The 71,728-nt window shown below is 47.7% G+C and overlaps 1 pseudogene; it reads right to left on the bottom strand.

The window, feature by feature from the left end:
• Positions 1–37,505: 37,505 nt before the first annotated feature.
• LOC150010773 (large ribosomal subunit protein bL19m pseudogene) lies at positions 37,506–65,101 on the bottom strand (annotated as a pseudogene).
• Between the last annotated feature and the right edge of the window lie 6,627 nt (positions 65,102–71,728).

The following is a 71,728-nucleotide window of genomic DNA, read 5'->3' as shown; positions in this document are numbered from 1 at the left end:
CCGTCCTCAAAAATGCAGAGCCGAATCCACCAGGTCTTAGTCTTCGTACCACGGCCTTCAGCACCGGGGGGATGTGACGTCTGACTTCTGGAACCACCAGGAAGAGCCCCCGAGTCAGATCAAAGCTCCACGCAGTGGGTCTGGGCTGCGGTGGGGTGGCTTCCCGCTTTCCCGCCGGCTGTCTGGGGTACCGAGCTCTCCCGGGGTACGTTGTTCACCTAAGTGAGGTCTGTTCGCTGCCTCCGGGAGAAACACAGGCGGCGGAGCTGCCGGGAAACCTAGTATCTGAGGCCCTCTGGGCATTTTCTCCTTATTTAACTGGTTAGGGCCCTTGAGTGGGAAAGCAAGACTATTTATTAAGAGTCTGTGCGGTAGCGAAGGGTGAGGAAGGCCAGTTCGCATGCTCTGGCGCCACTGATGGGTCCGAAGCCGAGTGGTTGGGGACGGGAGGGTCGGTGCTGCTGGCACCTGTCAGCAAACGGGCCTCATTCGTCATTCTCTCGTTGGTAGGGTTCCCGTGACGGCGGTGGGTCCCGGCTGCTGCTCGGCAGTCACCTTCCCTTTCTTAGTTTACAGCTCTGGGCAGGCCGTGCAATGGTTTCTTTCAGCACCAGGACCCAGGGACAGCTCCAAGGAGCTCCCCGCAGGGGTCGGCCTGCTCTTAATCCGGAGGAACCCTCCATCGCCAGTTGTCCTGTTAGCTGTCATCCCTCCACTTTATTTATTTAGAACACGTATCAATATTTAAGATTATCTTGCTCAGGTGTTTGTCTCATACCTACGAGCAGCATTCTATCGCCGTGACCAAGTCCAATGCCTGGCAGTAGTGACCCTTCAATAAATCCTTGTTGAATCCAGCATAAAAACGGTGCTTGGAAGAGAGCAGTTTTTAGTACATGTGGTCAGATGAATGAATTTCTAAAATTATAGCGTCGAGTTCCTAGAGGTGCAGAGATTCCTTACCAAGCGGTCATAGATCAAAATCATTTTCAGAGCACCTTTCTGGGACCCCTCCGCTTAGCGTCAGAGTGGGTCTGTGATATAAGTATCTCCAAAGTCGCCTGGCCCAGCTTCTTTCTAAGTGTTACATTATCCTCAGAGCAAGTCTGGGGAGCCCAAACACCTCCCATGAGTGTTACAAACACTCATGTTTGTAACGCCCCGTTATTCCATCAGCTCTCAGATGCTCAGTCTGCCTCACTGACCCTTGGGAAATTCTGGCACAAGAGAAAGGATGGTGCACAAGGTGACTTTGGGAGCCGCTTAGAAACTCTTGGCCTCAGTTTGTTTTCAGTTGTGAGTTTAGAATGAGTCCATATCCACTTTTCAACCACAAGGACAGGCAGGGATGGCATATTTAAATGCGCATCGATACAAGCGGAACACGCCAAACGTGCTGATAATAAGTTACAAGTTTGTAACCATCTGTAACCTCATCTGCTCATCAGATGGTGTAGAACAAGGCTAGCCGCCACAATTCCACGCAGGGAGTATTGCTTCTGGAATCGCATCGCCCGTGGCAAGGGTGGGAAGGGAGAGCATTGCAGTGGAAGAGCGAAGGGAGCAGTGGAGGAGAGCCTCGGTGTCCCTCCAAGCGCACGTGGACTTTGTCGGGGGCTTTGGGTAAGGGGCCTGGCCTTTCTGTAAAATGTCCTAGACACGTGAGTCAGTGGTCCCATTCCCAAGATCAAAGATGCTGCTGCTGGGGACGCACAGGGTCTGTCTTTGCAGGGCTCACCTAACATGAGGATTGTACCAGGAATGTCATCCAGTTTCATAGTTGTCATCGTCACCTCCACACGCGGACCTCTCTTTCTAACACAGGGGTGGTCCGCGAGCTCTTTCTGCATTCCTGCTTCTCTGCTGGCCACACCCACCTGGAGCAAGGCTGGGACCTGCCCACAGTGAAACCAAAATGCAAACAACTACCTGTCTGCCACCTATTCTCCACAACCAGCTTTTCCCCTTCTCCTTGTTTCTCTCTGTGACATCACCCTGTTCAGCCCACCTCCCACTCAGAGACCCTTGTCTGGCCCTAGCTGGTGTGATTCAGTTGGTTAGGACATTGTCCCATAAACTGAAAGGCTGCAGGTTCTGTTCTCGGTTGAGACACATACCTAGGTTGCTGGTTCGGTCCCCAGTTGGGGTGCGTACGAGAGGCAACCAGTGTTTCTCTCTTGCATCAATGTTTCTCTCCTCTCTCTCCCTCTCTCCTCCCCTCTAAAATCAAAAAGCGCGTCCTCCGGGGAAGATTAAAAAAAAGACCTTTGTCTAACAATTATTTCCTTGCCATTTCCTTCCATTGACCATCCTAGGATTCCTCTTCAACGTAGCGCCCATTTTCTTCTCTTTCCGGTTCTCCCCCACCCTTTGATCTCTTTCTCAAATGAACTCCAGCTTGGACACCTTTTCCTTGCTCAGAATAAAACTGAGGACCCTACACTGTTAGTCTCCCTCACCTATTCAGTCCAAACGCCCACCGTTCTCAAGGCTAACCAGCCAAACCACACTCCCCACGGCTCCCCAATCATACCAGTGATCTTGGTCACCTCCAAGATTTGCCCCCTTCTGTTTGCTTCCCTGCAATACCCTATGCTCCATCCCTGGCTCCGCATCTCAGGATCCCCTTCATGCTTCGAAGTCCCACTCAAGCACAGCCTGCCAGGCAGCCGTCCCTGGTCTCCCACAGCAGGAGTGGAGTCCCCCGTGTGTGACGCAGGGGGAGCAGGCATGCTGGTGACAGACAGACCTGGGCCTCAGCGCTGCCTCCCCTGCGGCCAGCGGCGGGGCCTTAAAGCTCAGTTTCCGTCCATCTAAAATGAGGCTGGTAGACCCTGTGTAGGATTCTTACGGGACAGTGTTCTCAGATCTTCCAGAACAGTGCCTAGCAGAGAGATGCGTCCCGGTAAGCAGGCACCTCATTCATGCCCTCCCAACTTTGTCTGCACTGGCGCGTATCCATGGGGATTTCATTGGAGGTTATTTTAGAGAGGGGCTATTAAGAGACATTCCAATTCTGCCTCTGTTGCTGGCGAGCTGTGTGAATCGAGGCAAGTAGCTTGACTTGTCTGTGCTTCAGGTTTCTGATCTGTAAATGCGGGTCGTAACAGGAGTACTGACTTCACAGGGGTATTTAATGAGCTAATCCATAAGTCTGGCCAGCCTTTCTTTATTTTTGGCACAGGACCAGGTAGTGAATATTTCAGGCTTGCAGATCAGAGGTTTCTGTCACAGCTACTCAACGCTGTCATTATAGGGAGACAGCAGCCGGACACAATACATAAGGGAATGCACAGGCTGTGTTACCAAAAAGTAAAAATAAAAAAAAAGGTGGCGGCTGTAGTTCGCCAGCCCCTTAGGTAGTACCTACCCTGCTCGGCACAGAGCCAGGTACTCAAGAGCCAGCAGCGGCTACTGTAGTTGTGGAACGCACTACATTTCCTCCGCGGGATAGCAAGAGTCCTAAGAGCAAGGGTCGTGGCTCATTCCGCAGAATCTCTGTGGTCGGCAGAATAAGAGTCCCATCCCACTCTCAGAGATATCCTAATCCCTGGGACCTGTGATGGTGTCACGCTACACGGGGTCTTAGTGAGTTCAGACAGCAATAGAGAAATTGCCACAGGCTTGGTGGCTTAAACAACAGGCATTCACTTCCCCGGTTCTGGAGGCTGAAAGTCCAAGGTCAAGGTGCCCGCAGGGTCGGATCCAGGTGAGGGCTGGCTGCTGGCTGCTGACTACAGCTTCTCATTGTGTCCTCCCGTGGCAGAAGGGACAAGAGAGATCTCTGGTCTCCTCTTCTAAGGCTACTAATCTCATTCATCAGGGCTCCAATTATCTTCCAAAAGCCCCACCTCCAAATACCATCTCATCGGGGGTCAGGATTTCAGCATATGAATTTTGGGGGTGGTGGGAGACACGTTCAGTCTATAATACATACCGAAAGGGAATTAAGGTTGAAATGAAATTAGGTTGCTAACGAGCTGTCCTTAAAATAGGGAGATTATCCTGGATTACTTGGGTGGGCGCAATCCAGAAGGGTCTATAAGAGGAGACGAGAGACGGCTGTGGAAGCAGAGCCCGGCTTGCTGTTGCTGGCTTTGCAGATGGAGGAATGGGGCCGTGAGCCAAGGAACGCAGCGGCCTCTGCAGCTGGAAAAGGCAAGGAAAGGTCTCTTCCCCTAGAGCCTCCGGACGCAAATGCGCCCTGCTGACAATTTGACCTTGGCCGAGGGAGACCTGTGTCGGACTTCTGATATGCAGGACCGGGAGATAATCAATTGTGTTCTAAGTCGATACATTTGTGGTAGTTTGTCATAGCAGCAGAAGAAAACGAACACAGTCTCCCCTGTGCCTGGTGCCGGCGGCACACACTGGTCACCTGCTGAACGGATACATTTCTGATTCCTGTCTCATGTCAGTGCTGGGGGATGCTTTGACAGCGTGCCCCTGTGCTAAACACTGCTATGCTTATGAGACATTTATCATCAGCTATTTATTGTCATACAGGTGCCGAATCTTAAATAATTATTGAATCCTCCAAGCGCTGCAGACAATGTCTGCTTTCGGACACTTTTTTTTTCCTCTCCCCAATTTTCACTTTATAAATTATTTTTCCTTCCCAGGACAGTATCTGAGACCTTATTGTGTGACGCTTCATCTTCTCCTAGACTCAGTGGTTTGCAAGATAATTGCTTTTCCCCGTCCCTTTCATGTCCACTGTGAGTTTTAATGGTGCAACATGGAGTCTGTTGATTTTAGAAGTTGCCCTTTTTATTCCAAATCCCTTTGTCTCTGCTCTTCCTTGCCACCAAACGGGAGCATTTTCCTACCCTTCTGGAAGCTTTCCTGACCAGTTTTCCCTGGTGCCTGACAGAAACTCACCAGCATCTTTTTGCAGAGTATCTGTGACAGTTTCTTAATTTGGCTTTGACTTAAGAAAGACAAGGGTTCCCCAGGAGACGGAATCTGGTCTTACTTGGAGCTCCATGGATATTAATGTTCCTCCCGTTTCCCATTAAATTGGCTCTCAGAACAGCAAAAGACAGGCTGGAACACCACCTCCTCTGTTGTTTACTGGGATGTAGGTACCCGGGAAGGGCACAGATTTCTGGGAATGTGGGTGAATGTCCCAGGCGCCCCAAATTGTGTGTAGTAACATTTTTTGGGGAAATGCACTTGAATGTTGAACATCAACATGGTTTTTAACCACCGTGTTTTTACCGGGACTTCCCAAGGAGAAGGCTTCCCAGCTGCTTTTCTTGCAAGAATCAAAGACTAGAGCCACAGCCAGGGCCACCGGAGACTCCACCAAAAGGCAGCCCTGGGTGAATCCAACTTCGTGGGAGAGAGAGTCCGAGGCCGAGGGGCTACGGCACGTACCGACTGTGATTCTGCTTTTCTGAAACTTGCTTTCAGAAATTGTCAGTGATCAGATGGGCCGTCTTCTAACGCTGGCCTCTCACTTGCTCAATAATACATATTGAATGACCGAGACCCGACTGAGGGAGCTGATTCTGCCCAGGAAGCACGTATAAACCAAGGCCCGCTGACGACGGTGAGCACCCAAGGGATGCTGCCTCGCCTCTCCGACGCAGCTGTCCGTAAACTGGGCGGGACCTTCCTGCCTTCCTGTATCGATATAACGTTTTTGCTCTGTGGTCTGTCGGCCCGTGCCGATGGCCTGTTCGAATACACAGGTGATTCTTGTTACTCCCAGTAGTTACGGTCTACAGTGTCACCACGGACACCGAAGGGGCACATGCTGAGCCACCGCTCCTAGAGGAGATACAGGGCTAGGTTCCCATGAGCCTCCGGTTACAAGAATTTTGTCAACCAGTTAATCTGTAAACTCGTTTTATGTATGTTTCTATTTAAGGACACCTTATTTAATACACAGGGTGAGTCAAAAGTAGGTTTACAGTTGTTTGCATGGAAAATAATACAATAATTAGTAAATAATAATAGAAGAATAAACCGTGTTTTGCATACTTTAAACTGATTAAACTTACTTTTGCTCCACCCTGCGTGCTATTGCTTAAGGAACATTGAAGTCACTACAAACAGCACTGTGACTCATGCCCGAAGGGAGGTTATCTAACGTGTGTTTTCTCCGTAAGTCACATTGCAACCTTCTTGCCTTCAGAAATGCTAGATCATGCTTCAGCACGGTTCTGTTTTAAACAATGAAATTGCCAACAAAAAGCATAAAAATGTAAAAAGACGACATTAAATGGGCCACTAAAAGAACGCTCGTTTGCAATGTGAGAGCTGCCGCAGGAACGCAGGGGGCCGTCTCGTGCGGCCCCAGCTGGAAACGTGCATGTCAGGGGCCTGGAAGTTTTCACAGCTCCGTGCACGGCCGTGATGGATTGTGAATGCCTACGAGTATTGATCTTGGGGTGCAGATAAATGTTAGGAAGCAGGTGAATTTGCAAATACGGAATTAGTGAATAATGAGCGCCGCCTTGTGTCTCCAGCTCGGGGAAGGGGAGCGCTTTGAAAGAGCAGAGACTGGGCACAAAGACCACTGGGCCCAGAGCCAGAGGACAGCCTGGGACCAGGACTGGCTCTGTCCCTAATTAGCGGTGTGACGATGGGCAAAACCTCCGTCTGCTCTGAGCCTCCGTCTCCTCACTCAGAAGCAAGGGGCTTGACTTAACTCCCATCTCAGATTCCTTTTGCCTCCAAAGTTTGGTGACTCTGAGTTCTGCTCCCAGGTAGAAGCCAAATGGGTATAATGGGAACCAGTACATTCACCTGCTGCGTTGTTAAAGAGGTAAGCACTCTTCCCTCCACGCCAGCCCCGCAGCGCTGTATTTTCTCACATCAAGATCATGGGCCTCAAAGTAAAGCTTGTCACAGGCTGACTTATAAAGCAACATCCCAGGTTGCAATTGCATGAAGAGCAAGGTGACAAAAGAGGCTTTATCATATAGAAAGAGCATGCACTTCTAGAGCCGAGGGTGCCTTTTCTAAGAGAAGGAGCAATTGGAGGCATTTTTAGCACGACTTCCAGTTAATACACCAGTAGAGGTGAGTGGCATTGTTACGTCCTCAGAGCGGACTCGGTAATTTCGCTCAGCAGGTGAAATGGCAAGAATAACCTGGTAATGTTTTCAGAAGGGAACTATCCAAGGCGAGAACTACAATGTCATGTTTATTGCGAAGTGGAATTACTTGTGAGAAGAATTAATGAACACCCAGCATGTGGATACTCAGCCAATGATTTTTTATTAAGAGTGGGACATGTTATAATACAAGCGTATTATATCATCAGTTAATTAAATAAAATATTATGCCGTAGGGAGTCTCGCTTGTCCTTTTCGTAATTATGAGAGAAGGTGCCGAGGGTGGCTGGAGAGAAAGGGGAGCCTTCTAGGTAGGCAGGTGAGAGAGCCACCGAGGACCATCCCGAAACTCATGCTTTCTATCATATTTTTAATGAACTTGGCCCCATTCGCACGGGACGGTGAAGAAAATCCATAATGCGTTAGAGCGCTTTAATTTCTTCTCAAATCAGAACCCAATTTGTCACTGCCAGATGAGAAGGGAAAAGGTCATCTTCTCACTTGGAAGTTTCTGAATCATTTAATAGCTAATTTGTACTGCTAATTACTACCTTTCACTTCCGTAATTATTATGAATTATTGTCCTCCTGCTCTAGTAATGAGTAAGACAGGGGACAATGAGACGTGGTTCTCAGCCTAGTTGGTTGGCCTGGCAGTTGAGCCACTTGGCTGTGGCGGGCAGAGGGGGATTTTCTATTTCCCTCGGCTTTGCTGGGTTGGTGACAAAGATTAATAGCTGACACATTATTTGCATTTTCCCAATCTGGAACTCCTCTTCATTAATATTTTGAGTGCCGACTCTTTTTGGCTGAGCGCCAGCCATTATGAAGTTAAGGACCCTTCCCTGCTATTCTTATTGTTTCTGTGGTCCCCAGAGGTATCTGCAACACCTGTAGCCTTAATCACTCTCCAATGACCTTCTGGGATCAGCTCACCCGTCAAGTGAGCAGAGCTTAAGAGAAGGCTTTGTCAAAAGCTGAGGACAAATTCGAAGATATCTTGGGAAGATTTATTTTTTTGTTTTTGCCTGAGGACATTTCTTTTCATTGCTTTTAAGAGAGAGAGAGACAGGGAGAGAGAGAGAGAGGAAAAAGAGAGAGAGAAGTGAGAGAGAAATAATGATTGGCTGCCTTCCCGTTTGTACGTGCCTAGACCAGGAATCGAACCCACAACCTGGACATGTGCCCCGACAGGGAATTGAGCCCACGACTTTTTGGTCTATGGGATCACACTCCAACCATCTGAGCCACACCAGCCGGGGCTTGGGAAGATTTTTCATGTGATGATTCTAGAATAATATTTCTGTGAACTTAGCATGTCATCTTGTCTTCTAAGGCATTTTTGGTGAAATTATCCAGATTGGCCTTAGACATACAATCATGTTGGTAGGATGTAAGAGAAACTAGAAAGGGTTTTCTGACCCAGACTGCTCTCAACCAATAGCTCGAGGGTCCAGATTTATTCCTTTAAATCCAAGGGCTCTTTGGGTTTTTTTGAATGCCCTACTTATGAGCAGCTCTCCCGAGGAAGCCCGGTGTCTTAACATTTATCAACCACAATGCCATTTGGGCCTCTAGGTTGGATAGGGCTCTGGTGAGATTGGGGTGGCCTCTGAAAACAGGACCAGTTGAGAACACAGCTGCGTGATCCGTGATTCTGCCCGGGTAAACCCTTCTCATGACATTCGATGGGGTTACTGTAATATCTTTCACCGGTATACTTTCTACATTATACGAATTCATTGATTTTATGCAAATGCACTGAACTGGCTACTACCAGGTGTAAGTGGAAAGAAGAAATTGGCATAGAGGTGCCAAGTGGAGGTTTGAAAGCGTGGAATTTGAGAAGTATATTACTAGGGGTTCCTTAGGAGTGATGGGCTGATGGGTTAACATCATACAGCATTCATTCGCTGCGGGCAGACGTGATCGCACCAGAGAACGTGAGAGCTTTGCCTTCCGGCGATAATCATCGCCACCTGTCAGCTGCAGCGGGTGCTCACGACACTGCGGAGTAAGTATGGGATTGGAAATGACAGGCGTGCCAGCTGCCCCTTCCTAAGCCGTTGTTGCTGCGCCGCTGCTGCGCCCAGCGCCTTACGTGCATGATCCCATGATCTCATTCCCCGCCTCTGATGGAGGCACCGCAATTCTCCCACTTTACAGACCAGGTCGTTCAGTTTACGTTGCGAGGAAATGGCGGAGTTACGGGACTCAAGTTTCAGACTCAAGTGTTTTTTTTCTCCAAGACCCACATTGCTAACCAATAGGCTACTCCTTCGAGGGGCCCAGGAGGTTCTTTCTCTGGGTAATGAGAAAAGGAATAGTCCTGGTCTAAGTCGTAAAAGGAAGGCTTGTGAAGGGTTAGGAAGACTCGAATTTGTTGCCCCTGAAAATACAGGTCTTCCAAGTATCCTGCCTCAGTCTCCCCAATGCTTCTAGCCCCAACATCAGTACCCGAATCAGTTTCCAACCTGTGAACCCACGGGATTCAGTCCAGTCTGGTTCCAGGGAGCTCCCTCGCTGGAGGGTTTAATTATTGACATAAGAGAAGGACCCCTTAATATAAGCCCCTCCCACCGGGTTGTCCAATGCTTTTCTCCAACACTGAGGTCTAGTTGCGGGGTGTACTGTGGCCTATGGGGAAGAGTTGCGCTCCATGCAAGGGGGCCTTTGAAAACGGAACTGCCTGGTCCTACTTCTTTTAAAAACGTAAATTAATAGAGTTTATTTATTTATTTTTTTTTTAAAGAGAAGTTTAAGATTTAAAGAAAAAATGAACTGAAGTACAGTTTCCATAATGGCACCGGATTCTATTCTTCCTGGTCTCTCCTATTATTAACGTCTTGTATTGGCGTGGCAGGTGCACTTATTAAGTTGGGGGACTAAGAATGATTGATATATTATTAACTAAAGCCCATCGTTTGCCTTATGGGCTCACTCTTTGCTTTGTAGTCCTGTGGATTTTGACAAAGGTAAAATGACACGTATCTATTATTATCATATCATGCAGACCAGTTTTCCTGCCTTAAAAATGCCATGTTCCACCTACTCGCCCCTCCTTCCATCTCTCGAATGCCTGGCGACCACGGACCTTTACACTGTCTCTGTAGTTTCGCCTTTTCTAGAACGTCGTATCATTGCAACCATCTAGTAGGTAGCCTTTCAGACTGGCTTCTTTACACGTAACGCACGTGGGCCCGCGTACTCACGAGGCCGTGTGTGCCGGCGCCTGCATCCCACAGAGGAGACGGCAGCGCGCCTCCTTCCCTCCGCAGGAGCTCACGGCCCGGTCCGCATCTCGGGTTCCTCGCGGGGCTCCCGGCTGCGGAGTTCCTGTGTCTGCGTTGCCTGCTCTGCCCTAGATCTTCATTTTAATTTCTTTTTTCGCTGGCTCTGTTTTTTTTCACTTTGTATTTTCCCGTTTTACCAGATGTTACATTTGGCGTTGTAAGCCTGTTTCAAATCCTTTGTGGAACGAGGTCAGATATGAGTAAATAAGGCAAGTTTGATAGAGTCGCGCCAGGCTCCTGGTAATGACTAATAAATGTGTCTGAGCTGGGCGGGGGCACAGCGGTTCTCTCCCTGTGGCCCTAATCTTTGCCCATTGGCAGGACCACTGGGCTGCTTTCAGAAATCCCCATCTGGGTTGACCTGGTGCAGAAGCTCTGACACAGAGCTGATCCCCACAATGTGACCCCCCAATTTTCACCACTCTCGAAATTCACAGACATCTTGGCATGGTTTTTGGACTTCCCACAGTTGTTACATAGAAGAATCCCAGCTTGCATCTGGTTCCAATCACCTCACTTTGCAGGTGGGGAAACTGAGGCCCGAGAGAACAAGATCACACCCTTGAACACGTGTTGTGGCCTGGACTGGGAACCAGGTCTCTCAGCTCCAGTCTGCGTCCCCTGGGTGTCTCGGAGTTAGTGACGCTTGAGGCGAGAACTGGCAGGGACCTCAGGCTCATGCAGGTACCAGCTCAGTTTAGCCTGATCCATCGGACAGAATCTGCTTCCGAGATGGACGAGGGGAGAGGGAACTCTGACCTTTTCCACTCCTAGGGCAGGGGTGCCATGCTGGGGAGTAGTGGGGGGGCTCCCTCTCTCCATACCCGGGCACACGGTGCATTGCAGGGACAAGACTGGGTGACATGAAATGGATGGAAATGGGTGGAAAGCGTCCTTGTTGCATGCCTGCCACCTTTTACAATTTGTATTGTTGTGTCTAATGACTCTCCTCTCCAGCGACCTATTAAGCATGTAACCAAGCAAAGCAGCACCTTTTGGGAAAATTAAAACAAAAAACAACCTTTGAATCAAACCCTTTGTATATACATGCTTTTGAAAAAGATAGCTCACTGGCCAAGTGATATGTACTGGACCCGTGAATTTACAGCGTTAATGAGGTGGGTCAGAGGAGCCATATAAAAAAAGGCATTAGTTATGAAAATGATATGCATATTTTGGGAGGCAAAAGGGCTTTATTGTGATGAAAAAATTGAAATGGGACGAGACTAGGAAGAAACACGGGTAACCCCAAAGACTCCCGGTGTGACATAACAGTTACTGCCAGTGACAGAGAGTTAAGTGGGTTTGAAATAAAAATTATGAATTTCCTTGCTTCATGGTTAGAGGGCGTAGAAGGTCCATGACCACTTTGAGATTTATAATTTAGTTGTTAACAGATTTTCATAAGTGGGATTTAGAACTGGAGTTTCTATATTAAAAATTGAGCGCCGTGGGTAACGGGCAGTTCTAATGATCATTTCTTGGGCCTTTATGGCCCATGGCGTGAATATTTGATGACTCGGAGTGGAGAGCTGTTTTCACAGATTCTACAGATTCACTTAACTGGACTGGCTGGGTCCCTTGGGGCCTTTGTTTTCCCAGTTGGAAATCTAGTTTAGAGCACAGACTCTCACGTGGGCCCTGAAGTCTGGTTTTCTTGCTCATGGAGGCTAGCGTTTCCTGCGAATTGCCTGCCCTGAAGAGAAGGAAGATGAGGTGCTTCTGGGTGGAGCAGAATTCTTCCCGGAATGTACATGCTACTGGCTAGTGCCCACCTTTCTTCGAGCTAAGGAAAATTCCAGTGCGAAGAGTGTTAGCTTTTTTTCTCTTTTAAATTTATTTATTTGTTTGTTTTGTTTATTTATTTATTTATTTTTAGAGAGAGGGGAAAGGAGAAAGAGAGGGAGAGAAACATCACTGTGTGGTTGCCTCTCACGCGCGCCCCCAACTGGGGACCTGACGTGCAACCTAGTCATGTGCCCTGACTGGGAATCGAACCTGCGACACTTGGCTCGCAGGCTGACGCTCAATCCACTGAGCCACAGCAGCCAGGGCTTGCTTTTTTTTTTTTCTGATAACTAATAATGTTTATTGCAAGCATTCTAGAACCTTAGAAATGTATATTTAAAGAAACAGTCCTAGACTCTCCACCCAAAGGTATCTGCTGTTAATATAATATTTTGATGTATAGTCATCAAGGATTCTTTTTTATGCTTAAAGATATTTAAATCTACATACATATAAACATAACATGCTACCATACAATATATGCACTTTTTTCTCTTTCTTTTATTTCTTTTCTCTTTATTTATTTATTCTTTATGATCTTTTTTACAATATATGCACTTTTGAAGCCTATTTAATTTACTAGTGTATTGCAGACTCTTTTTACTTGATTTATCCTTTATTTACTAGCAGATCAGCTCAGGCATGTTCAGGGTTTCATCTGTTTCATTTATTCTCTGTATTTTGTTCCAAGAAGAGAACTTAATACATAGAAGGAGCTCAAATATTTGTTAAATTTTGAAAGAATTACCTTTCCTGTCCTTTGCTCACTTTTTTTTCTAAAAGGTGCTTGTCTTTTAGTTATTGCATTTGACGTGTTTTTATATACTAAAGAAATCAGGCCTTTGTTATAGAGTGCAGGTAATTTCCCCAGTTTGCTTTCTATATTTTCACTTTGAGGACTTCTATTTTTGCATATAGAATTATGAATTTTTTTACAGGGTCCATTTTATCAATGTGTTTTTAGTTTTACCTTTTCTGTTTAGCCTGAGAAAGGGGGTTTCTCATTCTAAAATGCTAAAAGTGCAATCTCAGTTTATTCTAATTACTTTTAATGGTTTCATTTCTAATGTTTAAGTTATTAATCTACCTAAAAAGGAAGGGGTTCGCTTTGAATTTTCTTTTCTCCCAAAGGATTTGTCAGTTGTCATAATAATCTCTTGCTCCTCCTTGGCTGTAAGACCTTTGAAGACAGGGAGCTGGAGGGAGGGGCTAACCTTTATTGGGGGGTTGCCGGCTCTGTATATTTCCTGACGTAGTCCTGCAGGGTAGGCTGCTCTCCAGTTTGCAGACAAGGAGACCGAGGCTGGGAGGGGTGAACTCAGCCCCGGGGTCCCCAAGCCTCGCGCCCCATCACGGCACCGCCGCCTCCTCCGCCCCAGCCGCGGTCTATCTCAGCAACGGGGTGTTCTGCTCAGTGGTGGGGCCGCAGGGATTTCACAGCGGCAACAGCAGATCCCTTTAAGCCGCTACAAAATGAAATTCTCAAGTTAAAGAGTTTGGAGAAAAGTAGTGTTTGGGTGGAAAAAAGAAGGAAAGATGTATTTATAACCTCTCTTTCTGTTCCTCATACCTGGTAGAGTCCAGCAAACATGTGTTTCTTGGCCCCTGGACTGGATGTTGCCAAAGGTACGTGACACAGAAAGAGAGATTTTAAGCACATGTGAAAAGTGAGAAGAATAACGATTATTTAAGATGTCTAAAATGCATTCAAAGTCATGAATGTTTGGCAGTTCTAAGACGGCAAGCAGTATTATTTTATTGTTAAACACAATTTGCTCCATTAAGCTGGCGCCTGGCACTTAAAGCAGTGAGTTACCGAAGAGCGATGTTTTGTTCATGCGTGTACTTCGTGGGCGGTTTTGATGCGACAGCAGTGCTTTACCCTCATGCTCTCTCTCAACTGTGAGCTAAAAATGAATAATCATTTGAGTATATTTTTAAAGACGCTAAGAATTGAAATTCTGAAATAGTATTAATCACTAACAAGGAAACCCACTAGCACCCAAAGCGATACAGAACAGTTGTGGCTTTTTAGAGGCTTTGTTCATGCATAATGACACACGAATCTGTTATCTTAATTATTGGACACAGTTAATTTGACATCAACTCGGACAAAATAACTGTAGTAGTTTTATGTTTTATAAGAATTAAATAAGATTTTATATACTATATATTTTATTTATATAATTATAAATAATATATAATAAGTAATATGAAAGACATTGGAATAAATCCTATATAATAGATAATATAAAACAAATGCCACATAAATATCTATATTATATATTAAGTATATTATGTAATTATTATAATACCTTATATAAAATCTATGTTATCAATAATAGTAGGGTCTCATTTTGAGATCACTCCTCAATTTTGAATTTCTTGAGGGTAACGGGTGACAATCACTTGCCCTGAAACCTCTAATACATTTGGTACATTCCTGTAAATTCAGGGAAATCCAGTACATCTTTCTGATTGATGACAACGGGGCGATGGGACTGGTACAAAAAGGTTTCTGAATAGATTCTAAGTGATTTATGTAAATGTATGTTAATGAGCACTTGACATTTTTGCATTAGTGAGCTGGGGCACATAAGGAATTCCTTTTCAGCCACTTCCTCTTCTTCTTGAATCCTTTGATTTATTTTCACTACTTTCTTCTGGATGCTTTTCCTATGTCTCTTAAATGTTCTGCTCCCAACCTTTTGGTATTCCACTCATAATCGTCTGTATTCAATCAGAACTCAAGAGAAACATTTACTCCACATTCCATGGAAAAGAAAAGAAAAAAAGAAAGATGAGTTTCTTGGGATTCAGTTGGCTCTTAAGCAAAATACGGACTCATTTCTCCAAAACGGTGAAGGTGAACAAGTCGCTTAACCTTCTTCAGTGGCGAGCTCCGCCTGCCGGTAAGCAGGTCCTGCCTGTGGATCGTGAGGTGAGTACCTGGCGCGGAAAGCCGTGGGGTGTGTGACTGATATGGGTCCGATGGAGTGGGGAGCTGCTGTTCATCCTCACCGTGAAGTAGGGTGCGGCGAATGCAGGCCTGTTACGAGCTCTTGAGTGGTTTATGAGTTCTTCTGCACCAGGAGGTAAGGCCGATGCTTAAAATTACTGAGGTGTATCCTAGCCAATCAGAGAACCCTGCCGTGAGAAGCTCTGATCAGTAGCAGTTGGAAGAAGAGCTGACGGTTAAACCGGGAGGCCAGGCAAGTGACAGGCTCAAACGTACAGCTGTGTTGGTCAAAAACATAATTTTATACCTGCCAACTTGGGAAGGACATTGTCAGGCCTAAAATAGCTGCATGTCCAGTCTCTCTCTCAGCACATGGAGCAGACCCACCAGGATCTCCTCGTTAGATGGCCAGTGAGCACTTTAAAGGATATGATAGGAACACAGAGTATGGTCAGCTTTGATTTCGACATATAATAGTGGTAATATGGAAGGAGAACTTTTGGGTCCTCACATAAGCCAGCAGCTGTGCATATTAAGAGGGCTGGCGATGCTTTCTTGAAGTGTAACAAGTCACCAGGAGTCCTCTCCAAGCTACTCACTGCAGGACTTCGTCCAGAATTTGGAGGGGTCCTTTGTACCTGGACCCTTGGTCCCATGAGGAACACGTCGATCCACCTTCTCTCAGTGCCTGCTCAGTGTTTTCCTTCTCGTCTTCTAGAGCTGCTAGCTGCCCTTTTCCTGTTTCTGATCTGCATATTCTGTATGACAACATTAAGAAAGTCTTTGAAGCCCCGGCTGCTGTGGCTCAGTGGATTGAGCGTCGGCCTGCGAGCCAAGTGTCGCTGGTTCGATTCCCAGTCAGGGCACATGACTTGGTTGCACGTCAGGTCCCCAGTTGGGGGCGCGAGTGAGAGGCAACCACACAGTGATGTTTCTCTCCCTCTCTTTCTCCTTTCCCCTCTCTCTAAAAATAAATAAACAAACAAATAAATAAATTGTTAAAAAAAAAAAAGAAAAAGAAAGAACATCCTTGAATTATAATGGTTAAATCATTCAAATCCTGAACAGATGCCATGTGAGCATGCGGGGCAGATCTTGCGTGGATTGTTTATAATAACTTAAATTTCGAAACAAGTGCTGCAAGCTTAAAGAGACTTGTGCTGCACTTGACCTCTGAAGAGCTCTCATTTTATGAGGCCTCCGGGTCCCTGAGATGCCTGAGCACAGTACAGTTTTTATGGTTCCAAGAAAAGAGGGCGAAGACTCAGCCCAGAGAGGGTTTACGTTCTGGATCTCAGAGCTGAATTTCAGGACGAGCGCTCCAGGAAGGACCCTGGACACTTCAGCCTCCAGGTAGGACTTCCTGCACTTGGAGTAGCAGTAGCTCTGAGTGTTGGCTGGCTCTGCTCCTGCTTTCCCAGCGTGCATCAGGGATGCTGGGGGCAGATGACCAAGGAGTCGGACATTGGGGCAGACCGGGGGGTGGGAGAGAAACACATTCTGAAAAAAAAAAAAAACAAACAAAAGCACAACAAACAAGCAGCGATTTTGCTCTGTGGTGTTTAAGACTTCATTACTGTGTTAAAGTTGAAATTACATCTGTGACTTTTCATTAGCTTGGAGAATTATCATCATCTTGCAATTAAATAGTATTTTTAATAGAGTCCCCTAAGGCTTCTTCTAGCACATACTCTAGCAACAAAAATCTCATCTGAAAAATAATCTCAATGCAATCTGGAGCTTTTTGTGTATTGAAATTATCTATTGATCTCACTATGCATTGGCTGTATTTTCCCTACTTTCTATAAAAAAGCTAAATGCAATTGTTTAGGTCCAGGTTCTCTTCCCTACACACACTAGGGGTACATTTTTTATTTAAGTTTCCTAATACTTGCATCTATAAAATTAGCAATTTTTATTATTTCTTCAGTTTATCTGGCCGCTGACAATCCGTCTCTGTGTGTGTGATGCACGGAGGCTTTCAGGCCCGGTGTCTGGTTCGGGGTTGACACAGAACCGTGACCGTGGCAGCTACAACAGAGTGGCCTTATGGGAAATTCTGAGCCTATTTCATTTTTATTCCCATTTTCATTCCAGTGGCTGCAATTATTTATCTTTCTTAAAACTTTCCATGAAAAATCCTAGAAAAAATGATATTATAGCCATAGCTTCCGCAATAAATTGAGTGAAAAAGAAAATGAGCAAACTTTTGGCTTCTGTATTAGTGTTCTTCAGAGAAGCAGAATCATTAGGTGATATGTCTGTATTTATTTTATTTTATTTTTTAAAGATTTTTATTTATTTTTAGAAAGAGGGGAGGGGAAGGAGAAAGAGAGGGACAGAAACATGGATGTAAGAAAGAGATTCAATCGGTTGTCTCTCACATGTCCCCTCAACCTGGGACTGAACCTGCCCTGACCGGGAATTGAACCGGCAATCTCTCGCTTTCCGGGACGATGCCCAGCCAACTGAACCCCACTGGTCGGGGCTGTCTGTATTTATTATAGGGACTGGCTCACGAGATCTTGGAGGCCGAGAAGTCCCATGATCTGTCGTCTGCAAGCTGGAGACCCAGGAGAGCTGTGATATAAATCCCAGTCTGAGCGCAGGAGAAATGAGATGAGATATTGGGGTTCAACAGGGAGGCAGAAAAAAAGGCAAACCCCTCCTTTATCTGCCTTTTGTTCCACTGAGGCCCTCCATGGATTGGATGCCCACCCACGTTACTGAGCCCACCAATTCGAATGCTAATTTCATCCGGAAACACCCTCCCAGACCCATCCAGAAATAATGTTTAATCCGGGGCACCCCATGGCCAGTCACGCTGACACATAACATGAGCCATCACAACTTGGTTCGGATGGTCTCAAGTAGTGTTTTTGTTTCATTTACTCATTAAAAAAATAATTTAAAAAATAAACTAAAAATTTTTTTCATAAGCCTGCCCTCTGAGTGCCGAATTTCCATGAGATGGTAACTGGTAAACCCTTGCTAGTTATTTCAGGTGGGTCATAATGAAAGCTTCCTTCATCTCAGGTTAAAAATGGGTTCTAGGCCGTGCGCACCTGGCACGCGGAGAAGGCAGGTACTGAATAGCTACCCAGTCCCCAGCAGTGAGGTCACTGCACACAGGCAGCGTGAATAATCTAATAGGGTGGTGAGGGAAGTGGGGAGAGGGCTGAAGGGCCCCGGGGATGGCAGTAACACAGGAAGGACGCCGCAACTGTGACACAGTCTCAGTGCAAGGTCGCATTTTAAGTCTCCCAGCCGCCTCACTTCAGCAGGTTTATGCGCCTGCAGATCTAGGTCAGCCGGGGCCGGGGAGGAAGGGAGGTTTTTGAACCAGGTGAATTCCCTTAAGAGTCAGGCCTCCTAGATGATGGTGATCACACTGTTCTCTGAACGCCTCGTCTGGGTTCTGTCGCCTCCGGGGAACTGGAACTCCCCTTCCTGCCACTTCCCATCTGTCCACTGGCGGACCTGCCGAGTTAGCCCAGACGATTCGCTTTCTCATTTTTTCTGGTTCCCCGTGTTTTGTCTTCCTGGCACCCCTAATATTCCAGCACAGCCACTGGAAACAGCAGTTGTGTGAGGTTATAACAGCCCTTGTATGCCAGTGTCCTTTGAAGTCCTCCACAGTTTCCAGGACGAGAGTGTGAATCATCTTTCTCTCCTTCCTAATGAGACCTAGCTCCTTCTCTGTCCCCAGGACTTAACTCACCATCGCTGGCCATGTGAACAAAGGGAGACGTGCCAAGCAGTGTGGGGGACATGACAGTAAGTACCCATCCCGTCTGATGAGAAGCAGGCACAGGAAAACCTGCCCGACTCCAAGCTAAGTGCACACATCTTACTAAAGCCCCGAGGGTGCTCCATGTTGCAGTAGCATGGTTTGAAGTGCAAACGATGAAGAGAACATTAGAGCACTTCATTAAAAAGTGTGTTGTAGCCCTGGCTGCTGTGGCTCAGCGGATTGAGTGCCGGCCTGCGAGCCAAGCGTTGCTGGTTCGATTCCCAGTCAGGGCACATGACTCGGTTGCACGTCAGGTCCCCAGTTGGGGGCGCGAGTGAGAGGCGACCACACAGTGATGTTTCTCTCCCTCTCTTTCTCCTTTCCCCTCTCTCTAAAAATAAAATAAACAAACAAATTGTTAAAAAATAAAAGTGTGCTGTAGCTCAGTTATAACCGTGCCAACACACAGCTGACCTGCAGAGCCTCAGCTGTCTCCGCGAGAGTCTGGATACAGTCGGAAATAGGTTAGATTCTCCCAGCCCACGCCTGCACTCCATACTAAGAAGCCTTTGTTGAGATACTTGGGACAATACCCCAGGAATGCTACGAATGACAGTGTGGTTTGGTCATGTGTTAATATCAAAAACATGCCTGAATGTAAGTTTTGATAAGTTTCCTGAGGTGCAGATGCTACGGGGGTTTCCCATGGTCCTACGCACCGTTCTTCGGTACGGTTTATTTTTGTTGGCGATTTTTTAGCGATCATAAAATTAGATCTGATTAAATCAAGCATCAAAAAAGACTATAGCATAGGGTAGAGGTTAAGATGAAGAGTATAGGAATCAGACTACCTGAGTTTGAATCACAACCATACCACATTTTGACTGTATGATTTTAAGCCTTGGTTTTGTCTTCTGAAAATTGGGATAATAGCAGAAACTTCCTCCTCCCGCCGTCCTGAAAATTAAACTAGAGAACGCACCAGTCCTATAATGATTGAAATAGATAAGCTGGAGCCTCCGGAACTGGATTATTCTGGTCTATCTCAACATGACTTCAGGAAAATAAACTGCAAACTTCTGCATTGGACATTTACATCTGGGGTGACTTTGAAAACAAGGTTAAGGTCCCAGATAAAGTCCAGTTCAGTTCAAGGTGAGGATGTCACTTTGGATTCCATGAGTTCTTTAGTCTGGCGCCTCTCCTGTTTCTGGTCCCACGCGCGTTCCCAGGACCCAGCGCGGTGTCTGGCGTACAGCAGGTGAGAAAAACGCCCCTGCCTTCGGTTTTGCCTTCTTCTCACCACCCTTCACTCTGTTGCCAGGGTTTTCTTTCCAAACGCAGGTCTAAGCCTCGCTTCGGACGGCAGTAAGACAGGCTCTCGCTCTTCACTGGGGGCACCAGCCGTTTAGACGATCTCAGTCTAGAACCGCCAGGACTCGCACCGTTGGCGGAGCTGGAAGCGGAGGACCGAGGACGTTAGCCTCGGTCCCCACAGGAAATCGGTGCCGTTGAATATGGGCACCTTGAGAAGGATGTAATACACGGGGTATTTGCAAAGGTAGAGGAGAGCCTTTAGGGAAACCAGGGGCGCTAATGAAGTACCCCGGGCTGCGGTGGGGGGCCGTCACCGGGGCCTGGGAGCCTCTTTGGACAGGAGCTGTGGTTTTTGGCTGACACCTGGAGGCAGAGGAGCAGGGGAATAAGCTCCCCGACCTCATTTTTCTCCTGTCTTTTTCCTCCTGCTGGTGACTCTCATGGGGTCAGGTCAGCTGGAAGCCAGAGCACCAGGGTGCTGTTAACACAGGCCGAGACGGGTCGGCCTCCCAGGGCCCGGAGCTGCGTGGAGAGGGGGGGAGATTGGGTTTGGAGGGCCAAACATGAGACACCCAGCATCTTATGTAAGTAAGTGACAGTTCGCCTTACTGGAGACCCATGGAATGGGCTCCTTCCAAGAAGGAGGGTTCAGAAAAGCATGCTGCGCAAAGGAAACTGTGGGTCTCTAGCCTCTGCATTGGGGAGATGCTGGAACCAACGTCGCTTGACTTTGAGCCCAATGTTCTTCTACTACAGTTTCCTGAGGTTCAGCTCTTGTCCTCTGACCACTGATGCCATGTTTTATCAGAGACTCTTCAAAACTTACACTTGAAAGTTCACTTATACCTGGCTTTTAAATGACTCTAAATAATTTAGTTTCTTTAATTTGGGCAGTTCTTATAGATCTCAGAGTCCATTTTTAGTTATTTTTCATGCCTTCCACTTCCTATAACTACAATAAGTTATACTACTTAGTATTTTAAAATTACCTATTGAATCAGTGGTTCTTAGATCAATCTTAAACTTCTGGGTATAATTTTATATGCCTGGTGTTAGATTTATATTTTTCCCGTTGGATTCTTGTGTGCCTTCTTCTGTAACGTTTTCAGGCTGTCCTTGATGGGCTTTTATAGATATCCAATTTGCTCCGTTTCATTTTGTATAGAGAGAATTAGCCTGCTCAGTCTTCTGGACGTTGGCAATACATAAAAATCCTATAACAAAGTATGCTACCATCTCTTTTTGAAAATGAGTAATGAGGCATGACAATTTCTTTCTAAAGCAATAATCGAGAAAGAGGACCCTGCATTTAATTCATTATGTGAGTCCATAGAAGGAGCAAAGGAAAAATAAATATTTTCTCCCATTTAAGTTCATTTCAAGCCTAAAATTATAGGTTCTTTCTACTTGAACTTAATTGCTATCACAAAGAAACACAAGTTGCTGTGATCAGATATTTCACGGACTACAAAAGCATGAATCCATGACATTTTGGAAAGTAATATAATTATCTTTGACCCAGCCTGAACTGATTTCTTTTTAAAGTGATTTAAAAAAATATATCAGAAATGAAGACAAACTCAAACCCCAGGAAATTTAAATGAAAATCCTATTACTGCAGGACAGTCAGTGATAGATAATAAGAACTTAGGTCATGCCCTTTCCCAGTGTCCACATTTATAATAAGTAATGAATATTCTTTTTCACACCAGGACTTGGTTAATGATATCAGCACTTTCTTAATATCAAAAATTAAAACTTAAGTCTTGATAGCATGTTATCAGTCAGTACAGTGACTGGACCATGGGTGGTGGGTCCCAGAGTCAGACCCAGACTCAGCAGGTCACGAACGACCCTGGGAAGTGGCAAATCATGTGGCCTTTGGAGTGGGGAGGGGTTCTGGTCCTGTCCCCCTCCAGGTGTGTTTTTCGAGGGAATTGCTTCTGCATCTTGGGGTCCTCTTCTGACTCTATCCTTGCTTCTAATGCCATTGCTTCATTTGTTTTTCATCATTTATGTGCGAGATAACATTTTCAATCATGCAGAAAGAATCAGAAAACAACACGCATGTGCCCACCACACAACTTTCTCCAACATTATAATTTACCATGGTGGCTTCAGGTTTTTAAAGTACTTTTTTAAGAGAGAAAAACCTCATCATATTTCTGGAGGGGCAGCAGGACCGGCCCCCCCCCTCCCCACCCCGAGGTTAATCATAACCTTGTGAGGGACCTTTCTCCTGCTCAGTCTGGTCATACCCACCCCATACCTCCTGGAAGCCATTTGCTGACCCCTCATTACTAGTGGGGTTGAGCATCATTTCATATATTTTCTGGCAATTCAGGCTTGCCCTCGCCCCCCCAAACGATCCTTCATTCTTAGATGTAATAGGTGCTATTGATCCTTGGTCAGCGAAATGTTACAAATATCTCCAGCTTGTAGTCTGATTTTATTATAACCCTTTTTTAGAAAGACCTTGAAAGAGTTAAAGTATTTACCCCAATCTTTCCCTGTGTGGTTTAAGGTCTCTGTCCCTTTAATTACAGGCCACTGCTGCAAGGTGCGGAGCCCGCCATCTGGGGCTGTCCCTGCTGGGAGGTGGCCGCTGAAGTGCCAGACTGTTCGGAGCAGCACCAGAGGCTGCCAGTGGAAGGCTTTCATTACTGTCCCGGGCCGTTCACCCCGTGGCAGGAGCCAGGGACATGGCACTGTGGTTTGAAGCCAAGGTCTGGAGCCCCCGGCTGTCCTGAGTTCCAGACTGTCTGCTCTCTAACTGTAGCACAGAGGGGGGCCTGCCCCCTCCTCCTCTGCCCCTGTTCCCCCTCCTCTCCACATCCCCAGGGCCCCAGTGCCAGAGCTGGAGCTTGGCCCACATCCAACTGACCCAGACCCCAAGCACAGCACCTCCAGTTCGCCTCGGCATGTGGGCAGGCACGGTCTGGGGCTGAACTTGCCCTTGGGTGGGGGACTTCTGTAGTCCTCAGCCAGTAAGAGAAAAGGCAGGAAGAAAGACCCAGGCGTGTCTGGGGAAAAAGCCTTTATTAAAAGCAAGCAACAAATCTCTACTGGCAAGATGACGCTCCAAGGCTAGCGTAAGAAATCATTTAGGTAACCATCAAGTGATTTCTCCCCTTCTCCTGCGGCTCTGGGCTCCCTTCAGTCTGCACACTCGATGGAGAATCCCATGGCCTCAAATCAGTGCTTGGAGCCGGAGGGCCAGGGGCCATCTTCCTGGCCTCAGAAACATTCGCATAACCTCGGTATTTCGGTGGCCAGGGGCTTTTCTACTTCCCCTGCCTGGCGGCCACTGGTTGTAAAGACAAAGACTTCAGTTCTTATCAGCGGGCATGTCCTAGCAGGCCCAGCACAGGCCTGGGACAGAGCAGTCCCATCCCAGCAGCCCTCCTCGGGCGCTGACTTGCCTCTGGTCGAGCGCCTCCTTAGATTAAGCTCACGCTTCTTCTGAGTCTTGTGTGGCCTCGATGGGCATCTCCCTGGCCTGGGGGGTTTGTGGGGCTCTGCGCTGTGTCTGAACGCTGTTCCGGGTGCCCCTGGGGAAGACTGAGACAGTCTGGGCCCCGGGCTGTGGGGTGATCTGCAGCGTCATTCCCTGGAACCTGTGCTTCCAACAGCCCAACCTGGGCTCGTTTTTCCTTTTGCAGTTATTGTTGTTCTTTGGTATTGCGGGAGGCTTATGGGAACAAGCTTAAAAACGAGCGCTGGTGTCTGAGGGCGGCTAAACACTGAATGCAGTGAAGGACGGAAGAGTGTGGGATACATAAGCACCAACGAGGGGATTAAAGCGGGAGGACCGACCGAGCACCCACTCAACGCGGATTTGTCCTCCGAAATTTCAGGGGTGTCCTAGATTGTTTCTCACGGGCTCCCTGAAGGACCTAACGTTTACGGAGCACCTTCGGTATGCCGCGTGTTTCCCGGGCAACATCTCTGTCAGCTCTCCAACAGCTCTGTGTGGGAGGTGCACCTCCATCTTTAAGACAAACTTTTAATCGTAGAGCAGTTTTAATTGTGTAGAAAAAGTTCAAAGCTAGTCCAGAGAATTCTTGTGGACTCCAGACCCAGTGGGCCCTTTGGTTAGCCGCTGACTTGAGTGTGGTGCCTGTGTCTCAGCAAATGAATCAATATTGATACATCATTTTTAACCAATGTCTGTGCTTTATTCAGATTTCCTTTGTTTTTTACTTAATGTCCTTCTTCTGTTCCGGGATCTCATCCAGATAGAACATGGCATTCGTCTGTCACGCTCCCTTGCGCTCCTCTTGGCTGTGACAGTTTCTTAGACTTCCTTGTTTTTGGTCACCTGGACAGTTTTGAGCAGTAGAATGTCCCTTATTTAGGGACATTAACTGTCAGATGTTTTTGTCACGATTAGACGGGGGCTCTGGGTTTTGGGGAGGAAGACCACGGAGTGGAAGTACAGTCTCATTACATCGTATCAACTGTACTTCATTTTTGTTGCTGTGGAAACAGAAGCTCAGAGAGGGACAGTGACCTGGCCAAGCCTCTGAAGGGTCTGCTGTCCATCTGAGCCCAGCTGCTCTGGTCCCCAAGTCCGCTCTCCTTTTACTCCAGGGTGTGGCTCTCTTGCAGGGTTTGAAGGGCGTAGCCAGCCCCCAGAAGGGCGGTCTTCTCCTTGAATAGCCACCCCTTCCCATGCCATGGCCCTTGTCCACCCGTCTTCCTGGTAAAGGGGTCTGGAGTTTGGGGGGACAGGTGTGTCCAGAGTGGGGCTGGGGTGTCAAGGCCACTGGAGCAGCCAGATGTCCCCACTGCCCTCAATTAAATACCCACCTGCCTTCCATTGTCTTTGAGATTAAAACGCCTGTTCCCTTTAGGTGCCCATTTAACTTGCCTCGACGCCTGAAAATAACGGTTCCGACAGAGCGACTAGCCAAGGCGACGATTTCCCTGGCTCTGGTCCTCTGCACACAGTCTCCACAAGTGCTGTTGTAATTCTACTCTCTGTACCGCTATTCACTTCAACAAGATAGCCTCATCCCACCCAATAACAGCTGTGATGTCACGGATTTTAGGTGCCAGGCATGTCGTTCCTGGTGCACAGTAAAATAAGTACGGAACTGTTGGAAACCTGTCTTTACCCCCTGCTCCCACCATCCGCCTGGAGGCTGCCATGGGTGTATCACAGCCCGGGAAGTACTGAGTCACCCAATGGGGGGCAGTGGACTCCTTGTTTTTCTTTACAAATTAAAAAAATTAAATCACCGTACATATTTTTTGGGGGAAAGTCCAGTAGCACAAAGCAGGCTTATAAAGTAGCAGCCCCTACTCCCGCCTTCAGAATTCCACCCAGAGATAACCACGCGCAGCTATGGTCTGGCGTGGCCCCCCGCCCGGCCAAGCCCTGGGCGTGGCGGGAGCTGGTGGCGTCCTGCCTCTGTCCGCCAGCCTTGCCACGTCAGGGCACAGACCGTGGCTTCTAACGCCGGCCCCCGGGTTTCTTTAACCCTGAGCCTGCTTTGTCACCCACAGAGCAGGCGGGGGCTGGTTCCCTGGGGAGCTGCCCTCAGCAGTGACTGGTGGGCGTTCATGTATCAGCGCCCTGGCCCCTTAGCCTCCGGGGTGGGGTACCTCTGCTGTCTGAATTCGATGCTGGCTCCCCACTTTTCCCGCAGGGTTAACCCCTAGTTGCTCTGAGAGGAGCCGAGCCATGGCCCCCTCTCCGCCTCCTCCTGCTGCCCACTCGGCTTCCTGCCTTGCTTCTCAGTTAACCGTGTGCCAACCCTGGTTTCTTCCGAGGCTGGAAACCAGTCCTCGTTTGTCCCACAGGGCCTGGTGCGGTGCCTGTCACCTGAGAGCCACCCGGTTGGTGCTGGGTGACGAAGAGCGGGCTCTATTAGCTCGGGCGCAGTGACCGCCTGGGCTGGGCGTGCCCGGTGGCCCGTGGTCCTGCGGCGGCGTGTGTAGGCTGTGCCTAGCGCTTCTCTGTGACTGCATTTTACTGAAGTTCCTTGACTGCAAGCTACAGGAACCCACTTGGGTGGCTTCAGACCCCCTCCACGTGAAACCGAGCATGTCCGGCTTGCCATCTCAGAGAGAGAAAGACCCTTTCTCTGCCAGCATCCGCCTGATCTCCTCTCCAAATACCTCTGATTGGCCCCGCGTGGGTCGTTGGACCTTTGCTGGGCCCATCGCTGTTCCCAGGGGCTGCATCTCCTCTGTGGGGGCTGTGGGGCCCCTTGCCGGCCAACTCTGCAGAGCGTGCCCACTGGGGGCGGGTTAGACCAGTGTGTGCTCCTAAATGTTGACAAAGCCCCTCTCTGGTGAAGTGGGTCGGAAGCCCTAATCTGAGCCATTTGCTGATTTCCGTGCTGTAGTTATTCCCACCACGCCGGCGGGGTAGGCAGAGGGGCCCCCAGAGAGATCCACAGCTAATCCCCATAACCTGTCACCTGTTGGTTGCACCGCAAAGGAGACTTTGCAGGTGTCATTAATGGTACAGGCCTTATAATGGGAAGAGTAACCTCTCTCATCCAGGCGGGTCCAGTTTAGCAACATGAGCCCTAAATAGCAGAGAACTTTCTCCAGCTGCAGGCAGGAGGGCTGCAGGAGAAGTCAGAGGGGTCCCAAGCAGGGGAAGGACTCCATGCACTGTCCTTGTTTAAAGCCAGAGAGGGAACAGTGGCCCCTGGCTGGGACCCCCTGGAGACGGGGACTCAGCCCTCCAGCCACGGCCGGTATTCTGCGGACAGAGCTCAGAGGCTGGTCTCCCCCGGAGGCTTCAGATGAAGTCTGGTCAGCAGACACCTGGGTTTTGGCTTTGTAACGCCTGAGGCGGAGAAACCAGCAGACCAGCCCCGGATTCGGGCCTGCAGAACCGTGAGTGACAAGTCTCTGTTGTTGGAGCTGTGAGGGTCGGGGACTTGAATGGGAGCAATGGAAATCTAACACAGCCCAGAATGTTCTCTCCTCCCCACCGCTGTTTTTCTGGACGACCACTTCCCGGGCTTCAGGCTCCATCGTTCTCTGATTAGCCCACCTGTTTCACATCGGCTCATTCTCCTTTCTAACATTTTATTTTTCTTTCTAACATTTCAGTCACATTTGGTCTTACACACTTTTTGGAGAGCTGGTACCATGACGTTCTTACATATCTGGGCCCTGGACTGCAGGGTTCAAACCCTAACTCATCCGACCTGCTACTTGTGGGACCTTGGCTGAGTTATTAACATTTTTAGGCCTTGACCTTTTCACCTATAAATTGTACGTGGTAATACTGGCTCAGAGGGTGGCTGTGAGGACTGAATGGGGAAATACCTATGGGGTGGGCCAAAAAGTCCGTTTAGTGTTTTCCATAAAATAAAAGACACATTTTTCATCTTCACCAATAACTTGATTGATTTGGATACTTTGAGCATGTCCGCTTTCTCCCGCTATTGGCTTCCAGTGGGTAGAGGCCAGGGGCCTGCTAAACAGCTTCCAATGCACAAGACAGCCCCACAGCAAAGAATCATTTGGCCAAAATGTCAGTCGTACCAAGGAACTAAGCAAACCACTTTGACACAGGTGATCAGCCACGGCACCTTCTCCATACACTGCACAAGTCTTTTTTTTTTTTTGCATTTAAGTTGCATTTTTACTTTTCTTGAAATAATAAAGCATGATAATGCCAAAAATATTGCCTATGTTCTTCCATCTTCAATATTAAAATGGATGCACAAAAATTCACCAATTTTAATAAGTTTTTATAAACGCACGCTGATATGACAGCTGTCTCAATACAATCTAACAAAATTGTTTCAGATGAAGTTAAAGACCACTGGGTGCTACTAGAGTCATCATATGGAAAAAACTAGATGGCCCGTTTGGCCAACCGATGTGAAGCCTGCCAAACAGTACCTGGCTCGTAGCAGACTCTGATTATTGCAGATTTAACTATGTGTTTATTTAATGTCCTTCTAGACCTGGGGTTGGCAAACTACGGCCTACAGGTCAGTCCCAGCCACCACTTGCTTTCTGTAAATGATGTTTTATTGGGACCCAGCCACACCCTTTACTTACAGATTATCTTCATCTACACATAGCGCTTTGGGGTTACCAAGGCAGGCTTGAGTAGCTGTGCCCATATGGTCTAGAAAGTCTGAAGGACTTACTTGGTGGCCTTCTACAGAAAGTTTGCTCTAAGCCCGGAAGGGTTGGGCCACATCTGTATCCTCAGTTCTCAGCACACCACCTGGCACATAGTAGGTGCGCAGGGAGATGGTAACAGGTGAAGTGTGTGTTGAGCCCGTGTTCCCTACTCAGCTATAAAGAACGTGGGACCCATCCTCACTGCGTGCTGTGCGGCGTCCTCTGCTTTGGAACCGGAGATCCCACTCAGTCATTCCTCTGACCCATCTCTGCGCCAGGCTCCTTCATGCTCTCCTGCCCGGGCGTCATGGGCTTTGACACCAGAGCCATTTTTACTTTCTAAACGAAAGCTGTTTGGCAGCTGTCATTAATAAGCTTGGCGTCCTTCGGCTGTTCATCTCCGGGATCTGTACCTGAGCTGGACTGTCTGTGATGTTTCAGACATCACCACGTCCTGCTGGCCTACCCATAAATCAGTAGGAGCCAACGAAACTCTGAAACGTGCTTTCACGGGCCCCTTAAGGAGCTTTAAATCACCCCTCTAGAAGCCCAAGGAGGGCACTAGCCTTTGGCCTGCGCTGCTGTGAAGTTTGGAAGTGTCTGAATTTTCATCAATTGCATCAGCGCCTTTCCTGCTTGACGGGGCTGGCCTGCTGCCGTCCCTGGAGGACGTGCCACGTCCCTGTTCTCATGCTCTTCAGTCCAGAGGGGCTTTCCGTTTGTAATGATCAAACATTCTACTGGCAGGGAAATGAGGGCAGCTTTTCATGGAACGCAAAGGCAGGGTTGGTCAATACGTGAGCGGTTGGCCCCCAGGATCCGTGCATCAGCAACCACCCCGTTGGCCTGGGGTGGGGGGCAGAGGCTGGTGAGGCCTCCCCTTCAGGGGTGTGCCCCTGCTCAACCAGAGAGCCTACCGTTGTTTCATGAGTCCCCCGCATCACACACTGGCTCCTTCGGGGCCATTCTTTTTTTATCTTCTGCAAATATTTCTTTGAGTGATAAAGTTTCCAAAATCTGTGCGGAAGCAGAGCTCTGATGTTGGGGTGCGTCGGGACCAAAGCTGTGCTTGGGAGGTCAGCGGGGAGAAAAGAAGGAGTGAGGGGCTGTTTTATAGCCCCCCCCCCCCCCACGTTTACTGTTTAACTTTAGCTCGGGTCAACCTGGTTGTGAAGTCATAGTGACTTGTGTTATTTTTGGAGGGGGGACCCCAGATCTCCCTGTGTTGGTGCCAAGCACTCAGGAAGATCAAGCATCCCCTTTAGCTTTGGAATGGCTTTTGTGTTTCTCATTTTCTTCTCACGCAGCAGACCATTTCGTCTTACAGATTTCCTGGTAGATTTCATTAGGAATCTGACAGTTGGGTTAGCTGCTGGGAATGGAATCCTTCCCTTTGAGATTTCTATTTACCTTTCTAGTGGATTTGTTGGCCTTGGATATGGTTGCCTCCTGACGGCTCCTTTGGGTCTCATGATTCTGATTAGTGCTAATATTAATTGATTCCATGGGATTTTCTAAGTTGATGAACATACTGTCTTAATTATGACATCTTATCTCTTTTTCCAATACTCATGCTATTTTTAAAAAATTCTTAATGCACTGGCAACAACCTTCAGCACAATGTTGAATAGCAGGGCTGATAGTAGGCATAATTATCTTATTTTTGATTTAGTCAGATCTTCTCTAATGTTTTTATCATTAAGTGTGATGTTAGGTTTCTGGGAGATAATCTTCATAAAGTTAAAAAAATTTCTCTTATTCCAAGTTTGTTAGAAGTTACATTGGGAATATGTATTGAATTTTATTAAAATTTTTTGTCACTTATTGATAAATATATTTATCTTGTTAATGTGGTAAATTCGTCGTCGTCGTCGTCGTCGGCAGCCGTCCGTCTCGAGAGACGATGGTGTAGCTTCTTAAGAGTCTATCTGCACCGCCGAGAATGGCTGTGCAGTCCGACTCGGGAGTGACACGGTATCTGTCTCCTCCCGTGTTGAATCGACATCTTGCGATGACGCTGGAGTGTCCTCTCCAGTGAAGCTGAAGCTACAGAGCCTGGGCAGGGTGATATGGAGGGTCTGCTGTTGCCCATGCAGCAGACCCCCCCTCTCTTCGCAGCTGAAGGGTCCAAGGGAAAGACGGAGTCAATACAGCTTGGCTTCAGGTGCGCCGCAGGAGTTGCCGGTGTTGACTACAACGTCAAACCGCCTTAGGGACTCCGGCTCCGGATTTTCTGTCGGGGTTTACTCCCCTAGCCTTTCCCCTGAAGAGGTATGCCGCAAGGCAGCGGAGGTTTTTTGGAGTCAGAGTTTTCCTTCTCTGATGTGCCCTGACTGGAAGATCGAACCAGCGACACTTAGCTCGCAGGCCGACGCTCAATCCACTGAGCCAAACCAGCCAGGGCAATGTGGTAAATTACATTTGCATATTTAATGTTGAACCATTCTATTATTACTGGAATAAGCCTTTCTTAATAATTTTGAAATATTGTTTCAACACACTTTTGGATTTGACTTGACAGAATTTAGTTTAGGATTATTACGTCTGTATCCATTTTTGAGATAGTCCTATAGGATGTATATGTTGCTATAACGAGTTATGTACTCTTTTTCCAAATAAGGTCATATCCACAGGTTCAGGGATTAGGACACGGATATATCTTTTCGTGGGCCACCAATCAACCCACTACAGGCGTGCTATTAGTATGGCCCTCTGCCTTCGGAGCGTGTGGTGGTGGTGCATTTCTTGGGCCCCATGCGTTAGTAGTCTGGGACAATGCATTAGAAGTGGAACTAATGTGGCAATTCTGGGCCAGGCATTTTATTGTCACAGCAAGTTGTCCAGGGCTATTTTCTCTCTCTTTGACTCAGTGGCCAGCACCGATCGAGGGCCGCCTGGGTCCCTGAGCAACTATGACGAGTGTAGCCTCCTGCCCAACACCAAAGGACAGGGAGCATGAGCAAGCAGGTAAACCACGGTTGTTTAAATGAAGGGCTGGCAAACGTCTGTAAAGAACCAGATAGTAAATAGTTTAGACTTTGCTGGTCAAGAGGCAAAAAAAAAAAAAAAAAAAAAATGATACTATGAAGACCCTTACAAGAACAAAAGAGAAAAATAATTTCTACATATCTTCATTGATGAAATCCAAAATATAATAATAATAGAGTATAATTTTTAAACATAAGTTTCCAAATAAGCAAAATAGAATTCTCTTTTGGGAGATAATAGTTTGCTTAATTGGGATTCAAAGTGTATGCTGCCTATGACCAAATTAATAACAAATGTTGATTTATTAATGCTGATCTATAATAGAATTTTACATATATCATTTTTTAAAATGGCTTTTCCTACAGATAGGTGCAGTCAAATATGATATCTACCCATGAACACAGGCATTTAATTGAACATATTCATTGCTCAAAAGGCAGATAAATTTGGAGGAGGCCAAATGTACTACCGTGTAGTAGTTGGCTTTCCTGTGGGAGTGATCAGGACAAAGTGAAAGTGACCCTCTACAGCCTTTTGGGGACTAGTCTCTGCGTCACATGCTATCATGCCCACCTATTGTATTCACCAGAAGAGAATCAGTAAGTCCAGTCCACACTCAATGGGAGGGGAACACCCAAGGGTGAAATTCTGGGAGGTGAAGACTCCTGGGGGTTCATCTTGGAGGCTGCCTACTACGACCAGGCATTCAATTTTTGATACTGGCTCATGCGGTTGGAAAACAATGTTTTTGTCTCTGTTGGGATGTGTTCCATGTGAATCGGTGGGATTTAACTTGTCAATTGTATTAAATCCTCAAAATTATTTCTCATTTTTGTTTGCTTCTTCAGTTGATTTTGGTCTATCTTAATGACTACTCCATATATACTTGCAAAGATTGTGCATTCTACAGTTGTTCAGTAGAATGTTCTAGATCGAAATGTCAGGTTGATTTGTTTGTGTTATTCTGTTTAGTTTCACCATCATTTACTGAGAAAGAAATGGCAAAATCTCCAACTACGAGTGTGAATTTGTTTATTCTCTCCTTTTGGTTCTGTCAATTTCTGTTGCATGTGATTTGAAGTTCTATTATTAGGTATGTCACATATAGAATTATCTCTTAATGAATCGTCCACCTTATCATTATAAAATTATTCTCATGTTCTCTGTAATATTCTTGTCTCCTTTGGCTGATTCTTATACTTAACTGTTTACATGGCATATCTTTTCCATCTTGTTATTTTCTGTAATGTTTGAGATCAGTTGACTTCAGAGACAGATATGTTCAAATTTCCCACGCTCATTGTTGGCTTGTCAATTTCTCTTTTTCTCCCTTTTAACAGGCTTTGCTTTATATAGTTCAAAGCTAAGTAGTTTAGTCCCTTGTGAGTTAAAAACTGCATTTGGCTCCAGGTTATAGAGACCTAAAACACTGAGCCTTAATCAGGGTAAGGGTTTATTTTTCTTTTTCGTAAGAGAAGCCTGAAGCAGGTTTTCCAGGGCTGGTATGGTACCTTCGCAAAGTCAGCGGGGCCCGGGGCTCCATGAAGCTTGCTACTCTGCCAGCTTCAGGATGTGACCCTTGTCCTTGTGAGCATGAGATGGTTGCCAGAGCTCCACCCATTACATCCAGTTCTCATCTAGTGACTTCCACTCAAATGGAGTATAATAGCTGGGCATATGGCAAGTCACCCTCACCCTTCAGAGCTGTCCTTAGCTTCCGCTCTGAGGTCTAACATTATTGTTACTGCAGATCAGCCTCGTTAGGGTGACTCAAATTTATACCTTAGGTTTCTCTGTCAGGGACTCGTGGGCACCTTCTGCCCCATGAGGCTGGTCTTCCCCTGCATATGCTTCTGCCCCCAAAGCCAGGACACTTCAGTTCTCTGTAGGTGATGTTTTCTTTTTCTGCTCACATTTCTTGGTCAGATTAGTCCGCTCTGCTTTCTGTCTTCCAGCAATTCACCACACTTTCCAGTTCTCCGATCTCGCCATTCCTATGCTGTTTTCTCCCTATGCGTTTACAGGTACACTATTTAAAAAAATATTTCTGTAATTTTAAGAAATTTTGGGAGGAAGTCTTCGTTTGGATGTTTTACTTTTGTTAGTTCAATGCCACCAAATCAATCATTTTACAGATTTTTGTGTGGGCTTTCGCAATTTTTTTTTGCTATAACGAAAGGGATGTTTCTATAATACATATTTAGCAGTTTTATGTAGGAGAATCATTAAATTTTGTACAAGTTGTGTCTGTTTATTTCCAGAGTTTTGATATTATTGCTTCTTGTTTTTTCTTTAAAGAGTTAGCACAACTTTTCCCAATAAATTGTTTTTTTTCTTTTTAGTACCTGTACCTCTTATATGTGTTTTAATATTTTAAATGGTTTTTAAAGTGGAAGAGCACCAATTATAAGTTTGGTGTGAGGTTAGTACTCTCTTACTTTCAATTAGAGCAAAACCATCGGGCGTCCACAGGGTGAACCTTCTGCTGCCTTGGTCTTACTCAGGGTATATTCGCTAAAGCCTGCTTGTCTGCTTATTTCTCTCTCACTGATGAACAAAACAGGGCTCCACGTGGCTGGGTTATGGTGGATCTTGCTGGAAATCAGCTGTTTTAATACTCAGCACCTACCTTAAGTGGTAAGATGAATCTGGGTGGCACCCAAGACCCATTTCATGCAGGGCTGTCACGTTGGAAGGGTGCTGCTGTCCCCCGAACTGAGTTCTTTAATGTGTCATCGGAGGACATGCGCGAGTCTCCGACCTGAGTAGGAAATTGTGTGTGTCCCCAGCTTGTTACAGAACCCCTGGGCTGCTCCAATTGAAAACAAACCCACGGGCTCTTTAGTTAGGGGCCCGATTGCCCGCCGCCAAAATTATAACTCTCAATACCAGAGTTTGGTGAAAAGAAAAAGAATTGTTTATTTAACAGTTATATAGATTTAGTTATTTGCAGATTTCTGTTGTTAAGTCTTGTGCTCTTTAAAACACCCACAAACACATATCCTTGCCTCCCCACTACCAAACCAGGCTAATTTTAGGAAAGTCAGAGAAACTGTTTCCCTACTTTCCAAACACAGTTCAGCTTTACCAGCAGCTGCCAATCATTCAATCTGATTGGGGAGGTCCTTTCTGTGCTGTGGTGCCCTCCAGCTCTCAATGCAGAACCGCCTGGATTCTCAGCCTCCTTGCAAAATGCCTTCTTCCTGCAAACCGCGTGGATCTTCTCTCCTTCTCAAAACTGCATGGCAAGAGCCTCTTAAAGCAGCCGGGAGACCCCTTCTCCAAGCCACATGGAGAAGGCCCCTTCACCAAGCCACGTGGAGGGAGCACACGAGAGAGCGAGAGAGCAAGAGCGAGCGCGAGCGCGAGCGCGCGAGTGAGAGAGAGTCAGAGCGCCAGAGCCAGAGCGCCAGAGCCAGAGCGCCAGAGCCAGAGCGCGAGAGAGAGCCCGAGCGTGCCAGAGAGAGTCTGAGCCCGAACAAGAGCTTGAGAGAGAGAGTACGAGCGAGAGCCAGAGAGAGTCTGAGAGCGAGCGTCTGAGAGAGTCTGAGTGCCAGAGCAAGAGTCCCAGAGAGAGTCCCAGAGCGAGAGTCTGAGAGAGTCTCTGCAGCTGCTTATATATCCCTGACTGCGTCATCTGACGCAGTGGGCGTTGCAAACAGTTCTGACCATTCACAGACCCTTACGTAGGCTCTGTGTGCTTTCCATACCGTCCCCTGGTTCAAGACTCCTCCCATCTGCCTGAGGCTTTGGATGCATTAAAGCCATTTTGCATAAGAAAGACAGTAGCCACCAGCCTCAGGCATGTGGAAGCATTTGAAAAGCTGCTTACTTCTCCCCTTCCCCCAGCCGCAAACTCGGGATTTTTGGACTCCCCTGTTTCTGTAACAAGCTCACAGTGTCTCAGCTCCCACCCGCCTTCTGGCTGCTCTGTGACAATGGGTCTGGGCCCTTCCCACGCTTTCCCTGAGCCCGCTGACCGTGATGCTGGGAGGCACCGCAGGAGGAGAGGCTTTTGCCCCTGGGCCTGGGGGCCCTCGTGGGCGGGCCGCTGCAGCGCGCACCCCGTGCCACGAGGCGTCTGCAGCGTGGCTGTTTTCTACGCTCAGTTCTGCAGTGCGCCGGCCGAGGGTGGGGTGGGGGTGGGGCGGCACCCCCTCCCCATCCCCCGTGGGGGCTGTTGTAGCGAAACACCTCTGACTCCCGCAGAACCGCAGCTGGTGGCACGTGGCTGCCAGCCGCTGCCCCCAGCGCCGCTCCCTCACCCGACGGTGCCTCTGAGAGACACCTTCCTGCGAACAAGTCTCCCAGCGCGTGGAAGACGCCCACCCGTGTCTTCCCTGCCATCCAGAGAGCCATGTGCTGCTTCTCACAATGGCTCTCAAGGTCAGATCTCAGCCCTGGGGTGGAGCTGGGGGAGCTCTGCCTCGGCTCTGGGGGTGGGGGTGGGGGGACGTCTTCTTAATGGGCCCTTTCTATAGCCTTTAAAGTTCTTTTCCTTTTCCTTCCCCTGTAAATCTAATCTAAGAGTTAAAACTTCTCTGTATTAACCTTTTCCTGTTCAAGGTACTATATGGCCTCTCTCTCCAGATTACACGCAGATTACTTTGGACAATTAAGCTCCGATCGTTGTAAAACAGATCCATGGGAATTTGAAAGTAGAAGAGAAAAATGACAACGTGGAATGGAAGAAAAATAGGGAATCAGCCTCTTTATTTACCAAGAATCACCATTCAGGGTACTTATCACAGGAAGCTGTTGGTCACTTTACTGAATTCAGATCTTCAGCTGAAGCCAGAACAAAGGGCCAGCTGAAGCTGTCGCCGGGGGGGCCCCCCTCGGCTTTCTGTGTATCTCTCTCCAGGCTGCCATTATTTCTCCCAAATCTCTGTCTCTGTCGCCAGCTCTGATTCTTCTCTGAGGCCTCAGCCCTGCATCATCAGACTCCTCCTTGGAACGTGAGAGTGGAATGCTGAGCCGTGGTCTAGGTTCATGTCCTGACCGTGGCCCTTGCTCCCTCCGTGACCTTAGCCTTAGAACGTTGTTGGCTCATGGTGAGCTCTGAACAGATGTGAATGTTTTATTGCCGGACAGTTTCCTCTAAAACCTGCAATTGTCATATTTAATTTTTTAAAAATTTGTGTTGGGTTTGATTAATGACCCCAGTCATTTGGGCCTAAAAGATATAGCGACTGTGTTCTGTCTCTGTCCTCCCTACCCAGTTAGCTCCGAGGCGGAGCAGTCTTTTCAGCATCTTGGGCATGTCTCCTTCCTTGTTGCCTCCTTCACCAGCCTGGCTTATTTCCGATCTATTTCTGTAGCTGACACTGCTCACTCATCTGTAATTCACATTTACGAAATACGAATTATATCAGCATTTTGCATGATGCAGGGACGTCAGTCTTTCTGCATGTCATCTTCCCCTTGCTCTGCCCTCTCTCTCCCAGTTACCTCCAGGAAGCCATCCTGACTCTTTAGGCGGACATGCGACATCCTTTCCTTTCTGGCTCCAACTTGTATCTCTAATTCTCTCGGAAGTCCTCTGCTCCAGGTAAAAGTTCTTTTTGTTTCTCCACAAGGCCACTGAGTTTTCTTTTTCTTTTCTTAAGCAATTTCCTCTTCCTCTCTAACCTGGCTGGGAAGTCCTCGCCCCACGTCCTCCTCCCGGTCCGTGTTCTTTCCTGTTCCTGCCCTTCAGCCCTAGTCCGCCACAGCCTGTCCCTCTCCTGGGCATCTCGGAGGAGAAAGATGTCTCCTCCAAGGTGCTGCTTCCCCCCGCTACCCCCTTACACAGCTGTCCCGCTTTCCCGACAGCTTTCACCAAACATTCAGCAAAGATTTGTGGAACTCCGACGGCAGGAACAGGTTTTCATTTTTTCCCCCTGTATCTTCTACAGTGCCTTGCCCACTTCAGGTGTGCTCTGCAAACGAGGTTGAATCCATCTTTTCTTTACAACACGTTGATTTTTATCCATTTGATGGAAATGCCCTGTTTTTTCGGTACTTATTAGTAATGCAATAATTTTATTTGCTAACCTTCAAGCAATAGCAGCACGTGGTGAAAGTTGTGAAAGAAAATAGAAGAAAATGTACAATTGGGAAATTTTTACCTGGTTTTGTTCCCCCCTATGCAAATTAAGAGAAGTTAGCCAACATTAGAAGCTTTAGTCTTTTTTTTTTTAATGCTTAATTGATTTGATGACTTTGTCCTTATATATGAAATTAAATTGGCCTCAAAAAGTCCTCTGAGAGTCAGCATACTCTCTGCAAGAAGTTAAATACACTTTCAGATCCAGACTTTTTTGATACTTCCATCTCATTCCATATCGCAGGTTCGGCTTTTGAAGTATCATATCCCCTCATTGTATCAGACTCAGGCCCCAGCTGATGCCGCGTCTGAGCCGCTTTCATTTGCTCTTCAGTTAAACACAGATCAAGCCTGATTCCTTTCATATTAAACTTTGGACATTCCCAGCATTTGGACCAGGGCTTAGGCTTCATTTGTACTTTCAGCTGATTAACAGGAACTTCTTGGCTAGAATCGTATACTGAGGGCTTCATATTAATGTCAGAAGTACTGTCCTCAGGAAGGACATCGCGTAAGCACAGCAAGCTGTCATCCAGCTGTTTCTCCAGGTGGACCGCTCGGATCTCCTGGATTCTGGGGCTATAAAGTCAAAAGTGAACCTCAACACCTTGTGCTTCAACAGTATTCCTAGGGTGGAAGTAGCTCGAAGTCCTATTCTTGATCTCTGGGGGCAAATCCCCAGAGACTGGCTGGTTTTCCCACTGACGTATGGGTCAGCCGTAGTAACACGAAGAACACCTGGAACATAGAACTCTGGAATACGGAGTACTTTTCTCCTTTCTAACATACCTTTCTTTCTAGTTGAAATTTCAGAGGATCTGTTCTTCCTCTTCGAGGAATGAATTCAGGACTCAAGAATCTGGTTTTCTGGCACTTGGGGCGGCGCTTGTCCACAATGACGGATTTTAGAGGCTGTCGGAACACGCTGGATTGGGCAGGTCGCACGCTCTGCTGCTGACCTGGCCCCGCGCGGGCCCGACAGGCGACAGAGGCGGGCACCGGGGAGCAGTGCCCTGGCAGCTCAAACGCTTCGGGTCAGGCCTGCTGCTGCTCCGCAGCCCCGTCCCAGGGCAGCTGCCACGCTTGCTTGCACAGGCAGGGAGACGCTTTAGTCTTCGTCACAGAATACTCAGGCTTTTAAAAGCAAAATTTAAGAGTTACTGGGGTAGATACACATTAAAAAACAACAATAAAAAGGGGTTGATAATTGCAGAAAACATTTAAAGTTACGAGGTGAAATAAAATGGTATCAAAGAATATTGGACTTGTGGCAATGGAGAACTTGGAATTCCTAAAGAGACTTTAAGAAAGTGGCATCTAGACGGCTTTACATTTGTATCCAATAGTCCGTTTTCTTAAGGGCGTTTTACATCTAGAAAGTTACCGCGTGCGAATACAAAGATGATCATTTGTGTATGAGAAGCCATCCCAAGGACCAGCATCCTGAGCAGTGTGGCTGCCAACAGAGGACGCCGACTGCATGTGTCCCAGCGAGAAGTGGTCTTGGTCACTGTTTTAGAAGGAACAAGGCCCGTTCCTCTCAGGCCCGTGAATCCACTCCGAGTCCCTCTGATCATGCTGACCTCCACCTGCCTACAGGGACAGGAAAGTGCCCATGGTGATTTTGGGTTATATAACACCAGATAATTCCAAGTTAAGTTTTCATAGAGGCTTAGAGAGTTTTACAGGGATGCCTAAATTTGGGTGATTATTTCGTAAGTCCAAACCAGTCTCTACTTTTTGTTATAAATGGCTTCTGTGCTCATTAGAGATTCAGTAAAGAATGGTGTGCTTCCGTCAGATTTCAACAGGTCACGTTTGTGGACTGGACTAAGGCAAGTGTCCTTGGTGCTGTGAGGCAGCTGGAGCCCCCACTTTCCTCAAAGGAAGAGACCCCAAACCAGCGGAGGGGAGAGACAAAAGCCAGGCTCTAGGTCAAGTGCTGTCATGCACAGCTTTTGGAGTATTACCACTGAATTTTCTACCTGTGGAGAGTGGAATTATGAATATGAATGGTACGACTTTTTTAGGGAGGTCTTTTTAAAAACCTTGATAACCAGGGAGAAAAAGATATCTCTAAGTAGGCATGTGAATTTTTGAAGTATGGATACATGGAATCATTGGGCCGTCAGGAGGGGGCCTTCTGTACTGAGAATGGTACACATAATCATTTATTTAACACAATACATATAACTAGAGACGTCGCAATATTTAATTATATAAAACTATGCCACTGTGTATATAAAAACTACCTATAACTGTACACATGTGTACGTGTGTATACTTCCCGTTGTCCCAGAAGGCCCAAGCTGAGGTCTTCTGCACTGAAAGCTAAACTGCCGTCTCTTCCTGGGCATCTGTCTTCTGCGAATGGGATGACTCACCCGCCATAGGCCTGGTGCCCGCTAGGTCACGGTGTCGCTTGCAGCGATGCTTTAGAACAATTTCTGTGCTGCCCTTCAGGCTGCACGTCTGGAGGACAGCGGGAAAGTGAGAGGTCTTGGACGATGGCTAAGAGACAGTTTCCAAGGGCTGTCCGGTCCCGAGGCCGGCGCGCTGGCGGCAGCTGACTGTGTACGTGGGCGGTGTATCTGGTCAGGTTAGGATCTTAGCTGCGGAGAGGTGGCTGTGAGCACCAGCTGTCTGCGGTGTGCAGACAGCCCCCTGGGCCACCTCTGTCTCCAGGAATGTTCCGTCATCAGTGCTGTGTCTGTACAAGGGTTGGCTATGCCATGAGAAGGCACAAGTTCTGAGCCCGAAGCGGACGACTTCTTTGGGGACATATTCAGTCCAGTGTCACATACGTACAAGTAAGTCCACTAGTTCTAGCGAAATGGCTCTGGCTGTTCCTCACTGTGCTCACCCTTTCTGAGCAGCACCCTCAAGGAAGAGAACTTGACTCTCGCCCCAGAGACTCTTCTGGTCTCCTCCAGTCACTGTCCCCCAGGGTAACCGGTCTCCTTGTGGTGACGGTGTAGACTAGAAGAGCTGGGCCTGTTTTGTGCGTGATGTAAACGGAAGTGTGCCCCGTGCCCCTTCAGCTGTCTGGATTTCCTGTCAATGTCAGGCCTGTGAGATGCGTTTATGTTGCTGTGGTGTGCTCATCCTCACCGCGGGATGGGAACCCACCGGCGAGCATACCACAGTGTATCGTTGCTTCTGTTGATGGAGCAGTTAGTCACTTCTTAAATTTCATTATCGATGGCTAGGTCCTATCCATTCTACCCTTTGGGTCGTTTCCAGTTTGCGGATATCACAAAGAACGCTGCCTGGAACGTTCTCGCACATGTCTTCCGGTGAACACCTGCACACGTTTCTGCTGGATGGACAGCTGGGGACAAACCCGCTGTCATAGTGTGTGATGTGGTCAGCTTTTGTAGACGCCCGAGCCTCAAGTTCGTGGGGGCATTTATGAGACCCCTCGGCGACCCTGAACGCAGAGCGGTGAAGGCAAAACACCAGCCTGACGAACTGCTTAAATTCTTCCCTCCTCCGTTCTCGTTGCCGTCCCTTCGGCTAATGATTTCTGAGCACTTGTCATGCGCCGGGGGCCACGCGTGCCATTATCTTGCTCAGCCCTCACACGAACCCTAGACTCTGGTGCTGCTTCCGGTCTCCACTTCATAGAAGAGAAGGCCGGGCCTGCCGCGGACAGAGCCAGACTCAGATTTGCCTGTTCACGCTTAGTACGCAACACCGTCTCTCGTTCCATTTATGCGCCTTAAAAAAAGCCCTGCAAGTCGAATTCCTAGAAAGGGTCCAGGGTGTATGTGCCCGTGGGTCTTCCTGTTTATATGGCTCCTCCCCACCCCCAGTCCTTAAACGTGTCCAGGCGGAACTCGGGGTAGATTTATTTTAATTTAGTCATTTATTCTACATGTCAGTTTTTTAAAAATAAAGAATTAAAATTTGACACGCGCCCCTTGGGACTGGCCTTTCTGTGTTTACCGTCCTCTACAGCCACCACCTAGCTTTCTGCCCAGACCCTGAAGATGATGGACATTTAATTATCATGTCTGTTTCATGGCTCAGCAGCACATGGGCGAAAGGAAGCCGTCATCTGCCTTCTGCACCTTTTGGGAAATTTGTCTTACGGGATTTTGAGCTGGGAAGTGCAGAAGATAATTACCTATCTAACGGCGTTTATAAGAATGAGTGCAAATATTTCAATGGTGCCTGTTAAATAAACAGGCCACTGAGGAGACTTCAGGAGTCAGGCGAAAGTCACACCTTCTTTGATGCAATTAAAGTGGAATTATGCTTTTGGCTTGTTTTCCATTAAAAGGTTGCGAGATCTAACAGGTCACGGTGTTCTGCAATACGTCATTCTGCGCGATGGCTTCTAGATGCTCCCTGCAAACGAAACTTGCGTAGTTAGTGTTTTTAAAAGGCAGCTAGATCCACTGCATTCCACAGCATGAGTGGGAAATTCAGGGTCCTGTTAGAAAGGGGAAAAGGAGGGGGTAAAGGGCGGGGGTCACAACCACTACAGGAATCGCGACACATCAGCGTGGCGTGGGGACAGGTTGGGGAGGGAGGTGAGAAGGAGGGGAAGGGAACACCTGGTCTCAAGCAGGACCATCCGGTGGATGGATGTGCTCCTCACTGACGACAGAAACCAGGGACAAGCTTTGTTGAATGGGGGCGGGGAGGAGGCTGCTTGGTTTCATTTGAAATATGCTGATTCCTGGTCACCAACTGATCATACTCATTGGTTGCAAATTATACCAGAGCGATGAATTTTCGTCAGTGGAATGGACACACTGACCCCCTGAAGAAGTGCCTCACATCCACTTTGAAGGGGAAATCGTAGGCACGTAAAGAGGCGAGGTGTGCCGGGCTTGCAATTTTAGAGCAGGCGGCCACGGGCAGGTCAGCGCGGTGCTCTGGGCCGGGTCTCTCCGGCCAGGATTTTTCACACGTCCTCTGAGAGGTCAGGCCCTGCAGAGGTCACTGGGCAGAGACTCAGTGCTCTGGAGGGCCTGTCCCTATGGTGAGCGGTCCCCTGCACGTTAGTAGAGCTTTGATGTGAGCTTTTGGAAATCTGTTTCAGTGCTCAATGTGTTCTCATAAATCCTTACCTGGCACCTGCGTGGTCTGAAACAGAGACTCTGCTTCCTAAAGGCCAGGGAATAGTTTATTTTCAGAGGTTGACATCCAAGGACCTCAGGCTCCCATTGCGTGGCACGAAGGAAACCCTAGTTCGTATCCCTGACCTCAGGCCTTGGTTTTACCACTGACCAGCCTTCCTGGTTTGGGCAAGACCCCTAAGCTCCCTGCTTAACCACAGCAACGAACCAGATTTTGAGCGTCCTTTCTAGCTCTCAGGGGCGATAGTTCTATAATTCTAATGCCTGACTTAGCAGCGAAAACCTCACCTGGGAGAAGCTGAGGGCTGGGTAAATGCAACGTAGGAGCCGTTTGATGCGCATACCACGGAAAGGGAACCCAAAGGGCCGCCTGGAAAGACGGCCCTGCTGTTTCTGGGCAACTTCATGGTGCAGCAAAATTACCACGTCTGTGTCTGTCTGGAAACAAATATGTCCACTGGCCTAGGACCCCATGGATCTGAAACAGATGTTCAAAACTGCGTACATGAGAAGCATGTTATTTATTCCTGAGGCGACCCTGCCTCTTCATCCTCTTCTTACAGGGCGGGATCCCTGCCCCCATCCCACAGTCAAGGTCTCAGCTGCTGTTTCCGAGATCCAGCTTGTTCCACTGGACAACACCTGCCACCTGCAGGAAAGGGCAAAAGAGGTCTGTCCAAATTACCAAAGATCCTAATGTCGTAATGCATTAGACTGAAGCCTCTGAGGTTGCCAATATAGGTCCACTTTCGGCCTGCACAGACACGGAACTTGCTATGTGCATACAAGGGGACATCATTCAGTCTTCCCGAGGAAGGGACGACTGCCATACGCCATAACATGGGCGAGCCTTGAGGACGCTGCTGAGCGAACCAAGCCAGTCACAAAAAGACCAATCCTGCATGATTCCATTTGCATGAACTCCTGTTACTTAGTGTCATAAAAGCCACAGAGACAGCCCTGGCCGGTGTGGCTCAGTGGATTGAGTGCTGGCCTGTGACCCCAGTCGGGGCGCGTGGCTGCGTTTCAGACCATGTTCCCGGTAGGGGACGGGCGAGAGGCAACCTATCCATGTATCTCTCGCGCACTGATGTTTCTCTCCCTCCCTTTCCCTCTCTCTAAAAGTAAATAAGTAAAATTTTAAAAAATATATCACAGAGACAGAAGGAAGGGCGGCGGTTGTCACAGGAAGGGGAAGGGGAGTTCTTGTGTAGTGGGCACTGTCTATGATGGTTGCATTATGAATGTACTTTGTACCAAGAACTGTACACTTAAAAGTGGTTAAGATGGTAAACTGTATGGTATGTGTATTTCTCCACATAAAAGAAATGGGGAAAAGTGACAGATTTCATACTGAGCATGCTTCTAAGTGGATTCATCCTTAGCGGTATTTCTAAGTACAAGGAACAACTTAAACTAGGATAGCTGGTGTCCCCTAGGAATAGACTAGCTACTTTACCTAGTAAATAGCAGCCTGAGTTTAATAAATAGAAAAGACGGAGTGGCCACATTTACTTTCTGGAGTCAGATAATAATTCTGAACTGCTAGATAGGCATACGAATCATTGGTACTTGAGTATTCTTTCTGTAATCGTGACCTCAGTGAAAGGTAGGCAGCTGGGCCATCGTCTGTACCGGAGAGCAATAGGACCTGCCTTGTAGTATAAGAATATATGCTCCGAGCCTGACACCTGTAATGTTATTAATATATCAGTGATTAATAATACAGTTCAAAGCTGAATTGCCAATTAAAGAGGAAATCCTTTCAATCAAACACCCTCAACAGATGCTGGTAATACAGAGAATTAAAAAAGCTTCTTTGAGGAGATGATGTTCTTGAAAGATGATAGAAGTGTGCTGTGTGTTTTATTCATAGACTTGTCTAGAGACATAATTAAAAATGTCTCAGGTGATATTAATGTTGAAGCCTGAACTTGCAAAAGAGGTAAGAAGTGGTCGATAAAGAAATGAAACATATTTGTGTATCAGAACACATGTGTGTCCTAATGAAGTCTCCCAGGCAGTATGAGAAAGTCTGTCAGCCTGCTTTATTTTTCTTCAGGGCCTGGCTTTCCAAGAGCTGTTTCTCTGCTTCTGTAGCCCCATGCAGCCTCTGGCTTAGGTCTGGGGGGTAGAACTCTCTCCCTGCCTCTGTCTCTTTCTTTCCCTTTGAATGTATGGCCTATACTATAGTCAGAATGACTTTATTTATTTTTAATTTATTTTTTAATATCATATTTTATTCATTATGCTATTACAGTTATCCTGATATTCCCTCTTTGCCCCCCTCTGCCCAGAGACCCCCACTCCCTCAGGCAGTCCCCCCACCATTGTTCATGTCCATGGGTCACACATGGAAGTTCTTTGGCTGCTCCATCTCCTATGCTGTACTTTACATCCCTGTGGCTATTCTGTGACTACCTGTTTGTACTTCTTAATCCCCTCACCTCCTCACCCATCCCTCACACCCCCTCCCATCTGACAACCATCAAAACACTCTGTCTCCATGATTCTGTCTCTGTTCGTCTTGTTCGCTTAGTTTGTTTTTTAGAGTCAGTTGTTGATAGATTTGTAGGTTTTTTTTTTTTGTCATTTTATTGTTCATAGATTTGATTTTCTTTTCTTAAATAAGTCCCTTTAACATTTCATATAATAATGGTTTGGTGATGATGAACTCATTTCGTTTTTTCTTGTCTGGGAAGCTCTGTATCTGCCCTATGATTCTAAGTGATATCTTTGCTGGGTAGAGCAATCTTGGCTGTAGGTCCCTGCTTTTCATCACTTTGAATATTTCTTGCCAGTCCCTTCTAGCCTGCAAAGTTTCTTTTGAGAAATCAGCTGACAGTCTTATGGGAGCTCCTCTGTAGGTAACTAACTTCTTTTCTCTTGCTGCTTTTAAGATTCTCTCTTCATCTCTAACCTTTGGCATTTTAATTATGATGTGTCTTGGAGTGGTCCTCTTTGCATCCATCTTGTTTGGGACTCTCTGTGCTTCCTGGACTTGCATGTCTATTTTCTTCACCAAATTAGGGAGGTTTTCTTTCATTATTTTTTCATATATTTCCAATTTCTTGTTCTTTCTCTTCTCTTTCTGGCACCCCTATGATGTGAATGTTGGGCCTCTTGAAGTTGTCCCACAGACTCCTTACACTATCCTCATTTTTGGGGAATTGTTTTTTCTTCTTGTTGTTCTGATTGGTTGTTTTCTGTTCCTTATGTTCCAAATCATTGATTTGATTCTTAGCTTTATTCACTCTACTGTTTCCCTGTGAATTGTTCTTTATTTCAATTAGTGAATCCTTTGTTTCTGACTGGATCTTTTTATGCTGCTGAGGTCCTCACTAAGTTCCTTGAGCATCCTTATAACCAGTGTTTTGAACTCTGCATCTGATAAATTGCTTATCTCCATTTCCTTTAGTTCTTTTTCTGTTTTGACATGTTCTTTCATTTGGGCCATATTTCTTTGCCTCCTCATTTTGGCAGCCTCCCTGTGTTTGTTTCTGTGTATTAGGTAGAGCAGCTTTGACTCCATGTCTTGGTCGTGTGGCCTCATGTAGTAGGTGTTCTGTAGGGTCCAGTGGCAAAGCCTCTCCATCACCCAAGCTGGGTACTTGGGGTGCATACTTCGTATGGGCTGAGTATACCCTCCTCTTGTAGTTGAGCCTTGGTTGCTATTGGCAGATCAATGGGGGGGATTTACCCAGGCCAGTCAGCTGCAAGGACTGGCCGTGACCTCTGACCACCAACCTCCACCCTCCGTGGAGGACCAGCTGTGCAGGGGCAGGTGGTGGTGCTCTGATGTGGTCTGTAGCTGCCCCCTGGGTGCGCTGGCCCTGGGGTTTCCCGGATGCAGGCCTAGGTCAGTCCCCACCCGTGTATTGCCTGGGGCACCCTGCCTGAGCTATAAAGCAATCTGAGAGGTGCTGGGCTTGGAGATTCCCATGCGAAGCCCAGCTGTGAACCTAGGCTGGCTGCTGCTAGTGCCAGGCCTGGGGCTCACTGAGGCCAGTTGTTGCTTGTTTGAAAGGATTTAGGAAGCTGAGAAGCATGAGCCGAGGTCAGCCCTTCATATGGAAATGTCCGAATGACTTTAAGGAGCCCAGTTTGGATCCCACTACTCCCTGAGAATGTAGCTCATCCTTGCCCGCACAATAAGCCTGACTGCCGGTATGATGCGTGTGGAGGGTGTTACACATGAGGAGGGCTTAGCGTGGGGCCTGGACTGCGGAGCGTGCCGGGGGATTTATCTGTGATATCGACTCGGGCCTGTCTTTTAGCCTTGCCCCTCCCCCCTGACACCCCTAGGGCCGTGCATTTCTTACGTCACTCAACCCTCAGGACAATGCACAGAGCTGGGCTTTCACACCAACATTTTACAGGGAGCGCTGGCACTCACACCACCCGGGACCAGTCGGGACGCTCTGTAACCCGCTGAAGCCTGGACCCCAGTCCCGGAGACCCTGATGTAACCGGTTTGGAGTGGGACCCAAGCATTGCTTCTTACTTTTTTAGGCACCTGTGTTGATGGCTGCTGTGCAGGGGGACTTGGGAACTCCTGAGCTGGGTGGTCTGCCCAGGCGTGCTCACAGTTCATAAACGGCCGGGGTACCGGGGCGACCTCAGAACCAACTGGGCCCCGTTGTTCTGCCCCATGCTGGCTGTCTCCGGCCCTGGCTCCCTCCGCCCCACGGAAACCCTGTCCCCCCACGTCTTCACCGAATGAAGTTGTTCCCTCTGCATTTCCAGCCCATGAGTCACCCCCTTCCCACGTTGGGCCAGTCATTCTGAACTTGGGGCTCCTGCTCTCTGCTCTTGGGCGCACATCATGCTGAGCTGTCATTCCTCTGCCAGTCTGGCTTTCCTCCTGGACGTGAGCTCTTTGCAGGCAGGCCCGTCCCATGCCTCTCAGGGCCACACACAGTGACTGTCATAAAACAGGTCTCAAGAAACGTCTGGTATACGAGTGAGTGGTTCAGTCAGGTTCTTCCCGTAGAGGAATTGCATGCTTCTTCAGAAGGCCTAGTTACTTCCTCTAGGAGATTAATTTTTTTCTACTTTTCTTGCAAGTAACTGGCCCAACTCTCTTTTCCCCTTTCTGTTGTAGGACTATCGGGAAGAAGGGTTCGAAAGGCCTGTCTTGGAAAACAGCCGGGATTCTGAAGGTCACATCCTTAAATGTGTCTGAGTCTTCACTTTTCTGTTGGGCCTTTGGAGCGGGAGGTGGACAATAGAAATGCAGTTTCTTAGCATGTCATTTAAGAAAGAGTCTGGCCCCTGGCTGGGTGGCTCAGTTGGTCGGAGTGTCATCCCATACACCAAAAGGTTGCAGGTTCCATTCCTGGTCAGGACATGTACCTAGGGTGTGGGTTGAATCCCTGGTAGGGGTGTATGTGGAAGACAACTGAGCTCTCTCTCTCTCTTCCTCTCTCTCTCTCTCTCTCTCCTCTGCCCCCCGCTTCCTCTTTTTCTAAAATCAATAGACATATCCTAAGGTGAGGATTACAAAAAAGAGAGAAACAGTCGGAATGTCTTCCCTTCCTGGGAATCCCAGAGCGCCGAAGGGGAGGACAGCTGAGCCTGTCAAGAAGCTCAGCAGCTGGGGAGGAAGAGGGCCTGGGGTTTGACCCCTGGGAACTGGAGGCTGTGTTGGTGCTGTAGTGTGACCCCCCCTGGAGTCCCCTCCTCCCCTGACCTCCCTCCCTGGGAGAGCAGCAGTGTCCCGTGGATCCTCCAGTTCTGGGGGTGGCCGACTTAAGGGCCTTTTGATCAGAGGGGGGCCCTTGCAAAGTTAAGATGCCAACTCTGCTTGGAAAACCCTTTTCAAATACTCTACATATCCCAAATCAAACTCCCCTCAATAAACAGAATATTTTCCTTTAAACTGCAAGATTTATTATTGTTCTGCTATTTTTTTTTTTAAAGAACAGTTGAAAAGGAAACACGCAAAATGATGATTATTTACTGTATCTGAAAGAGATATTACAGGGTATTCAAGTTTTCCCCAGGAGGAGTTGACTCCATTAGGGATTACAATTTTGACCTGGTAAGGAATAGTTGCTTACTGTACTGAGCTGAATATTCACTTTCCAGAATCACCATAAACTATGAATAGATATTAACAGGATAATAGAATAGCTATTTTCTCCAATCCCCCGGGTATGTTTGGGGAAAGCTGATTAGTCTAACTCCCTTGATAAGTTCTAATTCTTCTGACAAAACAAGGCTGTTGAGAAAGAGGGCTCGAGATAAGTTTTAAATGAATCGGTTTTCTGTGGAAGTTGCGAAGGATAATTGTATGGGGTGCAGATTTTAAAAGCCTGTTGTAGTTCTCCAGTGTGGATATATTTTTTAATGTAAAAATTTTGTATGTACCCGTACCAATTTTCTTTTTAAAGATTTTATTTATTTTTAGAGAGAAGGAAAGGGAGGGAGTAAGAAGGAGTGAAACATTGATGGGGGAGAGAAACATCAATCAGGTGGCCTCTCGCGTGCCCCCAACCAGGGACCTGGCCCGCAACCCAGGCAGGTGCCCTGACAGGGAATTGAGCTGGTGACCTTTTGGTTTGTGGGACGACACCCAAACCACTGAGCCATGCCAGTCAGGGCCAATGTGGATTCATTTTTGTGCACTAAAGGTATTTGGGCTAATTTCACAGAGCATATTGGAGAGGCTTGTAGGTCAGGGGGACACCCAACTTGTATTGATGTGTCTCCACAGGTAAAAAAAAAAAAAGAACTAAAAATCTCTACCAGGTGTAGAAAAGGCTGAATTTTGGTGCCTGGTCATCCCATGGACCTATTTTCAATTATGTGGCTTAGGCCTGGAGGCACACATTTGTCCCGAAAGGTTCCCCATAGGCTATTTTGTGTTGCTTTTTCTTTGATCTCTTTTAGGGGAGTTGACAGTCATTACCGGGTGAGTTAATGTTTTACCCCCAGCCGGCTGTGGCCAGCTTTATTTCAACTTTATGATTAAGGCAGAGTGGTTATGTGAACCCCCCGAAAGAGGTAAGGAAGTTCGGCTAATGTATTCTAGTCATGTCATAAGCAGCGACCCAGAAAGGATATCTTAACCCAGAACACCGCTCCCCACTCCTCCTACCTGCTCCAGCCCTTCCTCTCAGTGACGAATGTGCTTTCTGGGAAAGGCTGTCTCAGAGATGGGTCTTTTGAAGCCCTGGCTGCTGTGGTTCAGTAGATTGAGCGTCGGTCTGCGAGCCAAGTGTTGCTGGTTCGATTCCCAGTCAGGGCACATAACTAGGTTGCACGTCAGGTCCCCAGTTGGGGGTGCAAGTGAGAGGCAACCACACAGTGATGTTTCTCTTCCTCTCTTTCTCCTTTCCCCTCTCTCTAAAAATAAAATAAACAAACAAATAAATTATTTAAAAAAAAGAAATGGGTCTTTTGGATTTCTGTCAATTATAAACTTTTGTAATTTTTTTGGTAACTTTTCTCACACCAGGCTTTCTTTCTCTCTCTCTCTCCAAGCAGATAATCTAGGCTCTTCTACTACATCAATTACCTTTAAGATAATAGTTGCAACAGCATCTAGAATTTTCTTCTAGAATTTTCTACGTTTTAATCAATAGTGTCGTACTATTGTTTAATTATTTTTTTTAAATAGTAGAAAACCTGGCTCTCCACCGTAACCTTTTTGAGAGCAGAGATAATGCCTTATTTATCTTTGAGTTTCCATGTTAAACAGAGTTTCTGGGATCTTTCAGGCCCTTAGCAGGTGTTTGCTAATAAGTGAACAAATCGCACTGCATATTGCTAGACAAAAATAACTGTTTTTGGAAGAGAAAAATTGCGGTGGAATAGACATGTTGTGTATATAGGTTTCTTTTATCTGCAGCATGATAGCATTGGTGGTAGAAACTGTGAGGCAGGTTATCTGAGGTCCCTGGTGCCTTAGTGCTAAATTGTCTTTAACTTCATTCAAAGCAATTTTCTTAGACTGTATTGTGACAGCTGTCCTCTCAGCGGGCATTTTTAGAAAACATCAAAACTGGTGAATTTTTGTGCAGCCATTTTAATATTGAAGATGGAAGAAAATACACAACATTTTTGGCGTATTGTGGTTTATTATTTTAAGAAAAGTAAAAACCCAACTAAATGCAAAAAAAAAAAAAAAAGATTTGTGCAGGATATGACGAAGGTGCCACGGCTGATCGAATGTGTCAGAAGTGGTTTGCGACATTTCTTGGCACTATTGACATTTTGGCCAAGTAATTCTTTGCTGTGGGGCTGGTTTATTCATTGGAAGAGGTTTAGCAGCTCCCTGGCCTCTCCCCACTAGAAGCCAATAGCGGGAGTGGGAGACAGCCAGCATACTCAAAGTATCCAAATAATAAAGTTATTGGTGAAAATGAGAAATGTGTCTTTTATTTTATGGAAAACACTAAGAGGACTTTTTGGCCCACCCCATAGGTATTTCCCCATTTAATCTATGAGAGACGTAGATTTATAGGGCACATTAGAAACAACCAAAACTAATACTTTTTTCTTTAGCACTTTAAGTCTAGTGTGACTTTGTTTTTGTAAAAATCATATTAACTCATTATAGTTAAAAAAATCAGACAATACTGAAAAATAAAAAATGAAAGGTAACACATCATTAAAAAAATCTCATCACCCAGAATAATCAACTTTCATTAGGATTTGATGGACGTCATATATACAAATAGAGTGACAGATGGACTAAATGGTTTGGAAAAATGGGATTATGGTATATTTGCTTTTAATTTACAAAACTATTAAATTTCGGTCTGCTTGAATTTAACGGAAAAACAGGGAAATAAAATGAACAGTTGCTGGATTTCAGAAGAATGTCTCCATGCTATTATTGATGACAATCTGATAACGCTCCGTCTAAAGCTGTGGCTTTACAAATAGTTACTGAATGAATATATGAATATGGCCCTGTGTTATTTGTTTTTGAAAATTGATTTATTTCAAAAAGAAATAATTCAGCCTTGCATGGCTTTGAACTCAAGGTCGATCTTGTGTTTGCTCATGGATTATTAATTCTTTTGCAAACATTGACTGAGACGTTATTTCTCAGGCACCATGCTAAGGGCTGGGATACATGTCAACCTGTTACCAGCCCCTTTGCCCTGTGACTTGCTTTAGGCCTCAAACCTGCTGCTAGCGTTGCTTTCGTCCCTGTTTAGCCTCATTGTGGTCACCCGCCTGTCATCTGTCACTCTGGGACTCCAGCCACGCTGGCTTCCATTTTTCTCCTTAAGTGTTTCTTCTTGCCTTGAGGTCCTTTGAGTACTATTGGGTGCTGTTGCCTATCTTTGTGCCTAATGTGATGGTGAATATTGTGTGCCAAGCTGACTGAGCCATGGGAGCGCCTAGTTATTTGGTTAAACACTGTTCTAGGCATGCCTGTGAGGGTGTTTCTGGGTGAATTCAGCATATAGGTCAGTCGGCTGGGGAAAGCAGACTGCTCTTCCCAATGTAGGTGGGCCTCGCACAGTCAGTCCAAGGCCCGAATACAAGAACGAAAGGCTGAGGAAGGGAGAATCGGCTCTTCTGCTTGATTGTCTTTGAGTTAGGACATCGATCTGCTTTTGAACTTGGACTTGCATTTGTACCAGTGGCTCTCCCAGGTTTTCAGCTTGTCAACTGCAGATCTCAGGCCTTCCCAGTCTCCATAACCATGTAAGGCAACAATTCCTTATAGTAGTGTCTCTCTCTCTCTCTCTCTCTCTCTCTCTCTCTCCCTCTCTCTCTCTCTCCCTCTCTCTCATTCTCTCTCAATTCTTTTGTGCAGCTAGGTTTGGGAATGAGTAGAGGAGTTGACCCTGCGACCCCCTGTAGTTTGAGTCTTGATCGAATCCAGATGTTATTTGAAAAGTGCCCTGTTGGCACTTTTGCCGACCCAAGTTTCTTTGTGTTCCTGGGGATGCTAATAAGGATTTGGCCACAGAGGAGTGCTGAAGACTTAAAGGGAGCAGTTTAATCTTGGGCTGTCACACTGAATTGGTGGCTTCTGTGCGAGCCATCTGTCCCAGTCAGAGTGCACCACACCTCATCCTGCATGCTTGGCAGGGTCTCATTCCCGCCGTCGCTTTTCAAAGAGCTCTAGATTAGAATTTAAAACATTTCAAATTGGATGTGAGGGAGAAATTGTTGATGAGTGAAAGGCTCTGGGTAACATGTTTTCACCCCTGGGCGTTTTTCGGGGCGGAGGCGGTAGGGGTGTGTAATAGTATAATTAGATGTACTTCAAAGTTTTGCCCAAGAGAGCTCTGTGGGCACTTTTTTCCAAGCAGAATTATCTCCATTTTTGCCAATGTGTTCTTTTCAGTTACCCTTAATATCCCATCTGGAATTAGAGATGGAGGAAATAATTGGGTCAGCTCATCTTTGCTTTGCAAATGCAGGTGTTTTCCATCATGGTGCCCAGTTCTTAATAACAAGCCTGTGCAGCGTGCAATTATTTTGATAACACAGAGAAGATGCCACACAGTATCATTTTTGCGCCATGAGAGCCCTTTCATCATGGCCGTCCATTCTGCGCTGCTCTTTCGGGAAACCAATGGGTTTCCCCATCTGCACTGAAGACCCTTGGCAAAGTTCCCCGCAAATCGGAAACGGGAGATCTGAGTGTTTTAAGGGGTAAACAAAGCGCCAGGTTGCTTTGTTTTGGAGATCTGAGTCTAGCCAGACGTGGCCTAGCGAGAGGAAGTAGGATAACCGTAGTCTTAGGTAGTTCAGCGCACCTCTGTTAGACAGGATGTGCCCTGCGGCTTTCCCCGATACGAGTTACATAATCCCCGCGGAGTGCTTTTAAGGCTGGTCTGCAGAATTTGTAATGCCTCCATCATGTTGTTACTCTTGGGATTTGTCCACGGATAATTGAGCCAACAGCTCGATCCACTGCAAGGTGGCAGTGGTTGGAACATGTCAGATACATGGAGACTCCATGCTTTCTGACTGCGCTGAGGACCAAGCCTGACTGCTTATGATCATATCCATAGCAACAAGCCCAGAGCCGGCCTTTTCCTAGGTGCTAAATCAATCCTTGCTGTGAGTGGCGGATTGATCTCTGAAGCGCGCTGCTCTCTTGACTGCTTTTTTAAAATTCTATCTCCATATCATCTATCTGTCCAACTATCTATTACATCCCTTCCTCTGTTAAAAGGGCTTTGCTTTTCATGTATTCATGTATTCAGTTCTCACAACAACCCTGTGAGGTGGGTGCTGTAATGATGTGCATTTTCCAGATATGGAAACAGAGACACAGAGAGGTTAAGCAATTTGCCTGAGGTCACACAGCTCGTGAATTGTGAGGCTTGGGTAACCTTGTGGTTATGCTTCAGTCTTACTCATTTGTTCATTTTCTCCCAGGGCAGGTCCTTGGAATGTGGGAAAAATTAGAGGAGAATAGTGTTTCTTTCTTTTGTCTACTTTTCCTACCTTCATGATTCTAAATTAAGCTGAAGGCAGAAAAGGTGAAGGCCCAAAGAAATTCAACTGCATCTAAGCGCATGAGCATATGATGCATCCCTGCTCGGAGGGCATGAGGGAGAGAGGTAGGAAGACCCAGCAAGAGCAACCTCACAATCCCAGGGAGAGCTTGGGAAGGACTCTGGAAATGCAAGAATAAGACTCTTCTGACATTTAAGAAAATTCGTTCACATCTCTTGGGTGATGGTGTTCCCCCTGAAGAAGATGAATAATATAACAAAGCTGAAAGGTCTCTTGAAGCTGAGACGTATTTAACATTTAATAACAAATTTTGACCCTCGGACATTAAAGTGTACATCAGTGACTACACATAACCGATCCGATTTTGTTTTTCTGCAGCATTAACTGTAGTGACGTTTGGATTTTAAGTAAAAGTATAATTAGGCTAAAAGGCAGGAACAGTGATTCTAAACCATTTTCCACTTTCTAGAACTTCTGTGGGTAAACTTTCCTTAACAGAGACGGTTTGGTTTTGCTGATGGCATAGTTTCTATAATGAATAATTCAAACAAGCACACAGAGAGTGTTAGCTGGAGACGGGAAAAATATCTTTGAGTTCCTGCTCCTTTTATGGGCCTTTGGAAACAGGCATCTGTCTGTGTGAAGCCCCCTTCTAAGGGAAAAAGGGGAGAATTCTTAGGCTAGTGGGAAATGAGAGCATGATCAGTGGCGCTCTGTTCTTGGAAGCCTAAGAGAGATGAACCACCTGAACTCCCCACATCACTGCTCTGGTGGCTGGAATATTATCAGATGAGGGGTGTCCCAACTGGCTGGCTTTGACAGAGGAAGTCAGCGACCCCCCTGAGGCGGGTCTGGTCTCTGGTGTGTGGATCCTGGAGGGAAGCCCAAAGTTGAAACTGACAAGGAGTCGCTTCTTCCTGCAGACGGGGCAGGTGCTTACAGCGGCATGCTCTGCGTTTCCTGGTTTTCCCGTGCCCAGAACGAAAACCCTTTAGCCTTCTGGGTTCTGAGAGTATGAGCCAGGCTTGCTTGCCGGAGGAGAGCTGACGGGGGTTGTATATCATCCATCGAGAGGCCCGACTGCCTCCTCCATTAATCAGGGGGCATAAAGCTGCTTCATTTTGCCTGCACCTCCCAGTTGGTTGCAACCCCTGCCCCGTAAGTGACTGTCTTGTGCTTTACTAAATGTACACGTAGAAACAGACGTGTCTGTATAGAAGTGAATGTGTCTGCGTGAATCAGAACGCTGAACGTCTGTCTGTCCACATGCCCGCTGTTTCCAGCTGTGCTACCAAGCCTCAGTTCTCTCACTTCCGGGATATTTTAGGAGCCTTTTAATGTGATGAGTTGGTCCGACTGAGAGGAACTGGCGGGGGTGATGAAAGCTTGAGGGGTTCGAGGCAGGAAAGGAATGCTTGCCCATCCCCTGAGTAGCTGTGGATGAGCTGGATGCTCCCTTACTCCCAGCGAGCATTTGAAAACGAGCGGGTATTTCTGGTTGTCACATGACTATGGGGCACTCCCAGACCTCCTGGGCAGGGTCTGCGGCTGCAGTACGTCCTGTAATGTGGGGACAGCCTTGCAAAACGTGGACCTGCTGTCTTAATTTCCTATGGCTAATGTGGCAAACAGCCACAAACTTACTGGCTCAACATAAGTATGAATTTATATCTTACAATTCTCTGTCCAGGTCAGGGCGTCGGCAGGGCTGGTTTCTTTCTAGAGGCTCTAGGGAGAAGTCTGTTCTCTTGCCTTTCCAAGCTTCTAGAGGCTGCTGCCATGCCTTGGCTCATGGCCCCTTCCACCATCTTTAAAGCCAACAGCATAGCTAAGCTCTCTCTGACTCTCTGGATTCTTCCTTCTGTGGTCACGTACTCTTCTTACCCTCCTGTCTCCCTCTTTCTCTTATAAGGACCCAGGCATTGGTCTACCAAGATAATCCAGCATAATCTTCCTATCTCAAGACTTTCAGTTTGATCACATCTGCCAAGACCCTCTCACGACATAGGTAACATATTCACAGGCTTCAGGAAGTAGAAATCTTCAGCAGGGGCCATTGTTCTGTCTGCCACACATGCCCTCCCCCAATGCCAAAAGTGGGTTTGGACGTGACTGGCTGAGTCAGGTGATGTTCTTTTCTTTCTGGCGAAGGTGGGAGTCTTGTGTCTTTCTGGTTAGAGAGGCCCGATGGATTTGGCAGAGGCTTTCAGCCACTGCATAGAAAATAGTGGGGTGTTCCGGGGTGTTCCCCTGCCTCCCAGGACTAGAGCTGGGCAGTATCAATCAATAGCCTTTTGCCCCATCTTTCTTTCTGAAGAACCAGTATGAGGTCCTGGATATTTTTCAAGTCTCAGCAATATATCTCTGTCTGGAGGCTCCATGGTATGGCCAATGGATTTCTCATTTTCCCAAGAACACCCACATGCCTTCCCTTCACCCACCAGCCCCGTTCAGCTGGCCAGTTTCCTACTGGTTTCATTTCCATTTCTGCTCAGCCACTTCCTCCCCATCTACTTACATTTCATTTGCCTACCTAAAGGGTTGGTGGGTTTTCTTCTTTCTGCCTGTGTAAGGTCCAAGTTTTTTTTTCAATGATCACTTGAATAATTAGAACCTCCTCTAAGTAGTAACAGCCAAGCGGATCCTCTCTGTCTTCTATGACTTAACTTTCCTTTCCAGGGTGAACCACGCCTTTTCTTGGTGCCTCACTGGAGCTCCTATCCTATTCATTCATAGCACCCATTCCGTCCTTCCTTCACTCACGCATTTGTTCATTTATTCAATCATTTATTCATTCAACAATTATTTACCAAACGCTTGCTGTGAGCTAGGCCCTCTGCGGTCACACGGCATAACATCTATCATTTAGGTTCCCATTTCCCCCGGCAGGCTGCATGCCCCATGTGAGGTACAGATTAATGCAGAGTGATTCTCTAGAAGCTATGCTGGGGCACAGACACCAAGTTTACTAGTAGGCAGGAGAAAACACATTTCCCAGGAGGAAGACAATATTTATAGCTGCTCGTGGAGTTGGCCTGCTGATTTGCTGTATAATAACATGACTATATAATTGCCTCATGGTTGGTATGAAGTATTGGGCTTGAGATACTCATCTGAATTTTGTTTTTTTTTCAGCCTAGATGTTTTCGTTGCATTTTCTGAGATCAGAATGGCCAGAATGACATTGAACCCCTGGTCAGAGGGCCAGCTGAGGAGACCTAGATGTAGCTTTGGAGGCGAAAGTCAAGCTTGTAAATTCGGTAAGGGATCTCCCCTGGGGCCAGTTTGAGGGCCCTTTTACTGGACAGTGAATGGATAGATGGGGTCCGCCAACTGACTTGAGGGAGCTGGAGCCCGCTTGGCCACCCAGACCATCTGGGACTTGGGGAGACTGAGGCCCATCACGTAGGACCCAGCCCAGTTGGACAGGCCAAGGTCTCGGGATCCTCAGTCTGTGACAGCTGTTTTCTTCCTGGCTTTGCCCTTTCCTTCCATGTTTGCCGTCCGCAGATCTGCAGACTGTGTCCCTGGTCTCCGCCTGTGGCCTCTCATCAGCCAGCATCTCCTGGTCTTCTGTTCCCCTCCCTCTCCTTCCTCACCTCACCTCTCTTCTTCCCTTCCACTGGCTGAGAAGCTAGTTTTGCATCAGGCCAGCTGTGTGACGGGCAGTGAGCGGCCCAGTAACTGACTGATTTATGTCTTTACCGTAACCAGCCCAGTAACTGACTGATTTATGTCTTTACCGTAACCAGATGGGTACTGAGGATTTGCCACGGGCCCGACATTGGGACTGGCAGGTCCAGAGGATGGGCGATAAGAGAGAAAGCCAATCTGAGGAACTAGAACGGACCCAGCACGGCTAAGCGTGCAGTGGAAGGGAGGGGGCAGTGGTGAGAAGTGATGCCTCGGGGGTGGGCAGTGGCCAGGGCAGGCAGGGTCTTCAGAGCCACTTTGGATGGTGGCCTGAGAGCGGTGGGAAACCACTGCCGCATTTCAGCTGAGCAGGGACATGGGACATGGTCAGATGTGCATTTTAGGAAGCTCGCTCTGCTTCGAGGGTGGACCTCAGGTTGGGAAAGGGCAAGAGTACAGGCTGGGAGGCCACTGAGGTAGCTGTTGCCGTGAGCAGGTAAGCCAACAAGGTGGACTCAACCGGGGTGGGCGTAGAAAGAAGTACAAAGATTAATGATGTTAACGGAGACCTACGAGTGGAGCCCGTCACCCTTGGGGACTGATCAAATGTAGGCCCATGGGAGTGGAGGAGGGTCCCTGCCTCTGAGGAGCTAATGGTGTAATGCAAGTGCTTCCCAGTCCCTGGGGTGGAATAAGGACCAGACCCCAGGAGGGACCGTAGGAACCTATCGTGTGTGTGTAGCGGGGGAGAGGGCATATGTGGTTAAAAAAACACTATAATTGCCTATTTTTAAACACAATCTACAGAAAGTGAAGTGCTACAAAATCTTGGTTGGTGGGGTCCATGGAAGAACACGCAAGACTCATGGACTATAAAATGCGTTACGTATGGGGCCACGTGGGCACTAGAATTATCGGGGGGAATCACTTCATAAATTGTGTAATTGTCTAACCACTGTCCCGTACACCTGAAAGTAATATAAAATACTACTGAATATCAATTGAATTAAAAAAATTGAAAAATCAAAAATCAAAAGAGTGTTACAATCCTGGCATACCAGGAAGCAGAACATAAGAACAGATTATAAGGCGATGAGACCCATGTGCAGTTGGGACAAGAGAAAATGTTCTTTTGAAAACTTAAAAACCTTCTTTATCCTATGTGGAAACAAAGCAATTTTGGGGGTGATGACCCCTTTGTTTTGAGGGACCCTTTGAGGCACCCCTTCCATGAGATGTAAGCCGGAGACCTATTCCATGCTGCTAGGGGTACCTTACTTACTCTTTGGACTTGGGGCTCTTCTGTAACCTTTATAGAGAAGACACTCAAAGCTTTCACATGCCTTGTGTGGCCAGAGACGGAGGCCTGATTTGTCCGAGGGTTCAGGACCATCCACTCGGGGAAAACGGCTATTTGACACAGCTGGCTGTGAAAGAGACGAAACTCCAAGCTGAGTGGGGACTGGGCAATGAGGCTCCTTCGCGGAAGAGCAGAGACTCCATAGAAGGTATGGATAACTGAAGATCTTATCCCATGATAAAGGATTTGGCCATGGAGGATTTGTAAGGGGATGATGAGTGAGCCCTAGCAACCTGGCAGCTGTCTTGGGGCTCAGGGAGAGGGGGCCAGGGAGGAGGCCCCATGAAGTGTCTGGTTCATGGGGCTGTGATACGATTTCCCCCATGCACTGAATTCCACTGTGTGCCCCCTTAGATTTTGGTGTGCCTTTGTGGCTTCTGACGCCGTGTTCCCTGCTGGGACTGGGCGGACTGCAGGGAGCTGGGTAGCATGATGAAGCAGGCAGAGGCAGCCGGTATGACGGGGCAGAAGCTGGGGCCGAGGGGAGCTGTGGGCCCCGCACACGATTCCAGTCTGTTCTTGGGAACACAGGGGCGGGGCTTTTTGAGGGAGGGAGCTCAGCTTATTATTTGCTTATTAAAGGAAAAGTAGTCTCTAGAAGGCTATCAAACTCAGCTCCTAGATGTCACCGATGACTCCCAGGTGGCAAGAAGGAGTCACTGACTCCGTCCAAGGGAGGCATTGCAGAAGAAGTGACATTTTGGTTCCCAGGTTATTTATGAGCTTTCTGTCTGGGCCCAGACAGGATCTGCTCTGTCGCTTCAAGTGGGCCTTGAAAGACTTGCAGCAAAACGAGCCAGAATCTGCTTGGAAGTAATAAGAACAATAATATAAATTATTGAACTTAAAAACACATGGCTCGCTTTGCTCGGTTTTCGGCTCGGAGGAGGCGAAGGTGCGACTTTCTTTGGTCGTCCTGAATCCGGGTTCATCCGACCCCGGCCGCCTCCACCATGCCGCCAAAATTCGACCCCAATGAGATCAGAGTCGTATACTTGCGGTGCGCCGGTGGGGGAGTGCGTGCCACGTCTGCCCTGGCCCCCAAGACCGGCCCCCTGGGCCTGTCTCCAAAAAAAGGTTGGTGAAGACATCGCTGAAGCAACCGGTGATTGGAAGGGTCTGAGGATGACAGTGAAACTGACCATTCAGAACAGACAGGCCTGGATTGAGGTGCTGCCTCCTGCCTCTGCCCTGGTCATCAAAGCCCTCAAAGAACAGCCACCAGGCAGAAAGAAGCAAAAAAACATTAAGCCAGTGGAAATGGCACTTTCGATGAGATTGTCAACATTGTCCGACAGACGCGGCACCGATCTTTAGCTGGAGAACTCTCTGGAACCATTAAAGAGATCCTGGGGACCGCCCGGACCGCGGGCTGCAGTGTGGATGGCCGCCACTCTCACGACACCATAGAGGACACCAACAGTGGGGCAGTGGGATGCCCGGCGAGTTAAGGACTACAAAGGAAAACATTTTAAATACAGATCATTTGACAACCAAAGCAGAACAGAACAGAACACGTGGTGTGCCGAGGTGCCGAGTGCCACGCTGGGCCCTGTCCGTGTTTGAGGCCACCTGCTACTGAGCGGGCACTGTCTCACTTGGATCCTGAAATCAGGTTTAGGACAGGGGAGTGGTCTGTGATTCAACGCTCAGGATCTGGCCAAGTGAACCAGGACTAGGAGGTCGATTCATCCACATCTGAGACCTGAGCTCCAGGTCCGGGGTCCTCTGCTGGGACCCCCGCTATCCCCACCTCCTGTGTCCACCACTCACCAGCTGCCCAAGTGTCTGCCCAGGCTAAACCCTGGTCAAGATAATGGTGTCCCGTGGTGGCCTCGGCCCGTGCCGCCCGCAGGGAGGCGCCCTCCAGGAAGCCTGCTGTTCAGGAGTCCTACTACCCTCACGTAGGTGAGTTCTGCCTCCCAGACTCTGGAGCCATAAAGGCCTGCACTTGACCCAGCCCAGGTAAAGGTCACTTCTACAGAGAGGGTGACCCACAAGGCGCTTTTCCGGATCCTGCAGGAAAACAATAAAGCTGGGTCTTTCTTGAGGACGTTATAAATCGGGTCCCTGCGGTGCCTTTGCGTAAAAGACCAGTTGGCAAATCACGCAATCTAGGAGCTGATCTGCACTTAGAAGGCTTCCTGCGAAATGAATGGGCCTCATTAAAAGAGATGCCCATAAAATATCGATGACCTCAGCCCCGAGGGAGGAGGCGGAAGGCGGTCGCCGCTGCTGCGGCATGTGATTTACTGAAGGCTGCCAGCTCACAAGACGCTCTGCAGAATGTATAAAAAGATGAAGATCTTGGCCCCAAGGACTGAAAGCCTCACTAAGACTGATATCGCCGAGGATCAAAGTTCAAATGCAGGGATAGCCTGCGATCCTCACCGGAAATCCTTTGGGCAGAAAGTCTAAGGATGTGGTTGCTTTGAGGAAGTGTTTAGAGGAGGTTAAGAATGATGATCTCGGAAGGAAGGGGTAGTGTTAACTTGGAGTGAAAAGGAAGCATGTCAGTGTCCCGAATGCCTCAGAGACAAGGAGCCATATTAAACGTCAAATCGAAAGGCACATAATCAATAGTACTAAATGCCTGCGTCTATTACAGTGCAGCAGTTTGATGAAACATGGATCATTTCTGTTCTATGGATCATATTACCATGCTCATGTCTTCTCTGGGGACGAAGGGCTCCACATTTGGAAAGGCTGTGGTTAGACTTCGAGGTGAACTTCCTGGCATGAGGTAAGGTGCTCAGCACCCATCCCCCACCAGAAGAGAGGTCCCTGGGACTAAGCTGTTGTACTCACAGGCCTATAAATTATGAAATGCCCCTCCCGCCCCTGCTCACTTTCACACCGTCTCCCTTTGAGAAGTTTTAAAAAATGAACACTTGATCAGGCATCCTTTGACACATCTCGGAATTGTATTGTAAAACCTCAAAATATATTCCTTGTACTTAGCATTAGCTGTTTGATATCCAGGTTTCCATTTTGAAAGCAGTGTTTTTCCAGTGAATTAATATTCCAGAGCACACGCTGGGCCGCTAGCCCCTGACCCGCCTCCTGCTGAGCTGCCCACGGACGGCGCGGAAAACGCCGGCTTCCTGTGCTCATCAGCTTCCACGAGCTGTGCACCGCACCTGCTGGGCCCGGGGCTCCGGGCATCGCCGCGTCCTGCGGGGCTGAGCTGGGTGTCTGCAGCCTGGTCTGTGGCACTGGACTCACGAATGTTTCAAAAGCTCAGGAAATGGTTAAAAAGGAAAATTTGCGGCAAGCCTCTCCCATGCACACGCCCCTCCCCCCACCTGGGCACACACGGCTCTGGGCTCTGACGTTTGGAGGTCACCCTGGGTCTCCCCCCTACAGTCCCGAAGCTTCCTTCGGCTCCGACCCCCCCGCGAAGTGATTTTGTTTCCCTTCCCTCCTCTTCCGCTCTCCTCCCTCCCCATTTCTCTCCTCTTTTTCTCCCCTTCCCCTGACCTGTTTCTAGGGGCAGGTTAGTTGGCTCTGGGAAGTTGGTCGTGGCCTCGGGACCCGCTGAATGGGGCCTTAGCCCCTCGGTGCCCCGTTGCGGGGATTTCCGGAAGGCCCCGCCGCGCATTGATGGAGGACGCCCTTGTGATGGCTGGTTTTATGTCGACCAGATGGCTGTAAAACGTACCTGGGGTGTCTGTGAGGGTGTTTCCAGCAGAGACTAGTATTTGGATTGGTGAACTGAGTAGAGCGGATGACCGTCCCCATGTGGGTGGACACCCCCGTCACAGAGGGCCTGAATGGAACACGAAGGTGGAGGGAGGATGAGTTCACACTCTCTGCTGGAGCTGAGATGCGCTGCTCTGGCCTCAGACTGAGTTAACCCCCTGCTTGCCCGGGTGTCCAGCTTGCAGATGGCAGATCGTGGGACTTCCCGGCCTCTGCACCTGCGTGAGCCAATTCCAATAAGAAAGCTCCTCTCGTATACGTCTTTGTGTATCCCATCGGTTCCATTTCTCTAGACAACCCTCACTGACCCTTAATTGTTAACCAGCCTTTGGACCCAAGACCTGGCGCAAATCTCCCTGGTAAGGTGGCTTCGACCGTGTAGAGGACCTTTGTTTTTTAAACCCTAGTGGCTCCAGAGGAAAGCCACGTGACGCTGCCATCAGCTCCAGGGGGACTCATGCCCAGAGAGACTGGGACAGCCAGAGACAGCCCTGCTTGGTCTCTCTGCTGAGGACGGACCTGGCCTGGCTGCTGTGTGGGCAAAGCACACTGACCTGCGCTCTCCTGGCTCGGTGTGGGCGGGTGGCATTGGCCTTGCCCTGGAGGCCAAACATTTGGCCTCACAAAGTCTCCTCTCCACTGGGGACAGACGGGGGTGGAACGTGATGAAGAACCCTTGAGTTTCTTCCACGAAAGCCCACTGAAAAGCACCTGCCTGTATTACTTACGTATTTAGTATGGTATCTGCCCCCTTTCTGGAGATTCTCTGTCACTGCTGCCGGGGAGGAAGGTGCCTAAACATGAACTGACACAAATCTATAAAATAATAAAAATAAAAATCTCACGCTGGCTGCTGTGGCTCAGTGGATGGAGCACCAACCTGCAAACCGAAGGATCGCTGGTTCGATTCCTGGTCAGGGCACAGGCCTGGGTTGTGGGCCGGGTCCCCGCCTGGGGGCTCACAAGAGGTGGCCACACATTGATGCTTCTCTCCCTCTCTTTCTCCCTCCCTTCCCATCTCTCTAAAGATAAAATAAATAAAAAATCTTAAGAAAATAAATAAAATATAAAAAAAAATCTCTTTGAAAACTGTAATTTAGATGCTGCTATGACATATAATTAGCTATTGAAATCAAAATGTTTTTTTTTTTAACAAAATAAGGAGTTTGTCAAATATTAAAGGCTAGGTTCCATTTTCCCTTTCACACGTCAAAAACCATTTCCGTAGCCCTAGCGTGCTTTGAGACCTTGTCTGAGGGTAAGATTGCTTTCAAGTTCGCACTAAACAGGCAAGAGCACGGAGCTACATCTTCTCAGACCTGCTGACTCCAATCTGCGTCGGACAGTCAATAATCGGGGTGCTGACCTTATTTATCAGCACTTCCACCATTTCAGTGTTTGTGAAACTTCAGGGGATAAATTCAGGGTTTAGACAAGTGTCTTCGTTCCCCACATGGCTTCCTCCCTGCTTCTCCCATCCAGCCCGGCGGCAGCAGCTGCCCGTCCAGCCCTGAGCCCCTGGCCAGAGCAGGTCCTGCAAAGCCCACCAGGTCCGAGCCCTCAGCCCTCACTGACGGGCATGTTTCCTACGGCTGCTGTCACCGAGGACCTCAAACCAAGTGGCTGAAAACAACACACATTTCGTATCTCCATCCTCCAGGGCACAAGTGCCATCGGGTCTCCCTGGGTTCAGATCAAGGGGGTCAGCAGGCTGCCTTCCTTTCGGGGGCTCTACAGGGGAGCCCATTTCCTTGCCTTTGACTTCCAGATATTGCCTGTACTTCCTTTCCTCCAACTCCAAAGCCCGCAGCACGAGGCCGGGTCCTGCCCACACTGCGTCTCTCTGGCTCTCTCTTCTGCCTCTTCCACTTTTAGGGCGCATCTGACTAGACTGATGCCTCCCAGATAATCCAGGAGAACCACACTGTCTCCAGCTGATCTGCAACCTTAACTCCCTTTGCTTGGTAAGGTAACATAATCGCGGCCCTGAGATGAGGAGGGGGACCTCCTGGGTGGGTGGGGGCGTTATTCGCCTGGCTCACCACCCCGGCCTGCCTCCTAGCGTCGCCCGTCTGTGTCCTCACGCTGCTCAGTCTGACTGTGCTGGCCTCCCAGGTTCTTCGCGTCTCTGCCTGGCCGGGGAGTTCTCTCTGAGTTTGAGTGGGAGCAGCTGAAGCCTCAGGAAGCTGGGAGAACTTGAAGGGGGCCTGAGATTGGGGGCGAGGGTTCTGGGTCTTTACGGGGCAGGTGGGAGGGAAGGAGCTGCTGAAGGCGTGGGCCTGTCTTGTCTGGGTGGTGGCGCGAGGCCGTGGCAGAGGGAGTGGGAGTGTGGGGTGCAGGCCAGTCCTCCGCCCACCATCTGGGTAACCCGCAGTGCCAGGGGCCCACTGCTGAGTCCTGAGGCCTTCGCTGTGCTGGCCCCGACGCAGCAATGCCGGCGGCCCCACCAGCTCCCGTAGGCCCACAGCTCGTGGGGGCGACTTGCTGAGAAGGCGCAGTCGCTGCTGGGGTGCAGCAGGTTAGCCTGGAGCATGACTTACTTCACTCTGGACGACTCGCGGCTGGGTGCTTGCTTTCCCACGTACAGGGGAGCCCGTTCCTGCTGAAAAGCATGCTTGGTTCTCCCTTCCCTTCTCTTCACTCCCGAGGGTGACAGACAACCAGTCCTCTGGCCAGTGGGAGTCTCTCAGGAACCCCGCTGACGGTGGCCTCGTTTTCTGTCTGTCGCGCATTGACGGGACGCCCCGCCGTAGCGATCGATCCGGCTTGTTTACAGTGAGGTTAAGCAATGGATTTTAATTAAATCCCCTTTTTAGAAATCCGCAGAATGTGTCCGTTTCGCCTCCCCTCCCTTTCTCGGAGCATTAATCAACTTGTTAAGTAATTACTTCTAATTTACGGGCCCCAATTAGCCTCTTTCCAGAGACACAGAGAATGAAGTGAGACACACTGTTCATTTCCATAACCCGGAGTCATTAATTCTGAATCCTCACATCCAGAGTTCAGGGAAATTATTGAAGAGGACTTTTTTCCAGTGCTTTCATTTGGCATCGCATATGCCAGTAATTGGCTACAATTAGCGGGCAAAGTGCTTGGGCCTAGAATTTCTCTGTTGAAAGGGAGCGCTCCCGGCCCTCCTTCTCTCCTCCACGGATGGACCCCTCTCTGCGATGTTTGTCCGAGTCAGCGCTTCTCAGACTTGAAGGCACAAAAAACCACATGGAGACTTTGCTAAAACAGTGTCACGGCCCCTGGTTCTAGTTCCGCGGGTTGGAGAATTTGTATTTCTTTATTATTTTTTAAATTCAATTGTACATACTTAAGACGTACCGCCTGATTTGATATACATACGCCTACATAGTGAAGTGGTTACTATAATCGGGCTAATTAGCATATCCATCGCCTCATAGTTAACCTTTTCCTGTGTTTTCTGATGGAAGAGGGCATCTGAAATCCAATCAGCACATTTTCAGTGTTCGGTACAGTATTAGTAACTGTAATCATGCTGAGCATCAGCTCTCTAGACTCACTCACCCTGTATGACTACCGCTCTGCACCCGTTAGCCCACACCTGCCCCGCCCCCCCCCCGCCCCCCGCCCCCCGCCCCAGTAGCCGCCACCCACTTCTGTGTATCGGACAAGCGTTTGTATTTTTTTCATCACCGTGTATCCCTCCAGCCGCTCTTCCAGCTCCACGCATCCCCGTCCCCCTGCAAACATAACACTGTGTATTTGATTTTTTAAGATTCCGCTTATGAATGAGATCATGCAGGGTTTTTGTCTTTTTTGCAATTTTTGCCTGACTTATTTCACTCAGTGTACCATCCTTTAGGTTCATCCACGCTGTTGCCAATGGAAGGATCTCCTTCTTGAAGGCTGAATAATATTCTTTTGTGTATACAAGGGTGGGCAAAAGTCGGTTTCCAGTGGCATTGTGATATTCTTTTAAACAGTTAATAAGGCTATTGTAATAATCATCATCTGCATCTCTTTTGCCATGCGAACAACTGTAAACTGACTCTTGCCCACACCTGTATGTCCTACAATTTCTTCATCTGTCCACCTGCCCATTTCCACGTAGGCTGTTTCTGTATCTTGACCATTGGGAACAATACCATGGCATGGGGGTGCGGACATCTCTTTGAGATACTGATTTCAGTACCTTGTGACTCTGCATTTCTAACAAGCTCCCAGGGGATGCTTCTGGGTGACTCTAGGCAGAAACATAAAACATTGGGTCCCCAAGAGGGTAGAAAGGAAAACTGGAAGTGAGCTAAAAACCAAAAGAAATAGATACGATTCACGTAATTCTTACTTCCGTTAGCCAGCTTTCTTTCCCTTTGGTCGTGTAGATGGAGAGTTCCTGGGCTTTATGTCTGGTTGCTTCTCACAGTTTCTTCCTTGGTAATAATCGCCACATACCCTGCGTCTGCACACAAGCCCCGGGCTTTTCTGTGTATCCAAGTTCATCCAGTGCATCTCTGCGTGTTGTCTTTTTCCTGTGGACGTTTTCCGTGAGCGTCCTTTGGGGAAGACATAACTGCTTTACAAAATTGCCTCCAAGGCAGGTAAAATGTAATTGGCTTAATTTTCAAAAGTGCCTTACAAAGTCTTCTGTCACCAACTGATTTTAGTGAACAAGGAAACCCCTGTGAGCCTGAGATTTCCTGCCCACATTTTCCACTTCTTATAAAAACTTGGAAGCTGCTGCTGTTTTGCCACGTTTGTAAGGGAGCAATGACGTTGATGGCATGAAGCTCTTGATAAGGTTTAATATGAAGGATCATCATCAATGTCTATATATGACATGAACATGCACACATTTTAGCCTTTAGAGAGGGTAGTATTCTGATTTTTAAATACACTTAAAATATGATTTATAAATGGTTTTGGAGGATGCAAATATTTATAGAACTTCCTGTTACTCTACAAACTATTTTACCAAGTATTTTTCCTAAGTAGAAAAATCTCCATCTATGAGTTAAGGTCTGATTTACTTTTCAAAAATTGTATAATGATATTTTGGGGAAAAATCATTGTGAAAAATAAGGTAAGGGTGTGCCGGGTGATCTGAGAGATGAGGTAAACCAAAAATCATAACGATGACTTTGTTGAGTGTCATGGTTTCGAGTTTTCCAGTTATGATGGCTATTCTTTCTCATGGAAATGAGAAGAGTTTGGAGGAAGAGGGAAAACTTGAGAACAGGCCCACGGTGCCTCAGCAGAAAGTGTCTGGAAAATTCGCCGGTGGCCAGTGGACGTGATAAGAAATGAACATAGAAGACAAAGCGGAGGGAGGAGTGTAGAGAAGACGGCATCCTTGATAAGCAGCTGCAAAACATTAATGGTCCAGGCGATTAATGATGGCGCCATTCTTGAATTTGAAGCCTAATTCTAGTTGTCTTTCCATAGGTGTTCTTTAATGGTCATAGTTTGTTACCTTCATGCATAACTCCAGATTTCCAAAGCCCTCTTCTACCAGGTTTTGAATGAATACTGGTAGAGCTGGGCCGTGAAGAACTGAGCAGGATTACTTAATGGTTTCCTCGGTTCCATTGGCTCGCTTTCAAGTTGGGTTCTCTGTCCGTCCATTCGTCCATCCACCCATCCATCCTTCTTTATTTCATTTTATATTATTCTTTTTTGAGTAGCACTACCTGGAGCAGAAAGCTCCTCTGGGCTCCCAATATTGAGAGGCTGTGATACAATCCCTGTTAGGATGTTAAGTGCTCTCTGGCCCCTTTCTTCATGGCTCTCAGGGTCCCTTCTGAGAGCCCCCATGTTCTGGGGCTGAGTGGTTTTTGACTCATAGCAGGATGATGGAAAAGCTGTTATTCACTCTTGATTCATTTCACGGCTCAGCAAGGCCACAGGTTCTGCTTGACCTCAGTGCTGCTGATTCAGATCACAGTGCAAAGAGGCAGCTTGGGCGTCAGTCTTGCTTGTTAGCGGGAACCAGAGCAGTCCTAGCTGTGGCGGCAGAGAATTTTAGGAATGGGGGTGGGGTGGGGGTGGGGGAAGCCCACTCTGGCGCTCTCAGACCTTTCTTCCCCAAGGTCTTACCTGAACCCTTTGAGTGCCATGCGTAATTCAGAATTTGGATCAACATGAGAAAAAAATTATATCAATATGTAACCTGAGGTACAGAAAAAGAGATCAAAACATAAAATACAAATTGTCCCATTGTTATTTACATTTATAGCCATCGAAGAAAGAGTCGCTGGGAGCGGTGCTGGGGAAATTTGTCAGCGGCGCTCACAAGGATGCTGGCACTCAGGGGGTTACATAGGTTTCCCCCCTTGCTCCTTCAGTAGTGAGTTCCTGCTTCTCTCTGTGGAGTCCTGAGCCCCTACTGAGCTCCGCAGCTCATTCCTGAGAGCGCTTTCTCCGAGAAGACCCAGCAAGTCGCCCAGGCGCAATTTAGCACAGCTGTCCTCTGGGTCCCCTGCGATTTCCACACGTATCTCTAGTGCAGCCGCAGCTTCATTAATTCATGTCGTGTGCACGTCTGTGTCTCCAGTCCTTAGCACAACGCCAGGCATTCCCTGTGTTCTCCACGTGTGACACAGCTCAGCACATCCCTTCAGCCTGCCCGAGGCCGGTGTCCAATGGCGCTGACACTCATGTTAAACTTCTCACCCAGCTGTGTTTGGCCCTCTGGGGGCAGAGTCCAGTTCTCTTAGAAGAGGGTTAGTGTGAACAGACAGAGCACAGGTGAGTCAGGAGTCAGACCGGGATTCAAACTCTCACTCTTCCCTTAGCCGCGTGCGCTTGGACCAGTGCGCCCGCTGCCTGAGGCTGTTTCCTCGTCTGTGGCAAGGGACAGAAATAACCTCTTTAACAAATAGTTCTGGGAAGGCTAGCTTTTAAAATAAAATAAGATAAAAACCTTGGGCCTTTGTCTTAGGCCATATATGCAGACGAACTCAAAATGGATTAAAGACTTAAACTATTAAACTAGTACAAGAAAATATAGGCAAAACTTCATGCCATTGCCCTCAGCGATGCTGTTTTTATTGTATTTTGGTTTCCATTTCTCACAGCCCCTCCCCCACACTGCAGTCAGCACTCTGTAGTCCATCCGGGAGTCCTTTCTCTTTTTTAGCCACGATTTCTTGATTCTCGCCAAAGCATAGGCAACAAAAGCAAAAAATAGACACATAAGCCTATGAAATGTAACTTTGGAACAGGAGAAAATATATGCAAACCACATATCTGATAGGATTAATATCCAGAATGTAGAAGGCACTCTTGCAACTTGACAATAACAGCAGAAACATCAAACAACCCAGTTCGAATATGGGTTTAGAATTGCACATACGCATGTCTCCAAAGCTTATGTACAAATGGTTAATAAGCATATGAAAGGATGTTCAGCATCACTGATCATCAGAGAAATGCAAATCAAAACCACAGTGGGATATCTTCTCACACCCATTAGGATGGCGACTATATATGTGCGTGTGTATACGGGAAGGACAAAGAAAAGTGACACTCAATCTGATAAGAAATGATTAGCAGCAAAAGAGAAATGTGATGGGCAGGTTAAGAAAACTTCCAAGAGGTGCTAGGGATACAGATGTCCAGAGTTAAGGGACATTTATCATCTGAGAAGCCATCAGAGTTAGCCCAGAGTGTAAAGGACGTAATATTTACAACCTGGGAGAGGAAATGAGGCTGGGGACCTAACCAATCAGAACATCTGAGAAGCAATCAGAGTTAACCAAGTGGGAGGGGCACCCATCACGGAATATTTAGCCCCTGGGAATGATGCATGGTTAGCAATTCAGGAAACTTATGCATGAGCTCATTGATACCCTTAGTTTATTGAGTCAGTCTCGTTGGGGTGTAACTCTGGAGTATCCAGTAGGGAGAAACGGGAGGAAGGGGAGGGGGAGGGAAGGGGGGTTACATGTTGGGGTAAAAGCGGCCCGCTCCGAGCCCTGGTGCGCGCCCTTCGTTAGGCTGCACCCGGAACTGCAAATCTGTGAACAGACGACTGCCTCCTTTCCTGCTGAAGTCCTGTGTCCCGGGGTTTTCACGGTGAGCATTTCTCACATATCATGAAAGTAACAAAGGGTTGGTAAGGATGCAGAGAAACTGGAGCCCGATGCACCGTTGGCGGGAATGTCCAACGGGCAGCCACTATGAAACATGTATGGCGTTTCCTCAAAAAATTAAAAACAGAACTCCGGTACAATCCAGCAATGCCACTTCTGGGCGTGTATCCAAAGGAACGGAAAGCCGAGTCCCAAAGAGGTGTTTTGCACTCTCTTGCCCATAGCGGTGCTGGTCCCAACAGCCACGGGCTGGCAGCAGCCCAAATATCCAGCAATAGGGGAATGAACAAACAGGATGTGGTGCGGATACACCGTGGAATATTACTCAGTCTCCAAAAAGGAAGGAAAGACTGTCGCGTGCTACAAAACGGGTGAGTGTTGAGGCCACGATGCTGAGTAAAATGAAGCAGTCACAGAAAACAAACACGGTGTGCATCCACTTCTCTGTGGGACCTAAAGGAGTCTAATTCGGAGGAACGGGAAGTAGAGAGCGTTGGTTGCCCGGGAATGGGGGTCAGGGAAAAGGGGAGCTGTTGGACGCGCATGGACTTTTCGTTTTGCAAGATGAAACAAATTCTGGAGATCTGTTTCACAGCGATGTCACTATATTTAACACGACTGAGCTATCCACTTAAAAACAGTTAAAACGATAAATGTCACACTCTGTATTTTTTGCCACAAAAGATAGTGTTCACTTGGCTTTTTTCTTCTCTGCAGTCTCTCCTAAAAAGAAAGCTCTGCAGAAGTCTTGCTTCTGCTAAAGCCTCAGGGAACCTTGATGGCAATGCAGACTTCATATGCAAAACCACCTGCTCTGGGGCATCGTACCTTCCCGTTCAGCGGCTGCCAGGCACCCTCTGTGGGTCCCAGAGCTCTTTTGTCATCTGTGTGCTAAGGGTCTCACTGTCTCAAAGTCAGCTAGAGGCAGGTGTTGCTTCTTTGTGCCAAGGCCAGGAAACATCTAGACCAGAGCATTTGGAGATATTTTGATTCAGACCAGACCCCACAATCTTGCCTTCCACCAAGTCAAATAGACCCTGATGAGCACAGCGTCCCAGTCTTCTATGATCCAGCCTGAAAAACGGTCAGATGGGAGCCCA

Source organism: Furipterus horrens, unplaced genomic scaffold, assembly GCF_987537825.1.
Source record: "Furipterus horrens unplaced genomic scaffold, mFurHor1.1.pri manual_scaffold_5, whole genome shotgun sequence".
Lineage (NCBI taxonomy): Eukaryota > Metazoa > Chordata > Mammalia > Chiroptera > Furipteridae > Furipterus > Furipterus horrens.
The sequence above is the reverse complement of the archived record's forward strand: the minus strand, read 5'-3'. Positions and strand labels throughout refer to the sequence as shown.